General features: G+C 41.7%; 3 protein-coding genes across 5 annotated transcripts; 2 read left to right on the top strand and 1 right to left on the bottom strand.

Annotated features, from left to right (window-relative positions):
• Nucleotides 1-5767: 5767 nt before the first annotated feature.
• LOC133903550 (peroxidase N-like) lies at nt 5768-7541 on the top strand. Its single transcript, XM_062344970.1, has 4 exons — nt 5768-6067; nt 6291-6473; nt 6553-6718; nt 6903-7541. The coding sequence occupies exons 1-4, from the start codon at nt 5849-5851 to the stop codon at nt 7316-7318; spliced, it is 984 nt and encodes a 327-aa protein (XP_062200954.1). The 5' UTR covers nt 5768-5848; the 3' UTR covers nt 7319-7541.
• A 14509-nt stretch (nt 7542-22050) lies between these two features.
• LOC133903887 (ABC transporter G family member 51) lies at nt 22051-35347 on the bottom strand. Of its 3 annotated transcripts, XM_062345363.1 has the most exons (24): nt 34683-35347; nt 34455-34575; nt 33701-33789; nt 33041-33125; nt 32733-32895; nt 31858-31934; nt 31633-31777; nt 30719-31020; nt 30362-30640; nt 29191-29507; nt 28946-29106; nt 28658-28761; nt 28209-28365; nt 28030-28122; nt 27505-27632; nt 27101-27433; nt 26728-27018; nt 26562-26645; nt 25404-25537; nt 25072-25299; nt 23566-23737; nt 23395-23482; nt 23115-23281; nt 22051-22704 (listed from the first exon to the last, which is right to left on the bottom strand). In XM_062345363.1, the coding sequence occupies exons 1-24, from the start codon at nt 35012-35014 to the stop codon at nt 22438-22440; spliced, it is 4317 nt and encodes a 1438-aa protein (XP_062201347.1). In that variant the 5' UTR covers nt 35015-35347; the 3' UTR covers nt 22051-22437. The 3 variants fall into 3 exon arrangements, with proteins under 3 accessions (XP_062201347.1, XP_062201349.1, XP_062201348.1); XM_062345365.1 differs by lacking the exons at nt 34455-34575; nt 34683-35347 and adding an exon at nt 34106-34172; XM_062345364.1 differs by lacking the exons at nt 34455-34575; nt 34683-35347 and adding an exon at nt 34082-34171.
• A 26335-nt stretch (nt 35348-61682) lies between these two features.
• LOC133903956 (alpha-L-fucosidase 2-like) lies at nt 61683-68780 on the top strand. Its single transcript, XM_062345455.1, has 10 exons — nt 61683-62136; nt 62313-62458; nt 63679-64529; nt 65156-65288; nt 65801-65959; nt 66311-66538; nt 66689-66790; nt 66882-67017; nt 67807-68002; nt 68216-68780. The coding sequence occupies exons 1-10, from the start codon at nt 61953-61955 to the stop codon at nt 68523-68525; spliced, it is 2445 nt and encodes an 814-aa protein (XP_062201439.1). The 5' UTR covers nt 61683-61952; the 3' UTR covers nt 68526-68780.
• Nucleotides 68781-72089: the final 3309 nt, after the last annotated feature.

Genomic DNA, 72089 nt, shown 5'->3' with positions numbered 1-72089 from the left:
TTGCATAGACATTAGTCATGTTTAAAATTATAACCCAACTATGACGACGACTAGCATATCTACCATTTGTTCTCAGGACTCATACAACGGCGATAAGGAAAATGATACAAATACTAGTAAATCCTAATCATAGGATTCTAATTTACACAAGCATACATAAAGGATAAACAACTAAGATACAACCCGAAGTTAGGTGCAAAATGAGAAAGGACACTTTGCTTTAGCGAAGAGTTGCTCAAAATTTTCAAAAGCTTGGTCCTGAAGGTTCACAAACTACTCACCTCCTATGTAACGGTATACCGGAAAGACACACAAAGGGAACTACTAACAACAGTACATCAAATAGTAATAAAATTTATTAAAAACCCTATAAAAAGATTCTACACGTCTCTATGAGAATTTGAGCACAAAGATCACGTAAAATGGAGCTACGATCAAGAAGTTATGAGGGTTTGAAGTTCTAAGGGCTTTTCTGCAGAATTGTCAAATTTCAGAGAATAACAGATTTATTTTATACTGAAAAACCTATTTATTGTGCATGGTGATGTCATTATTCAAAATTGAAATATTTTTGTTAATAAAAAGGTGTGAACCGGGTCCATGCGCCTATGAATTGAAGGGAGGGCCTTGGTCCATGGGTCCACCACGGACCATAGGCGCTGTCGAGGTCTTTTGTGGTGGCGGGTGGCTGAAGACCGGCCGGAAAGGGGCTTTGCTTGATGGAGTGCTCTGACGAGTGGCGAAAAAGGGAGGGGAGACGTCGAACCCTGAGTGAGAATGGAGCCGGAGCGGTGTCGTGGAGGCCGGGCGATGGGGATGGTGGTAGCGGTGGTCGGTGCAGTGTCAGGGAGGGGGCTAAAATGGTTGGGTAACTGAAGGATGGAAAAACATTGTCAAGAAATTTAAAGAAAAGTTTCTATCAGCTGGATTTACAAAACAACTGATATAAGAAAAGGAGAAGGAACTCAAAGGAAAATACAAGGTAATTCGTGATGCGAGGGAGCAAAGTGGTACATGCTGAAATGGCTCTTTATGCATGATCAATTCTGAACCACAAATATGGGAAAAACTTATTCTTGTAAGACAATTTACCCTATCTCCGTTAATAGTATTCTTGTTGTTGGGTTTTGATGTTACTAATAGTTTTCTTTTGCCTTCTACATGACATTCCAAAGGTGGAGAAATTTTGCTCAAAGCCCTTTCCTCTGTTTGACTACTTGGCACAATTATATGAAGGCAATCTTTTCATCGGTTAATCATTGAAGATATCCTAGTTGATAGATACAAGATTTTTATTAACAAACAGAGAGCCTCTCTCAGTTTTTGCATTCATTAGTTGGCTACATGGATGAATAAGTTAAAGAAATAGGTGGACATTATTAGTTGATAGTAGGGCTACGATCCTTTACAGTAGTGCTGAGTAAGAAACTAAAAGATTGGTGTGTAACTCAATTTACCTTTACATGCATATACTATTGTTGTGTTTGTGTCCCTTGCATTTCTTATTCCTAAGGTAAATTTTGAATGTGTATAAGCTGGTGGAGCCTGAAGCTGTAGCTCTTTTCCTTTTTGATGTCTTGTGAAGGCAGACAACAATCTGTAGAAAGTCCTCCATTTTTTGGCATTTCAGAAAGAAATAATAGAACTGAAAACTGGTTTGTTTGTTCATAGGATTTTTGTTTCAATAGTTAGGAACCAAGCATTTGAAAACATGGAAGCCATGTTTAGGAGGTTCATGCTTTCACATTAGCCATGTATCTGGATTCAATTGAAGAACTTTCAGATGAGGAAAAGGTAATGGCAACAAGTATCTTCAAGTGTGAGCTAAATAGAGAAATTTTCATCAACTTCAAGCACCCAAGGGTTCGTCTACTGTGGGTTAAGGGCAAAATTGCTCCAAAGGTATGCATTTTGATCTTGTGACCTAACAATTGATGTGATTGTTCGTGGTTTTTATTGGATCAAAATTTATTTACGTCAACTAATGCTTATTGCACTAGCTTGTCTTGTTTACATGACTAGCATCATATGCAAATTATAGGATAGTAAAGGGCATGCTGCTAGGGTAGTACTAGAAACTTGATAGCTTTTGTTTAACCTTGTTACCAAGTAAAAATTGGCACACTCTTATGTAATCATCGCTTGGAGTGATAGTTATGGATACACAAGCACTACCACAGAAATACCATTCCTTACCCCCTATCAGTGCCAGTTCGGATATAACTGACAGTGATAGTGTATTACTGCCGGTTCTTACTAATAACCAGCACTAAAAGTCCATCTGAAAAAGAACCGATAGCGGCAGTAATTATCACTGTCGGTTCGTGTCCAACACTAAGTATCAATGCTGGTTTTTGTTATGAACCGGTAGTGATAATAGTAGATATCATATCTTTGGAAATTCATAACCTTTTCATATATAGAGTCGGATGGAGACAAACTTTATACAAAAATTATAGCCCTCGATAAGATCTACAATATTATAGTTGACAACATTTTCATTTGAAGTCATATAAATGTCCAAATAATTGTCAACAATTTGGACATGAAAAGTCAAAGAATAATTACCCCACCATTAACTATAACTGTGAGGTGAGATGGTAAGGAAGTTTCATCAGGGGGTGAGATCACGGGTTCCACTCCCACAAACGGTGTGTGCACATAATTTGCTATATTCGCGGGTTCAACTCCCACATAAGCTACGAGGGCTTCGTCACAGAAACAAAGCCGTGGGGGGGGGGGGGTTGTCAAGTGCCAAAAAAAGAAGATTTTTTTTGTCCCAAAAACATTGAATTTGGGGTCAACTATCACTGCCGGTTTCTAACACAAACCATGAGTAAAAATGTATTACTACCGAGTACCACCGCCGACTAATCACTACCGGTTTCAAAACCGACCGTGATGCCAATTTAGAACCGGCAATGATAACATTTTTTTAGTAGTGAAGAGTGCATGAGATATATATAGCTTGATCAAAATGTTGCATGCTTCTATTTTTTTTTTTACTCTCTTTTTCCTAAAACATGTGTTCTTAAGTTTCTACCTGATATTTGTATTAGATTCTTCACTGTCATCTTGTCTGTTTTGATGTCTTTACAGGTCTAATTTGGATCCGTTTAGAGCTTCTGGGTAACAATTTTGTAGAATATCTAGGGAGCATTTGGATGTGGTATGTGCTGCTTCTCATAGTTCAATCAATCGTTTCTAGTATTGAGTTGCCTGTATGAGTTAATCACCTGGGATGTACTTTGAGTTATGCCATCTAGCATAGTATCAGAAGGACATTGAAGCTTTGAATTAGTATATGACCATTACAATTGATTAACTTCATCGGATGCATGTACCAGTACTTGCCAAAGATTAGCCGTGGCACTTTTCTAGACTCCACCAGCTTTTCTTAATTCTTTGATTTGTTTTATTATTATTTTTTTGAATTTTTTCTCAATGGCCGGGATTTGTACCCCCAGGTCTCCCAAACGACAATTGGGGATTTTTCCCAGGCGGGGCATAACTCCATGTGGTTTTTTGTCCCTAGCATCCAAACAAGCCCAAAGGGGACAATATTCCCGTGGCCTTCCCGTGGTTTATTTCTTAATTTTTTTCTTCAATGTGGACAAGATTGTGACACGCCATGTTTTCAGATGATCAATCGCTAATGCTTGTCCATTCGGATGGCATTTAGAAACATCAGTAGTACTTCAAACCATACTGTTCATTGAATTGAAATCAACTAGTAATTCCCAGAAAAGTCGCAGCACCAAGCCACCACCTCAACTACAATAGGAAACCTCATCTGAATCTTTAGAAGACAAATTGACAAGTGCGTAACGCAAACATACAGCTATTGCCCATAAATATCTAAGGAATTTAAGCTTCACAGCCACATCCAGTCCCAAGTCTCAATACGAAATTGCATGCAGAACAAATTCGTCTTTAATACTATATGTGATGACCCTCAAGATATAATGATCGAGTTGTCACCAAATTGATTTATTTCTTGATATCTGAACAAGTAAACCCCAAGTTCAGAGTTAATGTGCCTCGCAGTTTGTTTTTCTTTCTGTAATATGTATATTTACTTAGTACAAGGAATTCGCCTTGCAGTTTTTTTTTTACTGATAACAGTAGGAAAGGATCCTACTGTGAGCAATATATTAAATAAGAAAACCAAAATAAGTATGTACATGAGAAAAGCAAAGATCAAGATTACACAAAATCCGTCTATTTATGATTGAATGAATATCTGAAGATAGAATCAGCTTCGCTCTTAGCGCAACTAAGGCAAGTTCTTTTCTGAATATTCGTTTCTCATTCTTCCATGGTTGGCTACATCCTTGCAGTTTGTACTGTGACTCGATTGGATCGATGGTTCACTGTAAATCCTATCCATCGGGATAGCATCCAGACTAAATTGTTATCACCTTGACCTGGTGCACTAAGTTCAAACTGGTTGAACTGCACGATCGCATTCATTGAACAGCAATCGACTAGTAATGCAGAGACAACTCGCAGCACCAATGCAACTACAATTGAAAACCTCATCTGAATCTTTAGAAGACAAATTGACAAGTGCGTAACGCAAACATACAGCTATTGCCCATAAATATCTAAGGAATTTAAGCTTCACAGCCACATCCAGTCCCAAGTCTCAATACGAAATTGCATGCAGAACAAATTCGTCTTTAATACTATATGTGATGACCCTCAAGATATAATGATCGAGTTGTCACCAAATTGATTTATTTCTTGATATCTGAACAAGTAAACCCCAAGTTCAGAGTTAATGTGCCTCGCAGTTTGTTTTTCTTTCTATAATATGTATATGTACTAGTACAAGGAATTCGCCTTGCAGGGTTTTTTTTTTAACTGATAACAGTAGGAAAGGATCCTAATGTGAGCATATATTAAATAAGAAAAACCAAAATAAGTATGTACATGAGAAAAGCAAAGATCAAGATTTCACAAAACCCGTCTATTTATGATTGAATGAATATCTGAAGATAGAATCAGCTTCGCTCTTAGAGCTACTAAGGCAAGTTCTTTTCTGAATATTCGTTTCCCATTCTTCCATGGTTGGCTGCATCCTTGCAGTTTGTACTGTGACTCGATTGGATCGATCGTTCACTGTAAATCCTATCCATCGGGATAGCATCCAGACTAAATTGTTATCACCTTGGCCTGGTGCACTAAGCTCAAACTGGTTGAACTGCACGATCGCATTCATTGAACAGCAATCGACTAGTAATGCAGAGACAACTCGCAGCACCAATGCAACTACAATTGAAAACCTCATCTGAAACTTTGCAGAGGCCAGGTTAATTTTACCACAATCCAATCATGCCACTACTGCCGATACTTGATTGAAAAATGCATCAGCCTATCATCTCATCCTTTGCAGACATCTCCAAAATCCAAGTCCCACACGAAAGTGCGTGCATTACATTACCGTTTCCTCTTTGGTTGGATCTCCACTACCACTTTGGACTTAGAGACAAAAAGCTCTTGCAAGCATGCTGAGTGCAGCACTGCAGATCCATTACACTAGTGACTTCACCATTGCATAGCACAAAGCAGAGCAAAGGTGGCCGTGCCAATACTCCAATTGCCATCTTCCGAATGTGCAGTGCGATCTTTGTTTAAAAAACTTTCTAACAGAAGGAGATCAGTGAATGTGCAGCCGCCCACTATAGAGCCGACTTGGCCTACCGGAGGCAGTATATTGGCCGATCGATGACTTTAATCGCCTATAAGAACACTGCAAGAGGCCATGGACTGTGCAAGCCCAAGATAGTGTGGAGATCAAGAGCTGGAAGCCTAAGATAGTGTGGAGAGAGTAACTGAGTAAGACATGGACCACTCTTACTGCCGGTTGGTGCTTGTATGTTCAGTTCTTGCGTTGTGCCTCGGTAACCAGGGTGCGAGGTCTCAGCTAACAGTCGATTTCTACTACAACACGTGCCCTCAGTTGTACGCCATTGTCCAGCAGCATGTGTTCTCTGCCATGATGGTTGAGACGAGGATGGGCGCCTCCCTCCTCAGGCTCCATTTCCATGACTGCTTTGTCAATGTAACTGTCACTTGACTGACTTCTCCATCTCTGAACACTGAATCTCCGATAATGTTGCGGACTGGCTTCTAGCCTCGGGGCAAACCTCCAAGGGTGGAGGGAGCCGATCGGGGTTCGAACCCCTGGTCTCGCACCCCATTAAAAGGCCTCTAATAAAGGTCTCCGGTGCTAAAAAAAATTCTCTGATAATGTTACTGAAATGGTGTAAATTTGATGCATGCAGGGGTGTGACGGTTCAATTCTCCTGGACGGTGACACTGGCGAGAAATTTGCGCTTCCGAACCTGAACTCAGTCAGAGGGTTCGAGGTCATCGACGCGATAAAGGCGGACCTCGAGACCTTCTGCCCTGAGGTGGTTTCCTGCGCTGACATTGTAGCCCTTGCAGCCAGCTACGGAGTGCTCTTTGTAAGCTCCTACTCAGAATCCAGTTTGTCGGACACAATATGTTTTGTCAGGAAGAGTAACCAATTTTATTTTTTTTCAGAGTGGAGGGCCTTACTATGATGTTCTTCTGGGGAGAAGGGACGGACTGGTGGCAAATCAGTCCGGAGCTAACAACAGCTTGCCTTCGCCGTTCGAGCCGATCGACTCGATCATTCAGAAGTTCAATGCCGTAGGCCTGAACACGACTGATGTGGTGGTCTTATCAGGTACAATATCTTAAAATTAGGTACTAGATAGTACATGTTTACAGAGGTAGTCTGTCAGTTCTGGAAATTCATAGCTCACTCTGAAACTCTCAGAAAGATCTGATCAATTAGAGTTGCTTGCTATTTGCTTCTACCGTGCCAAGATTCTGCACAACTCACATGATCTGAATCTGAAAATTAATAGGAGCCCACACGATCGGCCAAGCCCGGTGTGCGCTGTTCAGTAAGCGCCTGTCCAACTTCTCGGCCACAAGTTCAGTCGACCCAACGCTGGACGCCACCCTTGCTGCCAGCCTCCAGAGCCTCTGCGCTGGCGGCGACGGCAATCAGACAACCGCGCTGGACGCCAGGTCCGCCGACTATTTCGACAACCACTACTACCAGAACCTCCTGGTCGAGAGGGGCCTCCTGTCCTCCGACCAGGGCCTCTTCTCCAGCCCCGACGGCGTCGCCAGCACCAAGGCGCTGGTGCAGACCTACAGCGACGACGGCGAGCAGTTCTTCTACGATTTCGTCTGGTCCATGCTCAAGATGGGCAACATCAGCCCGCCCCCCGGATCGGCCGGGCAGATTCGCAAAAACTGCAGGGTTGTCAACTGAGGAGTGATGATCGACTGGATATCAAAATTTCAGTCCTTTATCTAAAAAAAAATTCAAAATTTCAGTCATGCATGTGTTTGTGGGGTCTATTTCTTGCACTTGTTTGTCTAAAGGCACGTATTTGTATGCTAGGTTTGTGCGTGTAATATGAAGCTCTTACATGGTTTTATGTTTTAAGAAGATTCGCAGTAATAATAATTCTCTAGTAATGGTTTCTAGTTTATGAACAGATCAGTGATCAATGATCACATTGTGCAGGATTATCTGAACTGTCGCTACAGTTTTAGTAGATTTGCTTTAATCCCAGCTACTTCTCTAAACAATAAAATAGCGGACCAACTATTTTATTAAAAAATCACAACCACATGAGAAAACCGTCATCCATATTTTGTCTAGGGGTGGAGTACCGAATCATTTAGTAAGGTACTAATATGATCTTTGAGCACCTGGGATCAAGCCTGGTGGGTGGTTTCTTAACTAGAGACTTTACCAACTGAGCTATTACTCAGTTCTCAAATTATTTCATTAAGATGGTGATTAGATTAAGCATGGGATCAACTTAACACTATGCAACACTTACCAATGGGTTCCATGTATCATACTCAGCTGAGCTTTCCAGGAAACATAAAAAGTTGAGCAAACTTAAATTTATTTCAGGCCCAACATATCGTTGTCAGTATCATTTGCAGTAGCATTTTCTCGGGATGTTCTTGTAACAGCTCAAATTTTTTACTTCCCAATTAAATACATGAACTTGGAAATATTGGAGTTTTGGAATGTATGAGAGTTTATTTGAACATTTTTGTGAAATTCAAAATGCATTTCATGTTTGCAGTTGCATTAAAAACATCTGAAGAACATGAAAACAAAATAAAGCCCTAAAATAATTTACACATGCTTTTGAACGTACAAAGTATATTTTTGGGTTTTTAAAAATCAATAATTTTAATTGGACAGTGAATAAATTTGTTTGAATATGTGGAATTAAATCAAACAGCCCAATCCATAAAAGTGCATTGGACCTGCTCATGGCCTAGTTGCCTTTGCCTCGCAACCAGTCCAATTCGCTCTCGTAAAAGCAGGCCTACATTGCGATAAACAAAGTCTAAACATGGCCATGCAGCATCAGCCCGACAAGGAGACAAAAACTCGAGACCTAAGGTGGTTGTGAAGTCCCACGGTGAAGTCAAAGCAATTCTTTAGGACCAGGCGGAGCCCTCCAAGTCCGTTTGGATCGGCCTGAACCTAGATCTCAAATAGAAACTCAAGCTCATCACTTCATCTAGGAAAACGCCAATGTGTTCGCATAGCAACCATCTGATATGTCTGGTATCCCCAGGGAGGTGATTGAGCATAAATTAGCTATCCAGCCTAATGTAAAGCTGGTCAAGGAGAAACTCTTTCAGTTCACGTCTGACCAGAAGGAAGCAATCAAAGAGGAAATCACAAGGCTCAACAATGCAGGATTCGTCAGAGAGGTGGATCATCCCGAATGTCTCTCCAACCCTGTCATGGTAAAAAAAATAAAATCAAATGTTAAGTGGCGAATGTGTGTTAACTTCACCGATCTCAACAAAACATGCCCTATGCACGCTTTCCCTCTACCACGAATAGATCAGATAGTTGACTCCACCTCTGGCTATGACTACCTAAGCCTTCTCGATGCCTACTCCGATTATCACCAGATTAGCATGCATCTAGAAGATAAGGAGAAAACCCCCTTCATCCATCCGTTTGGTGTCTATTGCTATGTAAAGATGCCCTTTGGACTAAAGAATGACGGTGCCACATACCAATGAGTAATGCAAATAATGCTCCATGACTAGATTGGTTGGAGTGTCAAGGCCTACACCGATGATCTGGTTGTCAAAACCAAAAAGATGGAAGATCTCATCTCTGACCTACAAAAGACATTCAACAACTTACGCAAGAATTGAGTCATGCTGAACCTAGAAAAGTGCGTGTTTGGAGTCGATGCAGGGAAGCTACTCAGTTACCTGGTGTCATATCGAGGGATCGAAGTCAATCCCAAGAAGATCAAAGCAATTGAAGAGATGTAACCCCTCAGGTTAGTGTGAGAAGTTCAGAGACTAATCAAGTGCACGACGGCCCTTAGCCATTTTATTTCCCAACTCAAAGATCGAGGACTTCCCTTCAAGCTGCTATGATAGCATGACAAGTTTGAATGGACAAAAGAGGCAGATGAGGCATTTAAGAATCTGAAGAGGTATCTTTCTCCCCCCCCCCCCCCGTGCTAACACTCCAAACCGAAATGAAGATCTTCTCCTATACATCACGACCGGACCACGTGCTATGAGTGGGGTATTGGAGTTGGAAAGAGAAGTGCAGACAAATGAGAGAAAAGCCAGTGACCGGTGTACTACATCAACGAAGTACTTCACGGTCCCAAAGAGCACTACCTATAAGTGCATAAGCTATTGTATGATGTGCTAATGGCCTCTCGCAAGCTACAATATTATTTCTAGGCTCACAAGATCATTGTACTATCAATATTCCCACTCAGCAAGATTTTGCACAATAAAGATGCAATCGGCCAAATCGCCAAGTGGTCCATTGACCTCGGGGAATTTAATGTTTGCTTCGTGCCTCGAACAGCAATCAAGTTGCAAGTACTTGTCAACTTCATGGTCGAATGGAAAGAACTCTATCAACCCCAGGATGATTCCCAGCCATGAATGACATAACCAAATATAAGGGTCCGCTCGTCGGACTCTGAGTAGCATCTGCTCTTGGTATCCGCCGCTTAGTCGTGAAAGGGGATTCACAGTTAGTGGTGAAGTAAGTTAGCAAGAAGTATCAAACCTCGAATAAGACCATGACGGACTACCTTGGGGAGGTGAGGAAGCTGGAAAAGAAATTCGTCAGACTTGAGGTCAAGTATATCCCAAGGAAGGATAAATGTCCCATCGATAATCTTGCCCGCCTAGCATCCTTATGATCTCCAAGACAAACTGGGATTTTCATAAAGAAACTCTCAAATCAGTCTGTGAAATCATCAGATGACACAGCCAAAAGAGTGGTGGTCTACGAGACCTATAACTAGCTTGGGGGCTCGTTAGGGATCGACGCCCCAAAAGGAGTCGTAGGGGAACTCGTGGCTCATCTCAGAAGTGAAATTTCATGGAGGGACCTAATCTGCAAGTACCTTCAAGATCGAGTTGTGCATGAAGACGATGCACTAACCGAGCAAATTTTCTATCGATCCAGGATGTATACCTTGGTGGACTGCACTCTCTATCAAAGAAGTGCTCATGGAGTACTCATGAAATACATCTCTCAAAAGAAGGGTAGAGAATTACTCAAAGAAATCCATAGATGGGTGTGTGGAGCTCACGCTTCTTTCTGAACCATGGTCGGGAAGGCATTGAGACAAGAATTTTATTGGCCTACGGCGCTCCGTGATGCAAGCGACTTGGTAAAAAGTGTATCAGCTATCAATTTCACATCATATGAGTACATCAACCTGCTCAAACCCTACAAATGATCCTCTTGTCATGGAAATTCATAACCTGGGGGCTGAATAATCTGGGACCCTTCCCAGTAGCGTATGGGGGCTTCAAGTTCCTATTCGTCGCAATTGACACCTTCACCAAGTGGATTGAAGCTGAGCTGGTTGGTAAAATCACTTCAGCAGCTACCAAGAAGTTTATCATGAACAACATCATGGCAAGGTTTGATGTCCTAAGTAGGATCATCACCAACAATGGCACTCAGTTCCCCAGCACGACATTCATCGATTACTGCAAAGGACTAGGCACTAAAGTCTGCTTTGAATCTGTGGCTCCTCCACAAAGTAATGGACAGGTCGAGTGGGCAAACGGTCTGGTACTTCAAGGAATAAAGACTCATGTCTTCAACCGCTTATCTACCTACACTAAAATCTGGGCTTCCGAATTGCCTAATGTGCTTTGGGCACTCTGAACGACATCCAACAGAGCAACATGTGAAACGCCTCTCTTCCTAGTATATGGGGCCAAAGCAATGCTATCCTGTGAACTAAAGATCAAATATCACCGAGTCGAACTGTAGACAGACAAGGATGAAATTTTGATAAGACATGATGACCTTAATGTTCTCGAAGAGAAAAGGACACAAGTGTTGATAATATCAGCGTTGTACCAACAAGCCCTCTGGTGCTACCACAACCAGAACATCAGCAAAAGATCCTTTGAACTCAGAGATCTGGTTCTATGACTCTTCCAAAGCCAAAAAAAATAGCAACAAGCTATCTCCGAAGTGGGAAGGTCCTTATAGGGCGGTCAAGTCTAACTGACCTAGGTCATATAGGTTAGTTATGGAGGATGGTCAAGTTCTAAAAAATTCTTAGAATATTGACCACTTCATAAGTTCTATGTGTAAGTACGTAGAATATTTTTTGTAATATTAGTTGTCATATTACCCAAATCAATATATGCCTTTTTACCTGTTTCGATCGAATACCTTCAAGATCTGAGATATGCCACAATTCAGGTACTTACGCCCATACACGCACTTAGGATTCTAGACTACCCATCAAGGAATCGTTCCCCGATAACCAGTCGAGGACTTCAGGTATACTCAGACTACAAAGATAAGATGCTTTTCGCTCAAAGCCTGACCTAAGGTATACGTGATGAACATCAAGACAAGGAATTCCACTCAGAAGGAACAAAGGCCAAACACTTGTTTGAACATATTCCTTGTATTCACGAGATGATTCATAGTCATACACAGGCATTACAGTAGAAATAGGATTATTTCATTTAACAAGATTTTGAGCTCTTTTACAGATAAGCTAAGGAAAAGAGGATTACAAGAAGTCTTAAAGATCTACTCAATGTTGGAGAGACTTCCTTGACTCTCTCCAATCACCGATGTTGTGCAACAAGAGGAATGAGAGACTTCCCTAACTCTCTCCATCCGCTGAAACTGACAGAGAGGATGAGGTCATCGACGATGCCCTCGCTCCCTGCTGAACTTGCCAGTGTCACTACCCGACCATTGACATATTCGATGACGACGTGTTTGGGAGAGTCATTGGCTCCTCCCCAAGCTTGTCAGTGCCACTCCCTTGGCTGCTCCCTCCTGCCGGCTTCACCAGCATCACCCAAGGAGGAAGGGGATGAAGCGGTCGATGCCTTACTATCTTTAACGAAGACACTGTCAGACGCTTCCTCTTCCTCCACCTCAGCCACTGCTTCTCCTAGTATTTCTGCCTCCAAGAGATCCTAGTTCACCTCATCTTGGGCTTGGGACACCCCTGAGGATGCTGGGGCCTTGTCGTCTTTAATAGGGACGTCGCGGGTCACCGCCTCCTCTTCAACCTCCTCGTCGGGGGATATGTCGAAAACCTCCACCACCAAACTAAATTCGATGGGAGACGACGGAGGAGTGAGGGGAGAGTACTCGGTGCAAGAAGGGTAATATTTTAGAGAAGAGGGTGTGTATTCTGGTGAAGGATGAGGTTCCATGATCGGACTCAGGTTTGGTGCAGCCAAGCTTTAGCAGCTAAGGGCTTTTTATAGGCAAACGGGTTAGGAGAAGATATCGCTTCGCCTCTCAAGCATTAATTCTAGGCACAACCACATAATGGATCACAAACGCCCAAGTGACGCTCGATCTTAGAGGCTGTGTCTTTTCGTCTGGTTCATGCGGACAAAAAAAGAGGCAATCAACCGGTGCAGTCGTTTACCTATCGTGTTTTCAAGAGCATGTGGGGTAGTTGAGAAGACGGAATGATAGTTTTGCCGTACACATGGCAGAGAATCTGTTCACCACCACACGAAACTTTCGTTGCGATGGTTCAACTTTCGAGCCTGAACAACGATAAGTCTTATCTCCCCTGTACTTTTGAAAGGACAGGATGATACTTTCAGGCTAATTAGAAAACCTACCCAGTTGAGACAACTTCTTGAGGACTTGCCTGAGAACTCAAAGTTGTTCAGAACCCCGAGTAGATGATCTAATAACTCAAAGAACCTGATTTGATGCACCATCCTAATCGGAAACCCAAGCCTTACTTGTTGATGCGGTTGGACAAAACATTTATCTTTGCTAACCAAGTACTTGACCCGTTGAAGCCTCATTTCACGTACTGGTAGGGGCTTGATGATGACTATTGGATAATAACCATATCCGGGCACAGGGTTCCTTGTAATTCTCGATGCATATCTTTATCTCTAGAAAAAAGATCCCTAGATGATAGGAAACTACCCGTAGGCACTCAAGGTATCCTGTAAATAGGGAAGTTTATCTCAAAAATTAGGAAGAAAGACTTCAGAGAATGTACGACGCCCCCTATATATACGGAGCCTGGGGCCCCTACAGAGGACAAGCCATTATGAGCCATCGAGAGCCAACGTGTTTGAAAAAGTCGCACAAGCCAGAAGATGCCATAAGTTGAGTAAGGAAGTCACCGACTAGGTTTAGATCCATCTAGACTAGCCACGCACCCCCTTGTAACAGGCTCATATCAATACAAGTCAAACAAGATGGTTATTATCCTTAGAGAGTCTTAAAGCTATCCAAAAGCTCCTGTCTGTTTTTTTATTTATCTACTCAAGGCATCCCCTTCTATTCTACAAATTTATAAGATTGGTGGTTCACTAATTATTGACAGTAGTGTTGCCCACCTTAATTGGATGGAGTCCAGGTTCATATTAGCGAGTTTTCTTGCCCACCACTACGAGGTCTACACCATATTAATATTGTGATTACCTTCATAGTATTTATCCAATATTTAACAGTACAGAGCGTATGTCTTAGGCAGTGACTGTAGGACACCTACTTCCTCAGAAGTGGAGTCCATGATATTAGGTGTGAATTTATAGAATGTCCTATATAGACGGTCTACATCCAATGTCACTCTTGACATATTTTTATTCACACTTTGCTTAAATAAATAGCAGAAGTCAGTGTAAAATATTTTTGATAAATATCTTCTATAATATTAATAAAACACAAGGCAGTGGATACTATAGCATTAAATATGAATGTAGTATCACCCATCCTTACAAGACGAAGTTCATGCTCATAGTAGTGAGCGCATGCTCATAGTAGTGAGCTTCTCGCTCACTACTATGTGGTCTACATCATGTTACATATCAACATGGTGACTACCTTCAACGTGTATAAGAAAAAATTTATAGCACATAGTCTATATTTTTTGTAATGATTATTAAATCACCTATTCCCTAAGGAATGGAGTCCTAAACATTAGCAACGACTTTATTGCATATTCTTCATATATGACTACATCTATATTCAAGAATCATCTTGAATTAAAATTTTGCACAATTATAACATTTTCATGCTATTTAATTTACTGTCATAGTAAATTAATTGAATGCATGGTTATTTCAAGTAGTACATGGATCATATTTGCAACAAAGAGTTTAATGAAATCGCATTATGTTGGAACAACTATCTAACTTGGACTATGGACGTAAATATCAGTTAATTTATCATCTAGAGGTTGAGATTTTATTGCAACAATAAATGAATCTTAACCTGAAGCCCCAGAGGTCTCTGAAAAACTCATATATGTTACTTTATATTTCATATGGCAACACATCCATCCAGATCTCAAAAATGAATATCTGATGGAAGAGGATCCACATATTTTTTGGACATCACTCAAAGAGCGTGTCGAGAGCAATTCAAGAAACTGACCAATCTCATTTATGTGCTGAGCTCAGGAATCAATCATAACATATAGTAACTTCATTGATGATAATCATTACAATTTCTAGCTTAATCGTACTTAAATCATCTTATAAAAGTGACTTTTGAGGGTCGAAGAAACTAATAAAACTGCACTGGATCTACGCAAACTTTGTACTTCATGATGACTCCACAAGCAAACCGACGTTGAACCTCCATCTTCCATATACTCCTCAACAACTTCTCCAATTGATTTATTTGGTTATAACAAGTGTAAGCACATGTTTTACTCTGCAAGTTGTGGAGAAAATATGCATATAAAGGCTTGAAAAGTAATATGACAATAATGGCTCTTTTGCATAAAACAACATTTACTTTACAAATAGTTAAAAGCAAGTAAATAATTAGGTGAATAATAGTAAATAAACAGTTAACCTCAAGATTTCCAACTATCTTGACTTAACCAACTTTCCAACACCTCAACTATGGTTCTCATCACCATGGTTGACTATTACCAACACCTGAATTACAGTTCCCACCACCGTGATGACCAAACCAACAATACCATCAAGTTCTAATCATGTGATGGTTCCTTGTCACTCGTGACCATGAGCACGACTAAATATTCAGTTTACACTCTGCAAAGGTTGTACACTTTACCACAAGTCATGATTACCTGTTTTGCCCATGTCAATTAAACACTTACACACTTCCGAGGTGTGCGGCTAGAAAATCACTACAAAGCCTTTACAAATCCCTTGTCAACATATGCATACATGCTAAGGTTTCACTGCCGCGTAAATATATCTCAACAATGGAAGCCCCCTCTTGCACCTTACATATCCTAGAAAGTACATCATTCCATTATGTACCACTTTGGTCTACACCATGCTGAGAGTAAAGCAAATTAATCAGCTAAGCATGTCCCATACCAGGCTTGTGGTTGTACTGTTAACTCGGAATGATCTCTCCGTGAACCAGCCCTTAGATTTTAGCGAGAGTATTACAAACCAAATCGTACAACATGTACCAGTCTCATCCAAACTATTTTCTCAAATCCTAATTCCATATTGATATCAAAATTATACCATCATCTTTTATCATAGTTGCATAAGGCTATTAGGTTGTGTAGTTAAATAATTATCATTATCACCATCCTAAAGCAAGGCTAAGCATGATCTACACTTCCAAAACCAAAACCAAAACCATAACTATGGCGATAAGGATGTTAAAGGAAACTAGGGTAAAGCCTAACTTTGGATTCCTGGCAATAGTATTAGCATGCATGTTTGTAAAAAAACATTTGAAAAATTAGGATCAATATGGTCAAAGACACAACTTGGCTTCACAATACTCAGTTGGATCTTTAGTGGAGTTCGCAACCCTTATTGCTCCTCCGAAACGTTGGTGTCTACTTGTGAACATAAGAGGAAAGATAACAAATAAACATCAAGAAAAAAGAATCAAATAGCACACAACAATCAACATCACTCAACAGATTAGGTTTTTCTGGAAATTATTGGCTAAAGAACCGATCAAATCGGAGCAACAGTTAACAAGTTATGGCTTTTGGAAGATTAAAACAGGACAAAAAGATTAAATACAAGTGAAATTAAGTGATTAGGAATTTTTATAGAATTTTATGAAGTACTCTATGATTTCCTAGGATTTTTAGGATTTTTCAGAATTTATTGGAACTATTTAACTATAAAAATCATTAACATATTTATTAAAAAATTATTAATTACGTAAAATAATTATCAAATTAATCCTAATTATTAGAATTATTTTTATACTAAAAAATATATTTATTGCATCATTATACTATTTATGATGTGAGCAATAGAAAACAAATTAAAAAGGAAAAGAAAAACTGAAGGGGCTGCTAATTGTACTAACACATGGCTACCAATTAGGATTCATTGCTGAGGTGGCGCTTGCATGGCTGTTGAAGTAGATGCTAGCGTAGACAGCTGACTAGGCGATCGGTTCATTAAATCAAAATCGTTGATCTCAAAATGAACAGCTAAGATTAGATCTAATTGAAATGTTATCCTACTTCTAATCTTGGCTACATAGGACAGATCCAACTAACTACTAGGGTTTAATGCATCGAAGGGGTATCCAATCTTCTAATCGTGATCGCTGACTTCAGATGGAATGACCACGGCGTGATCACGCTCATCTCCGACGCCTGACGGTAGTGGCTCTGGCTAGTGGCGTGTGGCCATAAAACTCGTCAGAAGTGGGTTCACATGAGTGGATCTCGACGACGAGTGGCGGAAAAGCATCATGATCTTACATAGCCTACATGTCATCGTCGGTGAGGCTCAGAGAAGGCTGGCAATGGTGAGCAGTGGTGGAACCCTTTGGAGCTCATCGAGGATGGGGTCTCACTAGCTAATCCACCTTGGCCCTTGGGAACTTGGGCGAAAGATGTGGGATATCAAGGGGAGGCTCTAGGGGTCACTATTTATAGTTGGGAAGGGCAGGGGATCGTAGCCAAGTCGGATTAGGGTTCGTGGTGGTGGATTCCATCTGAACTCAATCTTCCTATTTTAAACAATCTCAGCTATGGATAAGTTGGGCAAATCTTCGCACGAGGCATGTCAATCTGTCTAAGAACCTTCCTGAAGATCCCTTGCTCGAATTTGGCTCAATTTGAATTGGATTATCTTGATCGTGGGTTGACCTAGTTCTCTATTTTGAGTTTGAATCGAGCTATGCAGAAAATGGCACATGCTATAGCTTTACGATGCTTAGGTGGACGCATTTTGGTGATCTCTAGGCGACGTCCAATTTGGTTACGTGCTGGTCAACATGGTTCCTTCTGTTGTTGTGTTATTGCCAGACAAGAATAGAGGAGGGTGAGAGGAGGAAGATGATAGCGGCCAACTAGCTGGGCTACGCTCTGACACAAGATGACGGGCCGAGATGACCTCCCGCCCATGAGCGCATGGTGAGAGGGCGAGGGAGGGAGAGAGGAGAGAGCAGTCCAGGCCAGCTGGCCTGCTAGCCGATCAGACCAGGAGAGAGAAAGGAGAGGGAGGTGGAACGGGCCGAGAGAATGAAATGTCGGCCTAGGGTTTCAACATGTTTTTCTTCTTTGCTTTTTTCCTTTTATATCCCCTATTCCTTGTATTTCTTATAAATAAAGCAATATATTCAACAAAATTCAAACAAAGATAAATCAAACATTTGAAATTAGAAACATTTTATATATACTTGTATCTATAGATTCAATTTTTGGGCCGTTATAGAGCATTATGATTACCAAAAGGTTGTAATTCTGCCATAAGCAACACGCAAATGGTCACTCATTCATTTTTAGGATATTAGGTCTATGGGAGATTATAACTCAGTTGTTCATAAAATCTGCTCTAAATTTTGTTTATGTGATCTTCATATCTTAGACGCAGACTTGACCGAAAAGATTGTTTTCACTTTCTTTCTGGCTAACAGGGTATTGGAACAACAATACTGCACCTAGAAGTATGCAAAGTATTATGAATTGATCTACACTCTACTCCAGGCAGAAAAATATGATAGACTTCTAATGAAGAATCATCAAAGTCACCCAATGGGTGCAACACCACTGCCTAAAGTGCATTCCAACACTCCGAATACAAACAAATTTGGTGATCACAAAGGCACCAAAGAAATCCAAATAAAAGTGGAAACGCAATAATAAAAAAAATACTCAATGGATCTAACAAGGGTAAAAGCAGTTTCAAGAAAAATAACCAAACTGACAACTTGCAAGTTTATCATAAGTATGGATGTACGAATCATTGTACCAAGAAATGCCATACCCCTAAGCATTTTGTTGACCTATACCTCAAATCTGTTGAAAAGGAAAAAAAGATCAAGAGGATAAGTTTGAATCTCACATCAACATACAACCTAAAAATAATATGAAAGCAAGTTGTTCTAAAAATATTCCTCAAGAACATAACAACAATATGATCCAGTAGAAGCTGGATGACTTCCTCAATAAAGATAACAAGCTTATGGAATACAATTCCCAAGACATGTTTAGAGACCTCAATTAGTCTCCTAAATCCCCATGAATTGTTATTAGCTTATTATTGTACAACTAGATGTTGAATATTGTATGACATTATGTAAAATAATGTCTCTCAGACATGATACTTAATGTCTTTGTTATATATGTATTTTATATGAGTTAAATTCATACAAATTTTCTATTACTCCATATAGAATATTTTTTCGAGAAGCAATCAGATGGAGGAGGAAAATTCATTCCTTTTCATCTGGATTATATCATACATACATCAATCATGTATCACATGTTGAGTACAAAATAATTTTTCAGAATCTTGATAATTTCAATTTTTGGCATGATTGCCTTGGTCATCCTAATTTAAGGATAATGAGAAAAAATATTGATAATTCTGTTGGTCACAACATAAATGTTGCAAAGTTCCTAAAATCCCCAGATTTTTATGTGCACCGCATGTGCCACAGGGAAATTAATTTTGAAGACCTCTTATCTTAAAATTAAAATAAGCCACTACATCTCCTTGAACACATTCAAGAAGATGTATATGATACTATTTAGATACTTTATTGTGCTCACAGATACATCTACAAGATGGTTGTATGTGTGTCTCTTATCCATAAGGACCCATGCTTTTGTGAAATTTATTGCTCAAATTATCAAAATAAGAGCAAATTGTTTTGAACATAAGGATAAAATCCATTTGAATGGAGGTACCTAATAAAACTACTCAACTCCCAAATGCAAATAAGAGGGGAAGAAATTTGGTCACAAGGGATAAAGCTTCTCAAAAGCATTCGCGGAAACAAAGGAAATTATCTTCCAAAAGAACAAATGCAAATCAACCTAAAGTTAATAGACACCTTATGGATTGAGCATCCAAGACCCAGCACAAATATGTACACAAATATAAATGTTGGGACATCGGAACACACAAACTCTATTATTGTGGGAAATCACAAATTAGAAGGAGTAAATAAATTTTCCACAAATTATATTGATTTAGGAGAATTATATAATAGAAAGACTATAATTGTACATATATATTTCTCCTAAAAAATTACCAAAGACCTTCAATTGGCTATACCAAAGTCCACAGGCATGGCAGAGTACCTCAAGCGCTCGAACTAGACCAAATGAAAGGAAGCAATCGATGTAGAATTACGCTCGCACAATAAATAAAGAGGTATTTAGCTCAGTAATATCTACTCCTCAAAATATCTTCCCTATGGAATCAAAATGAGTTTTCATCTGCAGACGAAATGAAAATAATGAGATGGTGAGATATAAAGCATGGCTTGTAGTACAAGGGTTCACATAGAGACCCGGCATTGATTACGATGAAACATACTCTCCAATTATGAGTGGAATAACGTTCTAATATTTAATATCATTGGCAGTTCAAAACAATATCTCCATGCAGTTGATGGATGTAATGACTATATACTTATATAGGTCACTTGATTTGGATATCTATATGAAAGTCCCTAAAGGGCTTAAAATTCTAAACCTAGAGTAAATCACAACATGTATTATGTAAAAACTGAAAAAAAAAATCACTCCATTGCTTAAAATAGTCTGGTAGAATATGGTACAACCAACTAAGTAAGTTCCTTCTACAGAAGGGTTACTCGAATAATGATAATTGTCCATTTGTGTTTATAAAGAAATTATCAACTGGATTTTGTATTATCTTATTGTATGTAGATAATCCCAATATCATCGAAAATACATAAGATATAAATGAAGCACACAATCATCTTAAGACGGAATTTGAGATGAATAATTTGAGTAAAACAAAACTTTACTTAGGTCTACAACTTGAACATCTTCCTTCAGGAATACTAGTACGTCAGTCTACATATATCCAAAAAATATTAGAGAAATTAAATATAGATAAATCATATCTATCAAAAATACCTATGATTGTTTGATTCCTTGATATGGATATTGATCCATTCAGACCTTGAGATGATGATGAAGAGATATTAGGACCTAATATTGCATTTGCAGTTAACTTGCTAGCTAGACATAGCACATCTTCAACAAAACACCATTGGGCAAAAGTATAGAATATCTTCGGATATCTCCAAGGTATAAAGGATTTTGGTATATTCTATCAGAAAATCCAAGATATGACTATGGTTGGATATACTGACGCTAGTTATTTATATGGTCCCCATAATACCATATCACAAACAAGTTTTGTATAGTGGAACAGTTTTCTCATGGAAGTCATCAAAATAGACTATCGTGGCTACTTCCACTAACCATTCTGAAATAATTGCAAGCATCATGTTAATGTATATGGTTTCGCAAAATGATCAACCACATACAAGAATTATGTGGTATTTGTTCATTAGAATCGCCTACCATCTATGTAAATAATGCTATTTGTATTGCTCAAATGCATACATATTATATAAAGAGAAATATCATAAAGCATATTGCCCTAAAAATATTTTATCCTCATGAATTACAGAACAATAGAGATAGATATTTTGCGCAAAAAAAAATCATGTGATAATCTGGCAGATTTATTCACAAAGTCTTTATCGACATCTTTATTCTAAAAATATGTTTTGAAATAGGTCTGAATGGATCATTATCCATAATTTTACAAAGTTCAGAGGAAATAAACTCCTAAAATATAACATGTTCATGATCATCATATCATACATATTGTTATCTTTTCTTTTATGAGTTTTTCCTATCAAGGTTTTCAATAAGACTATAAATACAAGTATATATGCCATATTATTTTCTTTTAATTTTTCCCGCTAGATTTTTAAAGCAGTTTTCAACGGTATATCATAAATTATATTCTCCTCATTTTTTCCCATAGGATTTTAAAGAAATTTTCAATTTGATATATACATATAACAAAATTGATCAAGGGAAGTGTTACGAATCACCTTTGATCAATTCAGTAACTACCTATTGATCACAGGGGAGTGTTACGAATCACTTCTGATCAATTCCGTAGTTGCTTATGGCAGTTCGTTCGTGTCCGTTGGGAAGGAATGTCTACCCAACGGCACATGTTGAACATGTATATATTGTACACATAACAATGCACTGAAGAACAATTGATTCATTCACTTAATCTCGAGTTCATCTCTATCTACAATTTCTATACTCTATTTTGAAACACTGACAAAAGCCTTACAGCGTGAAATCATTTGAGAAGCTAACGACAAGAATAAACCAGAGACTACAATTTCAAGAGTTCTGTTCTTTAGAAGGAAACTAAGACCGTACTCTACTGCTTTATGATCCTCTCTACCCTTGCAAAACCTTGGTCTCACAATCAGCAAGTAGCAGTTACTGGGTTTATCATCCATACACCAGGTAGCAAGAAAACTATGATCTTGGCACCATGAAGTTTATACAAGGCGCCCAACTCAGTTGCACATCCACGTTATAAGATGACTATCTATCTTCTCTGGAAATTTATGATCTTGATGGAAATCGCGTAGATGGCGAAGAAGAAAAGTGAGAAGGCAACGAGTACTGCAACTGTGGTACCAGTCATCCCCTGTTCAAATCCCAGGCTTCCCTCGAGGAACTCCTGTACTGTCCCGTCGATACCAGGCCCAACTATCCTGGTCTGCACGTCGCCCAGCTGCGATGTAATGATGCCACGCAGGGTCCATGCCACTGGGCAGATGTAGTAGAACCAGATCCACCAACCTGGGATTTTCTGCATGAATAACAAGTGAACAGAATGGGAGGATCAGTTGAAGTTAACATCATATCGGAGGGTTCTTGCTTTCAACCCATGTCTTTACAGCATTGACTGAAAACCAGATGTCGAAGATGATGCATTGCACAAACTAACGTTAAAAACTCGGGTTACCTAGTCATGTTAAGCACGAACAGTGATTTCTTTTTGGGCCGCACAAACAATAAAAATACCAGTTAGATTTTATTCTAAAGGCAAATTCATAGTTTATACATATTTACTCAGACCAACCTCATCATGTTCTGGAGTGCAAGCTTTTGTTGTGTAAGATTTAAATAGTTTTGAATTTTATATTAAAATTGAAAGCGAAATGCCATAAAAAACCATTTTTTTACAGTGCTGTAAATTGTAATACTTCAGTAACTTACAGATTGGGGGATGAGGAACCCGGAAAGAAGATTCCACAAGGAGTAAAACGCTGACGACACTACTGCTGCCATTTGTTGTGTTGGGGTCAAGCCTACCACCATCATCCCGTAGAAAGTGAAGTAGGTAAAAGTAAGGAACATGAAAACAAGATACATGAACAATTTTCCTGCAATTACGGGTTGAGTTTTATCAGGTTACAAATAGGTAAAGATATAATATTGTAATACCGAATAAAAACAAGCAACATCATGTGTAGAAAAAGCATAACAAGAAACTTGCCTATGTTCTTCTCATAATTGATCATGAAATAAGTGATGAGGCCAAATATTAGTGTCTGAGCTGCAATGTAAGGAATCTCTACAAGACCCTGTTGGTTTAAAGCATTGTTAAGCTACCGGGGATCTTTAGGGGCAACAACCAAAGATGGACGCAAGCAAAAAGGTAGTGAACCTGTGCTGCCGCATATGGGAAAGACGAGTACATTCTAGCAGCTCGTTCCCTGTAGTAGACTGTCCTCTCTGTAGATACCACAGGCTGCACAGATGAGGCATTATTCACACCAAGAAACAGGCATGCCGCGTAAAGAGCACCCATGACAAGCAGCAAATCTTCAGTTGTTTCTCTGCACAGTTACACTGGTATTAGACCTGTTTAGTAGGGATCTGGATTCTTTCAGAACCGTTTCAGTTCCAAATTTTCTCCGGAAATGTTTCTTTGGTGAATTAAAACTACCTTAGAAATCGTTTGGCTAGCTAGCTGGATTTGGTTTCTTAAAAGAGAAGGTGGTGGTGCAATAGACCAACTTACCCTTGTCCTGATTTGCTTTTTTTTTCAGAGTGAGCAATTGACCAAATTCAATTTTTTTTGCTAGATATAAAAAGACAAATACTTAATAAATCACATACATATAAAAATCCTAGCCCATTTAATTTTCGCCCAACAGGCCCAAACCAAACCCTAGTTATTTCACCTTCATATCACAAATCACAAAAGCATTAAAAAACTAAGAAAAAAAGAGAGAACATAGTAGCCTTCTCTCTCGCTCTATTATCCCCCCTTCACACCCATGGTCTCCGCCCCTTCCCACCCATCAAAGAGGTGGCGGCCGCCGCCCCACCAAGACTAGCTCCTAGCAGCTCCTTCCACCCATCTGCCGCTGTGGCGCAACAGTCCTCTGTCTCGTTCCGCTCCCCCTCGTGCTGGTGACTAGAGCCGGCGGCCTATTTTGGGGCGGTAGTGAGTGGGATGAGCGTAGCAGGAGACGGGGCAGGGCAAAGTGGTAAGGAGGGGGCCATTCCACACGTGAAACACCTCTCAGGCTGTTTAATGTGGCCAGTTTAATATGGTGAAACGTTTCTCCTAACAGTGCGTTTGTCACGGATTCTCGGGAATCCAATGAGAAACACTCCGAATTCACCCATCCAAACGGCGTCTAAGTCAATATGAACTATATGCTATGGTCTCAGTCTTTATGTGTCAATTAACCAAAACCTACATTTTGAGCAGGAAATGAAGCTGGCCTTCTCATCCTTACAGTCTACAATACCATGCCTAGGCTCATTATATTTACCAGCTTCGGAATAAGTGTGGGTAATTAAATACAGAATTCTATAGTTAACACTTCCAATGTCAAATGGGAATCATTAACCAAACATATAGAAAATAATCCGCAGCAGGGTTTTTGTGTCGCTGAAAACAAAAGAATTAGTCCAGGAACAAATTACGCACAGCTGAAGTTGCGATGCAAGATTTGTATCTGATACTTTTCATTATGACAAATCAGTTATATACTTAGATCTTTTTTATTACACTAGTCTTTCGAGGGCCATCACATTATAAACATAAAGTCAGAAGTTCAGTGAAATAATACTAACTATACTCTTCGCTAGAAACCAATGAAATCTACATATATTTATTTTGAATACCTAAGAGAAAGAAACTTCTTTAAAGATTTACCTTTTCATTCCAACATTCCAAAATATTGATCCAAATATGACAGCAGCAATTGCTGTGAAAAATAACCGTACAACATTGTACTCTGGACTTCTCCAGTAAATAAGGTTTTGCTTACGCAAGCATGCTTTGAACTGAATCATAAAATTCTGTGAAAACTCTGAGGAAAATTTCAAAGGCTCCGTGCCAGCAGCTGGAATACTTAATTCTTCAATTATCTCTTCCACTTTCCTATATTATAATATAATGAACAAGTTTGTTAATCTGTATGTGAACAGTTGCATAAAATTTGGTCTGTCTCAAGAGAACCACAACAATAGCATTTATTTAATCACCTGAACTTATCTGAGTTCTCGTACACGGTTGCAAAATCTAAACCAAGGCACTCTTCACATGCTTGTGTGCTGACTTCAAGCATCCAGGTTGCTGGATTGTAGCCTTCAGGGATTCGAGGAACACCAGGAATGGACTTTGTTGACAATATTAACACATAGTGAGCTTATTAACATAGGGGTTTTAAGAAAAAGGATGTTGCGAGCTTTTATTTGCTTTCAACCAATTATTAATGTGAAGAAAAAAACATTTGTACAACAGCACTACTATTTCTTACATGAAGTTTGCAGCTTTGGTTTATGTATGGCTGAGTATTAACCCAGAAACATGAATTGGAATAATGAGGCAATGTAACAAGCTACACAAGTGTACATACACAAATCTTGAATCATGTATATGACATCTTTTTCACGCGAATATGGTATTTAAGTCCTTTGCCATGGCTTAACCTCATTAATAAGCCCCATAAACCCATAAATCAGAGTGTGGCTTAAGATTAGTTCCAAGCGGACGTGTCTCAGTGCTACGAGTCACATGATGCAGAGGACCTTAGTTCGTAGTGGAATAAAAGCTCTATGGATAGAGATTGATGGAGGATCGGGTGCACGTGGGGAGGAGAAATTCGTCTATAGAGAGAGGAACTTGAAATGCTTGAGAACTAATCCTCCTTGTTTGCTTGTGAGCAAAATAATTCAGACCCATCTCTTTAAATACTAAATAGAAAGTTTCAACTCCTAATAAAAATGTATATATATAGTGGAACGCAATGTAAACCATGTAATCTGAACTGGTTGATCTGATCACCAAAGATTTAGTTTTATCTCTAAGCTACTCCCCCTAATCCTATCTCTATGATGTGCTAACACCAACAATTGGCGTGGCTTCAGTGTGTGCTCAGTTACACGCAATATCTACTGTCTGAGCATGAAAGTGCCAGTGCAGCCTGCACATAACAAATAATTCCAAGATAATCTAGATTCTAGTATGTATTTAATCACTACATATGTATTTTTTAGCGTAGTTAAAGACAAAATAATCTGAGTGGCATAGTTTTAACAAGGTAGTTATGTTAATAACACAGTTGTTTAACATTCTCTGGTTAAATTCAATCTTAGTTGTTTAAAAATCCTTTGTGAAGTAAATAGAGAAAAAAGAGTTACCTCAAAGTAACCAATCATATCAACTGAGTTGACACCAAGAGAACCAGCATATATTACACTACCTCCACGTTTCAGAAGGAGGAGCTGTACACAAATGAATAGTTAGCACAAGGGGACAAAAACAGTGAGCAGCTACAACCAAATACGAAAAGGAAAGAATACCTACCTCATCAAATGCTTCGAAGATATCAATACTGGGCTGGTGTATAGTGCAAACAACAGTTCTTCCAGTATCAACAGTATTTCGAACAGTCCGCATCACAATGGCAGCTGCTCGTGCATCCAAACCAGATGTAGGTTCATCCATAAAAATAATTGAAGGATTTGCAACTAGCTCAACAGCTATTGTAAGGCGTTTCCGTTGCTCTGTTGACAATCCAGTACTACCCTGTTTTCCTACTAATGCATGTCTCAGTTGATCAAGCTCTACCAAAGCCATAACTTCCTCAACAAATTCCTGCAGGGAAATGGAAAGTTGCATCAACTCAAAGAACTATGCGCTCCAGAGTAAAAAAATTTGTCCGAGTATGGAAACAGACATGTCTTGTTTTTCTACATATATCTTTTGCAAGCCGTAAGGTTGAAGAAAACCACAAAGACTCTTCAACTGTTACTTGTGGCGAGTGGATGTCATTTTGCTCAACATATCCAGCTATCCTGGCAAAGGTTCTTTGTTCCTTCTTATGGCCAGAAATCCTGATATCACCTTCTATATATCCTCCTGTTTTTCTTCCAGCTAAAACATCAAGAAGCGTTGTCTTTCCAGCACCACTTGAGCCAACCAGTGCTGTAAGGACACGTGGCCTAAATACCCCACTTACTTCAGACAGCAACTGTAGTCTTTTCTCTTGCAGACCTCTCGATTTTATTTCCTGTGTATTTAAATACTGTCTTAGAGCGGAACAACTATAAATATATAAATAAAAAGTTTTAGAAGAATAACCTTTGGAATATCAACAAAATAGTTAACATTGTGAAACGTCATTGTAACTGGTAGAAATGGTAGTATCATTCCCTTATTAAGTCTTCCTTCAGTCTGTCCTTTGAACCCATAATTTCTGCCATTACTATCTGCAATTGAATTCAGGGCAGTGGCTGTTCATTGTTAGTGCCATACATCGCATGGCGAATATTTGAACTCATTAATCAAGTACAATACTTTATATTCTCGTTCCTAGTAAAAGTTTAGCTCGGCAAACTTAATTACTCACTAAAACTTATGAAGGCTAACAAATCAATGAATTGTACGATCATAAAGTAGTCATTCATTAACTTAATTAATATTTAACTTCATATATGTTTATAATTGGCAGTGAGAATAAATAAGTTTAACTCACACGTTGAAAGAAAGCATCTAAAAAGATGTCAGAACATACACAAGGAAAAACAATCATAATCTCTTTATGTGAAAAACGTGTTATAGGTAAAACTAGAAATCACTTTCCCTTAAATAAAAACTATAAATTACCTCCAGTTGCATGTCCACCGGATGCACTATCCAATATTGCATCCATTGTTTCCTCAGAATCGGATGGTATCATCGCTTGGGCCTTTCGTAGGGCTTCATAAAAAATGACAATTTGGTTAGAAAGTTGAAGCAGCTTACACAAAGAAGGATTTAGAAGAAAAAAATAATTCCACACTTACGGTTAAGGAATGTCAAAGCAAGAGTAAATAAACCATTGAACAAGACGGCGTAAGCCAATAAAACACAAACTCCAATCCAGTACCAGTAATTTTGTGTAGGGAGATTGTGTGAAAGAAGAAGATTGATTCCAACTGTATTGTTGACAGAAACTGATGCCTGTAATGAAACATGTCAAGAGTAAAATATAGCTACCAAAAAATGAACAAAGTAAACTAATACCTCTAGTAATAAAGAATGATGAAATAGAATGCGTGCAGTCGAACCATATCAATGTTGAAACATATGAAGTTCCAGTTTGCGAAAATTATATATTTTTTGTCGCTAACAACTATAATAACGTTGAATATTCTTATTTTACTTCCTCAAAAAATTTCTTATTGTAAATTTCTTGGATATACTTTTAAAAACCAAAAAAATAAGAAAAGGAGATTCATGCTAGTAAACAAACCTTTGACCATCTGGAAGCTGAGAATTCATTAACTGAAATAGCACACTGTCCATACATTAAGGGGGAAATCCAATAAGCCCAATCCCACCATGGTTTTATAGCCCCTGTTATGCATGACGTTAGTAACAAAATCACATCATGTTGTATTGAAAGTAAAAATTATTATTAGCTTCATTGTTCAGGAGCAAAACTTGCTAACTCTTGTATGTAGCAACTATTATGTCAGGGATAGGGAAGGTTTATAGCACAAGTCAACATCTTGCAGGGAATAAATATAAAAACGCAAACCTTTGGGAACAATGAACCCTCCTAAAAGAAAAATTGCCAATAAAGCAGCCGATCCGAAAGTATTAGCGATAGTCATGTCTCGTGCTATAGCTCCCATCATCCGGAAAAGGCCCAAAGCCATTTGATGTACAGAGAACAACACTAAAATAAAGCGAAAGAATCTGCACATAATTCTCATTATTATGACATGTCCAAATACAAAAATAATGAATTCAGCTTATGGATTAGTACGGTATTGTTGGTACCTATCAGCAGATGGTGCAAAACCTACTGTGTAATAAACAACACTTGACCACACTACAGCTTCAATAAAGGAATACGGAATTCTTAGTATCCAATTGGGAATTGAGAAAGCCCATGCAGGATAAAAGAAACTGCCTCTCTGCTTATAAAACACTGGAAGCCGTGAAATAGTAATGGGCAGCTCTGTAAAACCATTAAACATCATATGCACAAGCCCATAAAACAGACAAGAGAGATAAAGATTCCCACTTTCCTCATCAACAGGGTGTAATCTTGTCTGGAGAAAGATTGTGCATGTGATGACCGCGACTAAAGCAACCTGCACAAAACTATACCATCACTTCTCAAATGCATGAGGAAAGGGTAATGACTTAAACAAAGTGTGTAGATTAAACTGTATCAAACCAAGTATTATAAATAAATTAAAGAAAAAGGTAATCCTTTTTTCTTTTGTTTACAAAATTGTAAATGCACAGAATTGTGGCAAAAAATTTGATTGGAAGAAAGTTAGAAGATTTTCATACAATTTTTTTAAATGATGCAGAAGATAATATTCTTGTATATTTGCATTATCTGTTACATGATAGTGCACTTCCTCCTCAATAACCTATTAAACAGACAATCAATGCAAAATAGGGCACATTTTCTCTGACAACTTAAAATAAGCAGAAAAATGTTAAGCTTGGAATTAAAAAAGGGGATGTACTCATTTTTAAATGCTATAACATCTGGACTAGAAATCTGTGCATAACCCATCTTTTCAGACATGCAAGAAAAACTACAGTAGAATTAAGAATATCTTGCCTGAGCTTTCAAACAATTTTCATTTCAACTGCTATCAGTGGTCACAACAGTTGACCATTCATACATCCGACTCTCTACTATCAATTTCTCATAAGATAACTTTGATCCATCTACTACCGTAGTGGAAAGAGATGGATCAGGAACTATGTGATCTTCCTGAATATTGCAAGGCTTGGACACAATTAAAGAGACATGTTAAACAAAACATACTTTCATGACATGTTTGGCTCCGATCCTTAAGTTGCTGTTCCATTGACATTACAATATTAAATAAACTCCATATACCATAATACTGGATATGGCTCAGATCCGCAACGAGTTCATTTCTAAGAAATTATCACAAATGAAGTAAGAGGCACATGAGCGTACTTGGCACGTCCTAAAAGTGTAGAGGAAACAGTTGCGACTTATTAAAACAAGCTCCCTGTCAAAGCATGCCCTAACAAGGCTAAGCTTTGATACTGCAAACTTTGATCTGGCAAGCGCCTGCTGAGAATTTGTATCATCATAAGAGTTATTTACATTAGACTCCAGATATCTGCCATACTGGGACTGCTTGAATGCAGAAGCCATTGCTGATGCAGAAATAAAATAATACTGTTTTGACTGGTCAAACCAGTACTGAGCTTGGTCTTTCCTTGATGTAACCTGATAAAAAAGTTACTTAAAAGTAAATTTTAGCATGATCCAAACTTTCTGTAGAATTAACAGGCACTAAAACAATACCTCTTGAAGAAAGTCAGCAATTCCCTTACGAGTCGGCAGTGAAAATCCTAACGATTTGAAATAGTCCATAACATGCGCAGTGGGGCCTTGATAAATGATCTGCCCTTCTGACAGCAGAATTAGATCATCAAATAGTTCAAATGTCTCTGGCGCAGGCTGAAGAAGTGACATCAGTACAGTAGCTTCCATCTCATGAACAAAGTTCCTCACACATTTAACTATTTGAAAAGTTGTTGAGCTGTCAAGACCTGTTGATATTTCATCCATGAGAAGGACTTTTCTTGGTCCAACCACCATTTCTCCTGCAAAAGTATATCATTTGAATTTGTACATTTCCTGAACAATTTGTCATGGAAGCCGTTAATGTATCACAGGCTGACTTATCTCTAGTTATGGGTATCTGTAATACGAGACACAGTAGTAGTGGTCGCTCATGTGTCCCCTATGTAGAGTTGTAGTGGCAGGTTTGAAATAGGTTAAGGCCGGCATATGAGCCTAAGCATTTTAAATATAGCTCTTCCAGGTTAACTTTCATAAAAGCAAGGACAAAAAAGTATGTAGGGTGCTATGCAAGCATGGGTCCACCCTGTGTCTGCGCTAGGCAATAAGCAGATTTCAGATGCAGGTGATGTAGTATCTTATCTCTTAGTTAAGCATCTCTCTTAGTTCAAATCTTACACCCTTGATTATTTTGTCATGGCTGGATCTATTTCTAGGCTTCAGTGAGTCAATAGATAATTCTAAAAGAATAAAGAAGCCATCGTTATCTCTTTAAGATGAGAATGTTCCCTTGTAAGCCATCACTAATCTACTACCCATGAACTAAGGTTCATCGCATAACTAGAAATTGAGCTATTTGGAACAAAAAGCAATGGGAAACATCCGAGAAAACAATAAATTGTGATCCTTCAAACCTGTTGTGACTCGCTTCTTCTGACCACCAGAGACACCTCTTTCCATGTCAGTACCAACAGGAGTGTCAGCACACATATCCAGCCCAAGAACTCTCAGAACATAGTCTGTAACAAGATTGTGTTTTTCTCCACCAATTGATGCAGTCTGACCACACAAAATAAAATATTTTGCAGATCAAAAAATGATGTTTACAAATGATGTTTACTAAGGAATTAGATAAGAACCTTCATAAAAGCGTCTATCTCTGGAGTTGGTCTTATGCCTCTCTCCTTTTCAAGATGGACTAAATCCTTCAAGCACTCTACACATATCATTTGTAAACAACGTACATAAGAAAGAGACTTTTAAAACTGGCAACTAAGCTGCTACATATAACACAATCAAACAGATTGAAGAAATTCCTAAATTTGCCTCTATTAGAAGCATCGAGATATCTTTTAACAAAAGTCCAACAGTTACTTATTAACATAAAAGATTTCAACTACTACAGGTCGGAAGCTTCAAACTTGATAACACTTGAAATGACCTTAAAATTTTGTATCAATGAATATTCATGATAAACTTCTACAAGAACATAGTATATTAGTATTAGACTCTGACTTTGTAAGGTCATTTCACCATCTGTGAGACTTGGAATAAGGAAAAGGTTAAGACATCTGCAACTGGATTGTTGAACTAGTACTTGATAAAAGACGCATGTATCCTCAAAAAATCTGCAAATTTCGACACCACTTGAAAAACCAATCAGAAAACTCGATTATCTTGTTGATTACACTTAGTTTCTAAAAAGATTGATCCTATTACACTAACTACTTACACTGTGATGCACTCCTACTAGTTGGGGTGGACTAGAAGCACTTGAACTGTAGGAAGCTAACTAGAGTCAATCATTTTATCTTAAAGGCTAAGATTATGCATGTAAGGAGTGACAAAATTATTTGAATGTGAATCAGTAATTGAACAAAGCATCTTGGCACATTATCTAAAGGCATGTTTATTCATACCCTTGGCTATCATAGTATAATTTGTCCTACAGGCTATGTGGTCTGAATAGAATAACTAAACAAGGTAATGCAACGTACAAGAAAGGGAGCCTAACCTTTCCAGTTTTCACTTGCACCCTGGCATTTTGCAGCAAAATCCAAAGTTTCCCTCACTGTCAATTCTCCAATATGGTTGTCTGTCTGACTGATATAAGCAGAAGTTCTTTGTACACAAAATTCATCAAGAGAAGTTCCGTTATAGGTAACTTGTCCACATTTCTGTCGAAACATGGGAAGGAAAAAAGAAACAACAAAAATGGCATGAGAAATAATGAGATCGGTTAGGCAACCAGAATAACAACCCCTCGCCCACCCCTAAAAGAGCACAATCTTGCACAAAGAGATTGAGAGATGGAAAGGTCACCTTTAGCTGAGGATCCAATTTACCAGAAAGAGCCAACAAGAGTGTTGATTTCCCAGATGAAGGTGGTCCCAGCAACAATGTCATTCTTCCACCACACAAATCAAAACAAGATACAGCATCAACAACTTGTAATAACAAACTTCATAATATTCTTCAATGAGCACGTGCAATCCATGTCGCAAAACATATTGGGAAATACAATTATTTTGGCACACAAAATGAGTTACAAGTTTGTAACATAAGACGTTAAGGCTATTATTGCAATTGAAAACAGTGACATTAAGGGTGGAAGAGAGATAATGACATGATCAATTGCACACGAATGGCTAAGATGAGTAGTTCCAAGCACTAGTGTGAATGTAGCAGATTTGAACTCATGCTTTTTATATTAGTATAGAACTACAGATATTGAGAAGGAGCAGGGACACATAAATGATGAATGATTAATTATCGACTATCTTAAAATGAGTTATACATGTCTACATTCCAGTGGAAACAAGCAGCACAATAGCATGCAAATACACTTGTTTTCTTTTGTGTAAACATACATGCACCAAAATTTTAGTTCCAGTGTGAGATGTGTTCACATTCATATAGAACCGTGCGGTAAGACATTCATATAGAACCGTGCCGTAAGACTTAAGAGGCATTGTTCCTCACCTCCCAGGTTTGATAATGCCACTAACATCATCCAGAATAGTGAGCTTGCGCTTATTAGGACGTAAAAGATGGCAGGCGATTAGAAGTCTCTGCATGCAGCACAAGACAAAAGGAACATATTAGCAAGAGCGCGCCGGTCTGATAACATGAATAATGGTAAAAGGATGAATCGTCAAGTAAAATATTCAGGTATATAGTAATAATATGAAGTGATACAAGGTGCGTAGAACCTATTTTACCAGCCTAAACTAGGGCTGCCTGCAATTGCTATCATCAAGTGAAGTAATCAACTAATCACCAACTACTTATAAGAATGGCTATATCAACAAATCAATCAATTCAAATTGTTGAGATCCTGGCATCATCTATAAAAACTCTTACCCAAAGTAGCATAACCATTTTTACCTATCATCTCGCTGGTTCAAAAACAAAGAGAGATGGATTCCTATTACGAGTAACTGCACAGGTTATCTGGGCCAAACGATGAAAAGCTACACACAATGAGTTTATCCAATCTCAGTTGCATCCGGGAGTCGTAACTACACGTGACAAAATTTAAAAGTCCCGTAGCAGAGAATGCAACTAGGCAAGCAGGCGTGGAACTGATAGTATCCAACAACAGTGCCATCTAAAAGCCCTGACATGGACAGTTAATCACATGAAGCACTTTGGAGCAATGAGATCCATGTGCCCACCTCCTCCTCGTCAACCAGCCATGCACCACATCAACCACAAAAACATATACAGTGTATACCTCGGCAACATCATGGACGTAGTTGATGAGCGTCGGCAACACCCGGCTACCGACGTGGACCTCCGTGGACACGTTCAGGTTGCGGAACCTAACCTCCACCCGCGGCACCTCCAATCCCACACTGCATAAGCACGCAGCGCCGTTGATTGGACTCCATTAGTAAAGAAATCAGTCGAATTCGATCTAATCTACAAAAGGAAAACATGAAGCGGGGAATATATCTATTACGCGTCGAAGCGGGCCTTGATGCCGTGGAGGAGGTTGGCGTTGTCGAGATCGGCGGTGGCGAGCGCCCGGCGGAGCACGCGTTGGACCCCAGACCGATCGAGCGTCCGCACGTCCACCACCTCGCCTCTCCCTAACCCTCCTCCTCCACCGCCGCTGCCGCCGGGGTCAGGGAGGACGATGGCGTGGTTGCGCCGCTTGCCGGAGGGAAGCCGCTCGATGGCCGCCCAGAGCAGGTCGGCCTCCTCCTCGCCCCGTGCCCTTCTTCTCTCCTCCTCGCCCTCGCTCTCCACATCCACCGCGACGCGATGAACGCCGCTCGCCGCGAACGCCATTGCCGCGATCTAGAGGTGCAGGCGGAGAGCGATATGGGCTTGGGGTTTTCGGCGTAGAGGAATAGGGAACGCCGCGTGAGTGCATATATATATAGGGAGGCGGTAGGAAGGGGAGGAGATGAGAAGTCGCCAGTACAAAGAGGCAGCTTTGTTTACGAGTCGTGCCCCTCCCATCTAGAAGCCAGCCAGCTGGGGGGCTTCCCGGACTCGAGGATCGGAGGGGCAGTCCCAGGCCGCGCGGTCGCTGCCATGTCCTCGCGTTACGGGGCCACGGAGCGGGGCCGGCGCGGACACTGCGGAACTGAAGAATCAGAGGACCCCACTATGTATCTCGCCTGGGGCATGGCGAACAGACCAGCCCGTGGCAGCGGCATCCCCGGCCGTGCCTTCTTTGGGCGCATTCCCTCGAACACCACGCGGGCGCGCGCAGGGCGTGCTCCCTCCGTGAGGCGGTGGTCGGCGATGGCATCGGTAGTGGCAGCACCACACAAGCAGGCGCGGTGCTGGGGGCTCGGGGACTTTGCTTGCGGCGGCTGCGGCGTGGCGCTCGCGTGCGGAGAGGGGGCAATAGGGGACGAGCAGTAGAGCAGCGCTGGAAGGAGGGCGTGGGGAGCTAGAATGCCCCGGCAAGCCGGCATGGCGAGGAGCTAGGGCGCTCTGGGGTGGATGCGTCCAGTGCTCCTCCGCTCAGTTCTACCGTTCCACTTCCCTTTTAGCACTGCAGCTAAAAAACACTAAGCAATATCATAATCCCTTCTTTTACACAGTTTGCAAGTTGAAGCCTTGGCTGCTTCTTTGTTAGTAAATGTTTGGTGCATTTTTCTCTTGGTTTTCCATGTTCTTTGTGCACTGACTCAGCACCACTCATTGAGTTTCTTATCCAATATTTAACTATAACATATATACGCATAAATAGTATAGCGTATATAGACAGAATATCTTGTTTGCATCTTTAACGACTCTGGATATTGTGGATTTTGAATCTGTAGAACCCGGTATACTCAGGGATTTCAAGAACCCATATTAGGAAGGTTTTGATTGGAATAACCGACTCGAGTATGATTAGTATCCAAGCTAGATTCGACTGTCTTGCTCTGATCGAAAGATGGATGGCTCCTAATCAACTACGGCTGGATTCAGGGCAACGTCAGATCCCTATATAAGGCGGGGATCCAGATCCCAGGAAGGAGGACAGGAGACAACTTCTACAACTTAGGACACATCAACACCTAGACAACTCGGCGCAAGCATCCAAGACCTTCGGAGAGACTCGACGTAAACATCCAAGACCCTCGGAGAGACTCGGCAACTTCGACTCTAGTTTAGTTAATTTCTGATCTACTCCTTGTAATAGGTCTAGCTACCTTACTTATACTCGAGATAATACATATACATCAATCTCCACACATGATGTAGGGTATTACTCTAGCCAAGGGCCCGAACATGTCTAGATCATGTGTCTTATTTCGTGCTTGATTCCTGATCTCAAAGGTACCCTAGTTTAATTACGGACATATTATCGAGAACTAGTTTTCGATAGTTGGTGCACTAGGTAGTGGCCTTCTTCTATTTTTTTAGGATTGATCATGTCTCGAGTTCACATCCATGTTGGATTTTTCGACACCGGCTTCTACGATCACTTCGAGTCGGTGGCGGTCATCTTCGAATCACCTGCCACCAACTCTGAGATCACTTTCGAAACTATGGTTTACCACAGGAACAATCAGGGTGTACTGATCCACACTAGTATCATCGAGTCCAACCCATTGGACGCGTACCGCGAGGTGGGACACCTCGAGTGGGATCCCAATGAGCCTAATGTACTTCAGTTCATGGACACCGACAGCGATGAGAAGAGTCAGGAAAGTGGCAACAGCGGCTAGAGTAGCTGAACAGATTGATTCGTATTTATATCCAGAGCCGATGGCACCCCCAACGAGCAAAACACGGAAGATTCGGACACCATGATGAACAACGGTGTAGGAATCCGTGAAGACCTAGCAGCAGCAACCGCTGCCCATGGTACTGAGCTGCCAGAGGATTACCACCAAGGATGTCCGTAGCTGGAGCTTTGTAGGCTCCCGACACCGCTCATCATCGACGAATGACCGAAGGTCAAGTGAACCTCGAGATTCGACATCGACTCGGCTTAGGAGCACCTTCTATTCAAGTGATGCAGTGTTTGTAGTACTCCGAAGCATAGTGAGCAACATAGTGATTATGGAGCAGCATCGACTTGACCAAAGCCAAGTGATCACGGAACTATTAGGAACGTCGACTCGGCTAAGGAACGGCTCACTCAACATAGTGATTACGGAGCAGCATCGATTCGACCATAGTCAAGTCTGGGCAACAGTGTTTTCAGTACTCCAGAAGCTAATGTCGAGGGGGCTCATATGATTTTAAGGTCTTTCCCCGAGTTGGATCCAGTAAATCCTCTGGCCCCGATGGTCAATCAAATCAAGACCCTGCTCGATGTAGCTCAGATCCAAGTGGCTCAAGTGAATAACCCCAACAACTCTATGCACCCCAGCCGGTAAGGTGCCAGTTCGAGGAGCAACGGATGTGGACATCCCCAAGTCGAGTGATCACAGACGGGAAGCTCAGGTGGTCTAACTCGAGCACGGTCTTGTGGGTTGAATTGTAAATGCTCTATCCATAGGCGTAGAAATTAGGAATACTTAAGACACCGCATTCCTCACGATTAGCATGATCTACGAAGAGTAATAGACAATTGCCATGAGGAACGTTGTGAGGATGATGGTCGTTACAACAACCACAAATCTCCGAGACGAGATGGTCGCCACGGCTCCCCTGGTCAAAGGAATAGGCATGATAGTCCTCCGTCATCTCCTCCCAAGGAATTCGACGAAGGCTACGAAGCTTTCGTGCATGATCTTCGGTCGATATGGTGGCTCAAGAAGTTCAAAGCGGGTCTGATCCAGAAGTACAAGGGGAAGCTCAACCCGAACGAGTAGTTAAAGATCTATGTCACTATTATTCAAGCAGCCAGCGGTGACAATAGGGTGATGGTCAATTACCTATTAATTTCCCTTGATGGACCTGCGAGGTCCTGGTTGCTGAACTTGCCTCCCAACTCAATTCGATCATGGGTGGAGCTGAAGGCTCAGTTCATCGCTAACTTCCAATGTACATTCAAGCTCTCGGGAACGGAAGAGGATCTGCATCAACTAAACCAAGGAAAGGATGAATCCCTTCGAGATTTCATTCGTAAGTTTAGCGACAGGCATAATACAATCCCAAACATCTTTGATGAGTCTCTCATCATCGCCTTCAAGCGGGGCATCAAGGTCGAGGAACTGGTCGGGAAGCTGGCTACTGGTTACCCAAAAGATTCATACGGTCAAAGAGTTTTTCGAGTTGGCCGACAAGTGTGCAAAGCGTGCTGAAGCCCAGGCACACTCCAAGAATCCTCAATCTGGCAAGGAGAAGCCTGAGTCCTCAAAGAATGAGGGGAAGAAGAATAAACCTGGTGACAAGCGCAAGGGTTCAGACATGACTGTAGCCGCGATCGATAGAAGCAAGTAGTGCAACACCAAAGATAACAAAGGACTAAGTCGAGGTGGCGGGAAGTGGTGTCCCGTCCATCGAACCAACCAATACGACTTTGATGAATGTCACGTTATCAAAAAGAAGATCGATGATAAGCTTAAGGCTGTCGTTGCTGAGTATCAGAGCAAACAGGTCAGTCCAGATGCTAAAGATAATGAGCTCAAATTCAACAGGGTTGATCAGAGTTTGGCACACATCTTCAGAGGATCCACCTCATATGAATCCAAAAGACAGTACAAGACGGTTGAAAGGGAGGTCAACTTAGCCCTGACCGAGCCTCCCCGGTACCTCAAATGGTCGGAAGTCAAGATTAACTTTGACCAAGATGACCACCCAGCCACAATTCCACACCCGAGTCGGTATCAGGTTGTCGTTTAGTCAAGTATCCTCAACATCAAAGTCTCTCGGACCTTGGTCGATGAGGGTAGCTCGCTCAACCTTATCTTCGCCAAGATATTAGACAAGATAGGGATCGAAAGGTCAGAGCTCAAGAAAAGAGCTGAGCCCTTCCATGGTATAACTCTGAATTCCTCGACCATGCCTCTTGGCTAGATCGAGTTGCCAGTCATGTTTGGCGAGCCGGACAACTTCCGCACAGAGAAGTTAACATTCAATGTTGCAGACTTTGAGATGGTGTATAATGTGATCCTAGGCCACCCAATGCTGAGCAGGTTCATGGCTGCAGTACACTATGCATACCAGACGCTCAAGATCTCAGGCACTAAAGGAGTCATAACTATCAAGGGAGATCAACATGCAGCATTCAAGTGCGACAAGCAGAGCCTGGATATGGTCGAACACTTATGCCGAGCAGTGACCACTTCGAAAGGTGCGAAGTCCAAGCACTAAAGGAACCAAGACACCACCAAGATCAAAGAAACTAGTCTCGTGTGCCTCGCTGATGCCTGCAAATCCTACGATGCTGCCAAGGATGAGACCACCGACGGCGCTAAGGACAAGAAGGTAGGTTATGGTGTCAAGGCAGTGCCCCTCAACCCGTTTAAACCAGCCAAGACGGTCAAGATAGGGGTCGACCTTGATCCAAAATAGGAACTTAATCTCATCACTTTTCTCCGGGCAAACCAGATGTGTTTGCGTGGCAACTGTCTAATATGCCCGGAGTCCCTAAGGAGGTGATCGAGCATCAACTAGCTGTGAAACCCGATGCCAAACCTGTGGTGCAAAAGCAACAAAGATTCACAGAGGACAAAAAGCAAGCCACCAAGGAGGAGGTCACTAAAATCCTAAAGGAGAGCTTCATTCGAGAGGTTTGTCATCTCACGTGGCTCGCAAATCCTATCCTTGTGTAGCAAAAATGGCCCTATTAGGCCATGATTCTGATTTTGGTGATTAATGACAACATAGTCATCGGGACTAACATGTTTGTCAAGAATATATGTTAGTAGGTCTCATGGATGCAATACATCAAGAAGTCACCTTAGCCGAGATAAAGTTTGATTGAATTGGAAAAAGTCCCAGAGAAATTGTTCTCACCGGAAGGTCCGACGTTGGAAGAACACTGCACTCACCGGAGCGTTATGTCTAGAGGCAGTTTGCCTCACCAGATGATCCAGTGATAAAGATTATACACGCTGGAGCAATTCTGTCAGAAGGAGTCAGAGTGGATTGCACTCACTGGAAGGTCCGGTGATCAAAAGAAATGTACAACGGGCTATTTAATAGAAGCTTGGTATTTTCGGAGGAAATGGATTATAAGGCACCGGATGATTTGGTGATGAGATGGATATCACACCGGAGCATTTTGTGACTTGTGTCACGGTGCAGAAGACTATAACTCACCGGATAGTCTGGTGATGAAGTGATGCACACCAGAGGCTTGACCGGAGCATTTAACAGAGTGTGTGGAAAATCCAAAAAAGAAGAAATTCTACACACCGGAAGGTCCGGTTATGAAGACAGTCTACATCGGAGTATTTTGTGCAGAGAAGAAGTTTGGCGCGGTCTGGCTCAAGTGTACTCATCGGATAGTCCAGTGATGGATTGATGGTTACACCGGACAATCCGGTGTTCAGAAGAAATGTGAGTGAAGTTCCAACGGCTAGTTTTCTTGAATGTACACACCGGATGGTCCGGTGCTTGTACCTCTGTTAATGTCGAATCATTCGGTGTTCACTGAATATGTGAGCCGTTGAGATAACGGCTAGTCCGCGGGGTTGAGGATATAAATACCCCTCCACTCATTCATTTGAAGTTGCTGGAGTCTAGAGAAACCCTTGTACACCTAAGAAGACATCCAAGCTATCCAAGAGCATAAAGTGTTCATCCAAGGTGATTAAGCACACCATTAGTGAGTGATTAGTGCTTATAGGCCTAGAGAGAAGAGTTGCTAGGTGCTGCAACCTATAGTGTGGATCAAGGAGTGATCCAAAAGTGTACCGAGAGGTACGCCGGTGCCTTGGAGTTTTTGTGACTCGCCAGTAACTTGTTGACCCTCCGACTTGATGTGGAGCGACGACAAGAGGATTGTGCGGGGACGCGGAGGCCCTTGTCTTTGTGACTAATACTCCGAAGTGAAGATGGTGTACAAGTGACTGGAAGAGAGGTTAGTGGTGAGACCTTGCCTTGGTGGCTTGGTGGCTCATCGTGCTTGAGGCCTTATCTTGGTGACTTGATATCTCAAGAGCCGTGACCGGAAGAGACTTGGCGACCGGGAGCATATCCTTTGTGGAGCTCCAACGTGGACTAGGGGTGGCTTGTGCCACCAATACCACGGAATAAAAATCCCTCGTGCCGAGTTTATCTCTCTACCTCATTTAAGTTTCCGCATTTACTTACTTGCAATTTACCTTGCAATTCTCTTAAGCGGTAGAGTAGACATACTAGATAAGCCTAGAGCACATTTAGATAGAAATTGAGATAGACTTATCCTGTGAAAGTTTTGGAGCCAATAGTTTTAAGTGTCCTAATTATCCCCCTCTTAAGACGTCCTCGATTCCCTTCAATTGGTATTATAGCCTCGTACTCTTCAATTGGGCTTAACCGTCTAGAGTTGTGACGTCTGAGGTTAGGGATGTATTCTCATAGTGCTCCACTTTTCGATGGCACAAATTTCCTGCGTTGAAAAATTCTTATGTCTTGCTATTTGCAAGCTAGAGGCTTAGATATTTGGAGAGTCACCAAGGAAGGGATGACACCTCGCATCACCAACAAGGAGAGGCAATTAGATGTATTGACCAAGAGTATGATTTTATCATCTATATGTGTTGATGCATTTAATCGTGTTTATTCTCTCACCAGTGCACATGATATTTGGAATAGTCTCATTGAAATACATGAAGGCACAAAGGATGTGCACAAAGAGAGAAATATCATGTGCTTGTTACTAAGCTCAATGGCATCAAGCAACTACCCCATGAAAGTGCTAACGATATGTATTCTCGTTTGAATATTTTTATGAATGAGATCAATGGGTTAGGTTAGACGCCAATTGAAGATAATCAAGTGGTGAGAAGAATACTTCAAGCTCTTCTTCCAAAGTACAAGTTGATAGTCTCCATCATCTATGACAATAACGACATCAAGAGGATGACTCCAAGTAAAGTGCTCGGCAAGATCACCGCTCATGAGATAACAATGAACATGGGGGTGGAAGCTTATTTCTCATCCGACGTCAAGAACCTTGCTCTCACAAGCAAGCAAGCTCAATGTCAAAACATGATGGCAAGGATGAGGAGACAAGAGCAAGAGTCAAACTCAAGTGAAGATGATGAAGATAAAGATGAAGAGAGCTATGAAGAAGATGAGCAAAGCACCTCAAGCGATGAAGAGATGGATCCCGAAGTCACCAAGCTCATCTCACAAGTGGAGAAGAACATCAAGAAGATCAATACCAAGATTGATCATCCAATCTCCATGAAGGATTTGGTCAAAACAATTGATCATATTAAGAAGAAGAAGAAAAAGATCAAGAACAAGAGGGAGGCAAGGGGAAGAGCCAAAGCATTCACAAGCATAGAAAGATAGGTGAGTGATGATAAAGATTCAAGCTCAAGTGATGAGAGCATCACCATCCACTCCTCCAAGAGAAGCTCTTCCTCAAGATCATCATCACACAAGTCGTCTCGCAAGCCATCTCACAAGTACCTTATGGCCAAAGATATGAATAGCGATGTAAGTGATGATGAATCCTATGAGGATTCACCTTCTTATGATGAACTCCTTCATTTGATCAATGAGCAACAAAGAGCCCTTAAGAAATAATCAAAAGAGCTTAAGAAATTCAATGCACTTAATGACATTCATGCGACCTTTGTTTCTAATTATGAACAATTATAGTGCAAATTCAATTTGCTAAATAAGGAGCATGAAGAGCTTAAGGCTAAATTTGAGTGTATTGAAGCTCAAACTAAGGTCCCTTTGAAGCAATCTACCTCTCTATTTAATTTCAATCATAAGATAGATGCTTCCACTTCTTGTGATGATTTAATTACTTTATCTAGCTCACCCCTTTGCAATAAGATTTGTGTTGAGAATGTTGTTGTAGAACAATCTAATGAATTTATTGCACAAGACAATGATGAGCTCAAGAAAGAAGTGGAGAAGCTCAAAAAGGATTTGGCAAGACTAAAGGGTAAGAATCATGTCCAACCTCCTCAAGATAACCATTCCACCATGGTGAAGGAGCTTGCGGAGGGGTCCACTATGACATACTTCAAGTACCATCAAGAAGGCCACAAGTCCTTCTAATGCAAGCAAGTCAAGAAGAAGACCAAGAAGAAGAAAAAGATCATGAATCTCTCCAAAAAGACCTCCAACATCTACACCAAACCCAACTACAAGAACAAGATTAAGAGCAACCACTACAAGCTCAAGAAGAAGAACAATGGCGAAGTGGTTGCATATATGGATGGAAGAAAAGACCGGGGGTGGATCCAACCTGTTTAGGTGCCCAAGCAAGTCATCACCAACATGAAATGACCCCAATCAATTTGAGTTCCAAAGAAGACTTAAAGTCCACAGGTCTTCGGGGATTTGGAGACTTGGCACACAAGATTAAGTGAAAATTCAAGCAAAAAGCCAAGTGTACAAGATTGGACGTATTGATGAAGATCATGATCATCATATACCCAAATCCCCATACAAAGGTGAAAGGTACTAGATATAAAATATTTTCAATTGGTATTTTTGCCTTGTCAAGGATTACATGTGCTTATTTCAATTTATTGCAATGCCTAATATAAGTCTCATATGGTAGGTTGCTTGTATTTCGTTCTTATCTATGAGCAACCTACATGGTTTATTAGTTATAGATTTCTTTCATGGCAATAGTCCTTCATTTGGTAATTACTAGCTCTTTAATTAGTATTCCTTATGTGCCATGATCAATCTATAGGATAAACAAGTGCATATCTCTTACAAGTATTCAACACTTGTATGCGTACTTTTAGGGGGAGTATATCTTATGGGTTATGATTTTAAGACTAACATGTGTTTTAAGTGATATCTTTTGTAGTCTCATAAAGTGATCAACAAGTCCCCGAAGGTATGCAATGCTTAAAAGATTCAATTGGTATCATTGTTAATTCATTTTCTACATTTAAGCTACCTCCATGCATGATATGTCTTAAACTTCCTATCTTGTTACATTGTCTAGTTATGCATATGTTTTACTCTCATCATATGAATGCACACATATAGGGGGAGTTTATATTATATCATGTGAGCTTCATGATTTGTGATCCTTGTTTCTCTTTTGTAATGGGTATCAATGCCTTCTATTCTTTCAATTGGTATATCTTTTCATATGGTATCAATACCTCATGTATCATAGCTTATGAAGCTCTCTCCCAAAATGCTCTAATGTTTTTCCCTTGATCTCAACATGAGTTTGTAGCCTTTTTGAGATTGTTGACAAAGGGGGAGAATTTTGAGACCAAAGCAAGATACAAGAGAAAAGCAAGATGCAAGAACTATCTCAAGTACATTGTTGACAAAGGGGAATGCATCTTCAGTTGATAGAGGAGATGAAGAAGCTCTTGCATGGATCGATCAAGGGAGATATAAAAAGAGGGGAGATTGTAGTAAAAACAGGAGATATGAATTGGTAAAAACATGATTGCCTTACAATTAGTATCATAATTTGTTCTTATCATGCATCCAAGCAAAGAGGTATGGTCTTATGAACTTTTCAAATCATGTATTCTCTTAATTGGTCTAAATTGGTATCATTTGCCTCTTGCTTTAGTTGTATTGTCATCAATCACCAAAAAGGGGAGATTGTAGCGAAATAGCCCTATTAGGCAATGATTGTGATTTTTGTGATTAATGACAACATAGTTATTGGGACTAACATGTTTGTCAATAATATATGTTAGTAGGTCTCATCGATGCAATACATCAAGAAGCCACCGCAACCGGGATAAAGTTTGATTGAATTGGAAAAAATCTAAGAGAAATTGTTCTCACCGGAAGGTCCAGCGCTAGAAGAATTGCACTCACCGGAGCATTATGTCCAGAGGCAGTTTGCCTCACCAGATGATCCGGTGATAAGTAATATACACGTCAGAGCAATTCTGTCAGAAGGGGTCAGAGTGGATTGCACTCACCGGAAGGTCCGGCGATCAGAAGAGATGCACACAGGACTATTTAATAGAAGTTTGGTTTTTTCGGAGGAAATGAATTATAAGGCATCGAATGATCCGGTGATGAGATGGATATCACACCGAAGCATTTTGTGACTTGTGTCACGGTGCAGAAGACTATAACTCACTAGATAGTACGGTGATGAAGTGATTCACACACGGAGGCTTCACTAGAGCATTTAATAGAGTGTGTGAAAAACCCAGAAAAGAAGAAGTTCTACACACCGGAATATGCGGTGATGAAGACAGTGCACACTGGAGTATTTTGTGCAGAGAAGAAGTTTGGCGCGGTCTGGCTCAAGTGTACTCATTGGATAGTCTGGTGATGGATTGATGGTTACACCGGGCAATCCGGTGTTTAGAAAAAATATGAGTGGAGTTCAAATGGCTAGTTTCCTCGAATGTACACACCAGATGGTCCGGTGCTTGTACCTCTGTTAACGCCAGATCATCTGGTGTTCATAGAATATGTGAGCCGTTGGGATAATGGCTAGTCCGCAGGGTTGAGGCTATAAATACCCCCCCCCAACTCATTCATTTGAATAGAGTTCAGAAAAACCCTTATACACCTAAGAAGATATCCAAGCCATCCAAGAGCATAAAGTGTTCATCCAAGGTGATTAAGAACACCATTAGTGAGTGATTAGTGCTTATAGGCCTAGAGAGAAGTGTTGCTAGGTGCTACAACCTAGAGTGTGGATCAAGGAGTGATCCAAAAGTGTACCGAGAGGTACACCGATGCCTTGGAGTCTTTGTGACTCGCTGGTAAATTGTTGACCCTCTGACTTGGTGTGGAGAGGCGACAAGAGGATTGTGCGGGGACATGGAGGCCCTTGTCTTTGTGACTAAAGCTCCGAAGTGAAGATGGTGTACAAGTGACCGGAAGAGAGGTTAGTGGTGAGACCTCGCCTTGGTGGTTTGGTGGCTTATCATGCTTAAGGCCTTGTCTTAGTGACTTGGTATCTCAGGAGCCATGATTGAAATAGACTTGGCGATCGGGAGCATATCCTTTGTGGAGCTCCAACGTGGACTGGGGGTGGCTTGTGTGCCACCGATACCACGGGATAAAAATCCCTCGTGCCGAGTTTGTGTATCTACCTCATTTACATTTCCGCATTTACTTACTTGCAATTTACCTTGCAGTTCTCTTAAGCAGTAGAGTAGACACACTAGATAAGCCTAGAGCACATTTAAATAGAAATTGAGATAGGTTTATCTTGTGAAAGCTTTGGAGCCAATAGTTTTAAGTGTCCTAATTCACCCCTCCCCCCCCCCCTCTGAGAACGTCCTTGATTCCCTTCACCTTTTAAAGAAAGCCAATGGCAAGTGGACAATGTGCATCGACTTCACCGACCTCAACAAAGCTTTTCCTAAGGATCATGTTCCTCTTCCTCGCATCGACCATATTGTCGACTCTACGACAAGTTGTTAATTATTGTGTTTTCTAGATGCATATTCGGTGTATCACTAAATTATCATAAGGATAGAGGATGAAGAGAAAACTGCTTTTATTACTGTTTTTGGTGTATTTTGCTATGTAAAGATGTCTTTTGGTTTAAAGAGTGTTGGTGCTACTTATCATCAGTGTATCCAGAATTGTTTACAGCCCCAAATCGGGCGCAACATTAAAGCTTATGTCGATGATATCATAGTCAAGTCAAGAACCCAAGAGGCAATGATTGTCAACCTTCAGGAAACAATCGACAACCTCATGAAGTATCGTATGATGCTTAACCCCAGAAGTGCACCTTCGGTGTCCCATCCAGTAAGCTTCTCTATTTCCTAGTGTAAAATCATAGCATTGAGGCCAATCCGAGCAAAATTGAGGCTCTCGATCAGATGCGGTCACCTCGAACACTAAAGGAGGTTCAAAAGCTGACGGGGTGTATAACGGCCCTTAGTCGATTCATCTCCAAGATGGGCGAGCGAGGGACACCTTTCTTCAAGTTGCTGAACAAGAACGACCGGTTTAAGTGGACGGAAGAGGTGGAGAAGGCTTTTCAAGACTTAAAAAGGTATTTATCATTTCCGTTAATTCTAACCCCGCATAACAAAAAAATGGGAATGCCCCGAGAAGAAGGCCATGATCCAGAAGCTAGTTTACTACGTAAGCGAAGTCATACATGATGCTAAGCTACGATGCCCGCAAGTGTAGAAGTTGTTGTATGCAGTCTTAATGACTTCCCGGAAGCTACGATATTATTTCCAAGCACACAAGGTCACTATTGTGATGACATATCCATTGAAGGATGTTATACGCAATACGGAGGCTACTAGATGAATCGTGCAATGGGCGGTCGAGCTCAACGAGTTCGATGTGTGCTACACACCGCGTACGAGCATCAACTCAGGAATATTAGCATAATTCATCGTCGAGTGGACAAATGTTGAGGAAATCAAGCCAAGCATGGTCGAGGACCACTAGACGTTCTTCTTTGATGGATCACTTATGCTTCAAGTCTCGGGGCTGGCATCGTACTCAAATCTCCAACGGGCGATGAAATTAGGTACACCATTCAATTAGAATTTAAAGCTCCCAACAATATTACAGAATATGAAAGACTGGTAAAAGGGCTCCGTATAGCTATATCGCTTGGAGTCAGGCGACTAATTATAAAAGGGGACTCACAGCTAGTCATAAACCAAGTGCAAAAGGAGTACAATGCTTAGACGACAACATGACAGCTTATCTGAATGAGGTACGAAAGCTCGAGCAGTGGTTCAAAGGTTTGGAGGTCATGCACATCTGAAAAGGTGACAACTCCATCGCTGATGAACTCGCTAGGCTCGCTTCATCCCGTTCTCTAGCACATGTGGGAGTCTTTGTTGAAAAACTGTTTAAACCATCTGTCTCGATAGTCTCGAGTGCAGATGTTGTCCAACTCAGCTAGCAGTCTGGTCACGTTAGCGAGGCAAGATCTGAAGACAGGGTAGCTACACTACTCAAATGTGAACTAACTTGGATGACTCCATCCGAGTCTATCTTAAATGTCAAGAGATCCCTGGCGATGATGCATCTATAGAGAAAATTACTTGTAAGTCCAAGTTATATGCTTTGGTAGATGATAAGATCTACCGAAAGGGGAGTAACGGAATCTTGATGAAATGCATTACTCAAGAAGAGGACAATAAGATATTGCACGATATCCATGGAGGCACGTGTGGTAATCATGGGTCTTATCGCACCTTGATCAAAAAGGTTTTCCGCCAAGAATTCTTTCTTTTGGCCGAATGCCCTCTAGAATGCTTCTGAGCTGGTAAAAAAGTGTGAAAAATAGCCAATTTTTCGGAAGGCAAAACACTCGACTAGCCCAATCTCTACAAATAATTTCTTTCTTGATCTTTCTCTGTTTGAGGCTTGGATATCTTGGAACCGTTTCCAAAGACCCAAAGTGGTTTCAAATTCCTATTCTGGCTATGTTGGAATCAAGATTCTAAGGAGACATAGGCCCTTATTATGCATGGGACAGCCACCTAATAAATTGGAATAATGAAGTTGATGATATATTTGAAACAGTGCATATATGAAGCTGATCATTTGGAAATTTGGGTGCCGTGTGGTCGAACGTACTAATCCAACGGTTATTTTCTATTTCATGTTGTAGGAGTGGAAAAGTATTATTATACAAGGTCCGATGAGAAATAAAACTACAACAACTAAAATGCCCTTGCCTTATTTGCATGGTGTGTCTGCCACATATCTTGGTTCCTTGGTCACTGAGATTGAAGATAGGTAGTCTAGCAGACGAAAAAATAAAGTCAATGAGGTAGGATGAGAAACAGTAGAGCATGCGGTCAACTGGTCATGTTGCATTTGAGTTCAACAGATAAAAGAGAACAACGAATCCACGGTGCAACATGTTATCCGAAACTATTATTTTTGTTTTTGTTAAGAAAACATTTTCCATCCAAATATTTCATGTGGTTAATGAAAACTTAATCACAGATTTTAAATGATTCATATGGGTTTAGAATGTTCTAAAACACATCTGCGGATATTTTTGGTTTACTTTTAGTTTATTTGTTATACGTATGATTCGGTGATAAATAAATTGTGAAAAAGGAATTCAAGATCTTGAGCCATTGTGGGTCAGATATGCGAATTCCATTCATGGCCTTTCTATCGCTCTTCATTGGGCCTTAGCCGGACCAAATCAGTTCGTGCTCAATTCTCGTTTGACCGCACTCCACCTCGGCCCAACCAAGCCCGGATGCCGCCTCCAGCCATTTGTTATATGTATGATTCGGTGATAAATAAATTGTGAAAAAGGAATTCAAGATCTTGAGCCATTGTGGGTCAGATATGCGAATTCCATTCATGGCCTTTCTATCGCTCTTCATTGGGCCTTAGCCGGACCAAATCAGTTCGTGCTCAATTCTCGTTTGACCGCACTCCACCTCGGCCCAACCAAGCCCGGATGCCGCCTCCAGCCAAACTGACACATAGTTATGTCTGCTTTGAACGATCCCGATTGCCCTGCCAGTTATCGCCTTATGCCACCAAACACGAGCATGTGCTAGGGTTCAAACCGCAACCGGCACGATTCATCTCCCCATGCTTATAAAGTTGTCCAAATTCAAATCTCCGTTTCGTTTACTCATACACACTCTGTATCGTAGTCCCCACCAGTCGCTACCACGCTTCGTCCTCGGCTCTAAACCTGATCTCCATCCCAAGATTTGTACACCCCTATAATCTAGTGCAATAACGACAGAAATATGATAGCGGCGCATTTCCAGACTCATATATAGGTCGTTGCAGATTCAACTCCTATAGCAGCCCCTCGTCCACACATGCGCAAGCTTTCTTTTAGCATTGCACATGCCATTGTGTCAGGGGCCTACTACGTAAAACTCATCCCTGATCCATCCTGATCCGTACATCGACACGTTCACTGTCCTTCAACTATACCTCTAACGTCTCAGGGTTTAAATTAGCTTAGGCTTATATAAACACCAAGTAAATAAACCACACACTCGTACTGACCCAATTATGTTTTCATCCTCACTCCACATAAAAGGGTACTAAAGCTGTGCACTGGAACGTCACAACACACAATTTATGGATATCGATTTAAGGTAGACGCAAAGGCGAGAAATTTGGGTAGTTTGCGTCCAAATGCGCAATGAGAAATGGAAAACCTTTTTGTGTGAGGGATTTTCTGCAATTTTACCCCATCGTCCCGTGCACGCAGCTCACAGGGTCACAGGGACAGTTGGCAACACTCCATCCAGCTCCTTGTCCCATTGCTTATCACTTGCCATACTGCTCGTCGGCGCGGAGTGGGTATGGGTGCGCCCGCCACTGGAGGCCAAGATCGTGGCTTCAGCGGCTGGGTGGTCGGCGACGGTGGAGCAGGAGGCGCTGCCATTGAAGGTGGTGTTCGCATTGCCAGCAAGGTACTGTTGGAAACTTGAGTAACCGAACAAAGTGATGGGCCTTCGGAACCCCAAGGTGATCCATATGTTAGGTGAAAAACGCACAAAGTGGGGAACTATGCACGGATATTAATACCGCTTGTCTTTTTTGTTACAGTATCACTCTATTTGCAGGTCATACCCTACCATTCTCTATTATAGTTCACGACATTACTCCTCTAACTACCATATTCTTGGCATATCCATGGGTAATCTGGTAATATCCTAAGTACAACCTGCTTATTTACAACCATGCCCTTCATTGTCCCTGGCTATTAGCCACGGTCCTCCCTTCGCTTGGACTCCCGAAGGTCCACGCCCTATAGCACCTTCGGCATCCCTTCGGTCGGCCCCTCGTGATGCCAAGCAAAGGTCTTTGGCTGGCCTCCGAAGGTCCGACGAAAGCTTCGTCTGCACTAACACCTTTGGTAGCCCTCTAGCTGATTCCCAAGCGATGCCGAGTGAAGGCCTTCGGTTCACCTTTGAAGGCTGGACACAAGATTCGCCAACTCTGGCTGCTGGAAACGCTCCTACGGCACCAAGTATCCGAAGGGTATCCTTCGGGGTGTCGAAGGATTCCGGCATCATTACAGATCCACGATAACTATAAGCATTAGTAAATAGTGGCCGCAGATGTCTTTGACCCAACATCTAAAGGCGGTCCGTGGGACCATTCCCCAACAACAGTCCCCAATGGGCAAGGCTCCTCTTCGATGGGTCAAACCCATGATCTAGATGGTATCACCAAACGTCATCCCCTTTAGCCCGTTGAAGGACTCACACCATGATTTACCTTCGGCAAAAGAGCCCCCCTCGCTCACTAGGAGGGTCTAAATTTCTATTAATAACAATTTCTCTGGGGAGATGGATCCTTGAGGCATCGATTTCGATTATTTTGTCTTAACTGCCATTACAGAGATGGTTCAGTTCTCAATGCATGTCTTTTCAACTACCCTCTGTTTCTAGCGCTATATATATTTCACCCCGCGGTTATTTTTTCCATACTCATTGCCTTCAAACCTGCACGCATAGCTTCGTACGCTCTGCACAAAGCTACGCGCAATTCTTCACAACCCTTCGCGTGGAACCCAAAGCAACTTTAATCGATGGCTTCGAAAGGCAAACATGCCAAGCTGAAGGTTTATTGGATCAGGAGATCGAAAGTAAACGAAGGTGTCCTGTACGGTCTAAAGAAATAGGGCCTCGTAAGGGACTTATCGAAGCTTAGGCTTCTGAAGGACCAGGAGATTTCGATGCCAAAAGATTACGAAGCAATTGTCTTCATGGACTACTTCAGAGCTGGCATTCACCTACCCTATGATGAGATTATGGCGAAGGTCCTTAAAATGTTTGAGGTTTTTCTCCATCAACTGACGCTGAACGCCATTGTTCAGCTCAGCCTTTTCGCCTGGGCGGCAAGGTTTGAAGAAGCTAAGGCCTCAGCCAGAGCTTTACTTGATGTCCACCGGCTCTATCACCAGCTGAAGCCGGTCTTCGTTGACAACATGCAGTGCGAAGCCCACTACGGCTGCGTGAACTTCACTTACTGAGGGGATTTGGCCACACCTGTCGTGGCTTACAAGAATAAATGGCCAAAGGACTGGACACATTGGTGGTTCTACCATAAAGTATATAAGAAGGGCTTCCTTGTGTCAAAGTGTCTAGAGTCAAGGGTACCCGTGCCCCAAACGTGGTGACAAGGTATCCCTAATGGGCGGCCTTCGATGATTTTATGAGGTGTTCGAAGCACTTGAGCACTCATGACCTCTCCGAGGAGTTCTTAACCATAGGCGTCTGGCCACTTAGCGAAGGGTGGATCATTCCGTCCTTTGGGCTGAATGGGCCAGATGACTCTACAGCCCACAATTTGAATTTATGGAAAAACCAGGTATAAACCTTGGTTTAAATTCCATCATCCTTTGATTTTTTACTTTTTCTTATGTTTTTTTTATGTTTTGTCTTAAAACAGCTGTGAGAACCCATCTCCTTCTTGGTAAATTCATTGTAGCCGAAGGCCAAATGAATAGGCCCTCGGTCGTCGGGTCAATCAAATTTTCAAGCTCCAAAGCCTCACTTACGAAGACAGACCAAAGGTCACCGGTCCATCGACTAGAGTTGCTGAAGAAGCGGATGATGCTAGAGGAAAGGGAAGGATGGGGACCCTTCGTCCCGTGGGGACCCTCCGGTCTGTGGGAGAAAAGGCAAAAAATTGGAGTTCAGAGAAGGTTGCATGCCATGGTGAGGACCTCATCAGTGATGCAAAGGATGATGAGGATCTCAGGGGTCCCCAAGCCATACTAGCAACGCCACTTCGATAGGTGTCACGGAAGTTCATGATGGAGGTGTCCGTCTCTTCAAAATGCATCGCACCAGCCGTGCCGATTACTGTTACTCCTCTCTTCAGTGAGAGCGGCGAAGATGACAAAACACTGCCAGAACTACGTTTCAACATTGAAGCAACTACAGACGAGACAATGCTTCAGCACGACAACAGGGGTGAAGAGGTCGGCTCTGATGACGCCAGATTTGAGGCATCTAGCTCATCTAACTCACACTCCAACTCCAAAAGTCAATAGACTGTGAAAACCGAATATTGGGGGATGCTTCACCATATCCATGCCTTGGTGGTGGCAAAAAAACTAATGTCAATGGGCACCTCACGCGATGCCATAATCATCAATGCCGAACCACTACGAGTGACTTCGTTTGAGCCAAGCGCCAGAGAGGTGAAGGACATGAAGAACATATTTACAGCTTCATCCTCCCAGAGCTCAAGATACCACTGGTGAGGAAGCCTGTTGTCGACCAGATTAATGCCTTCGACGTCTTGACTGCAAAGGTTGTCTTGATTATTATCAAGCTCCCCTTTGCATTATCGTTCTTATAATGTTTTATGCTTGTTACAAAGTATGCTTCTCTCATGTGCTCTACATAAACACGCGGAAAATCTGAAGCTTACGCCAAAGGGGTAGAGGCAATTAGGGTCCTACTGCTCCAAAGATATGAAAAGGCTGAGGCCAAGTAGAAAGAATTTCTCCGGTGGGCAAAGGATGTCGTTATGAGGTCTTAACAACTTGAAAAATAGGTGGACACCCTTTGTTCGAGTACGCAAGAACTAGAGCAAGAAGTGATCACCCTTCGCCAATGCACAGAGGTGTCTGAAGCGAACATATCAGAACTTTAGGCCCTCTATGACACCGAGAAAGCTGAAAACCAATGCCTAAATGAAGCATTGTGCGGGTGAAGCAATTTGCTTGCGATGCCATTCTGGAGAGGGTACATGTTCTGGAGCCGAATGTGGTTAAGGCCAGCAAAGCTATTTGCCAAACTCTTGAAGACCTAGGTGCTTTGGCCGTGCCTCCCACCCTCGACCAAGTTGATTTGGACAACCTTCTTGGGTGGATCACTATATTGACTGGAAGTCTTCAGCAAGAAGCTCACCTGTATGGTGATTTCCGCACCATGATTTCAGGTTGAAGCCTTATCCAATCCTTGGAGTTGACAGGCCGTGACCATCACAAGGCACTTGAGCCCTTCGTTATGCTATCTGTCGAACATGTCCATCAGGGTGGTATCGAAGGCATCAAAGGCCTCCACCAAAGCCTTCACCAACAACTACTGGTGCGGACATGGGCATACCCTCGCCCTTCGGGAGGCAGAGAACAACCGCCAAAAAGTAAGCAACTCTTCGCTATACCTTAGCATCATTTTATCATCCTCATTTAACATTACTCGCCTTTTATTGTAGGTTGCCGTGAAGGCCATGAACTCTTTGGCCATCGCAGGAACCTTTGCACAGCCCACTTCGGCGCCCGCCTCTTCGCAAGTGACTAATGAAGCGCAAAATGTAGGTCCAGAGTACTAGCGAGGGGTTACTGTACATTTTTGGATTTGAAACATTCGACATTATCCGAAATCCTTGTAATATATCTCTAGTTGATTTTATGTTAAACATTTTGACATTCTTCGCTTGTTGTGCAGGTCCTTCCTTCGGACTCTGTGCAGGTAGCCGAAGATGTTGTCCCCTTAACCATGATGCAGGATAATTTTTTTATGCCATGGGCTTGCTGGGATTCATTCCGTCGCCTCCATCCTAACACAAAATTTAACAATTACTAGCGTGCGAAGGTCAGGACCTACGACACGAGGAATGCTGATTCAAAAGCATTTTGGGAGTTATTTCACCCTTCGGACTTGGAGATCTGAAGGGTCGAGAGGGAAATTCATAGGATAGAATGCAAGGATTTTGCCCCTCCAATGGAGCTTCTCGAGCCGAAGCCTAAGCCAATTGACGAAGCTTATAACACTACTTTGCTCTGGCACTTTTGTTACTGACGATGACCTCAGCCATCATAAGGGTTACATCTACCGAAGGTGACAGTGAACAGCTTACATCCTCGGCCAACACTTCTTTGGATAGTTATGTCGGGTCACCGCTGGATCTGACAAAGCCTTTTTTCACAAGGCGGGGTATTGCTTTTCAGCTTGGTCGCAGACAAATGTATAAAGGCACTGTAAATCCTAACATCGATGAATTCACAGAATAATTTTTGCTATCCCTTGTTGCATTATTCTGCTGAGGCTCCGGTCCCTAACATTTAGTTGTAGGGACCTTCGGAAACAACATGCGCAAAGCGTTGATCGAAAAACACCATCCCCTGGCTTTTGAGCTGTAGGGACCTTCGGTAGCAACATGCGTGAAGCGTTGATCAAAAAATAGCCCCTCCCCTGCCTTTGAGCCATGGGACCTTTAGCAATAACATGCGTGAAGTGTCAATCAAAAAATGTCACGACCAGAGGCACCGGACCAAAGCCTGCCCACCCGACCGCGTCCAATATTTGCAAAGTCACGTGATATTGGCTCGCATGTGGCAACAAAGACTCGAACTCAAGACCTCACAGCCTGTGCATACACATGACCCCTCTAACCATCTCAGCTATCGTCCGTTCGTGAATATAGTAACAAAATAAATCCTTTTGACATCTTCTGATCAAACGTTTGAATAGCTATTTGTATATCTAAATGATCTCAAATAAAAAAAATCGAACAACTACAAAATTGTAGATCTCGTCTTGAGCTACAATTTTCATATAAAGTTTTTCCTCATCCGACTTCGTGTGAAAAAATTATGAATTTTTTAATGTGAGCTGTCATCGACCATTGCTGCAACTTTATTATAATTATTTGGGCATTTAAATGACTTCAAATTAAAAAGTTTTCAACTATAAAGTTGTAGATCTCATCGAGAGCTATAATTTTCATATAAGGTTTTTCCCCATCCAACTTCGTGTGAAAAAGTTATGAATTTTTTAAGATGAGTTGTGACAGTAGCAATTATCAGTGGCGGTTCGTAACTAGAACTGGCACTGATACTGATTATCAGTGCCGGTTATCAGTGCCAGTTCGTGGCTAGAACCGGTACTAATGTATCAGTGCTAGTTCTTATCTACTCAGCTGTTGTTCGCGCGCGAGAGTTTAAGAACCGGCACTAATACGTCTTCAGTGCCGATTACTATCGAACCAGCACTAATAGGGCGCTACATATGTGGTGTTCTATAGTAGTGAACATTAGGAACTTTACTAGTAGTGAACTTGCACTGATAAGAGTTGTTAGTTTAGATTGTTAGGACTGGCTCTTATATAAATGAGGGCACATCACCTATTGTAATCAAGTAATGAATTAATAAGTTTAGTTCACATAAATTAGCTACTCAGAGCCTCCTTAAGAGGATAAGTACGCTTCCAATTATTTCTATGGATCCAATCAACCCAACCGTATTATCTTTGGTATCAAAGATCTATCTTCCTACGTTCCTTCTGTCCGCCCTCCATCAAGTCCCGCCGCCACACATCAATTCGTCATCCATCAATTTGCTCCCTGCTTTGTTTGCTACTTCCCAGTGTCGCCCGCCTCATCCGCTCAGATCGTCTGCTGGTGCGAGACTCCTCTGCAGCACCGGCCACCCTTGCTTGATCTACCTCCAGTACTACTCTTGCCCCCGTCAGATCTCCCGGCCTCGGCCTCCGTAGCGCCAGCCCCCGTTCTGCCACAGGCCATCGCTACTCTGTCCGGTCACCTGCACTGAGCCTCATGGGGATCCGCCTCCAGCACGGATGTTGGCCGCATCCATGCTTCCACGCCGCGGACCACTAGGTCGCCCCCAACTCGCGCTGCCTACCCCAACCGACGTCGCACACCCCTGACGGCGAGCAGATTCGACTCCAAGCCCGGCCGCAACTTGCCCTCACCGTCAGCCTCCTCCGTCGGTCGCCTTAGGCCGCCGTGTTCCGTCCCGACCGGTCGATATGCTCCATGGCGGGTTCCGCCTGGGTGATCCAACTCCCTACTGGCGAGGTAGCCATCGCTTGCATCACGCATGGCCGGTTTCGTTCACGCGTGCGGCTATGCATATGTGTATCTATCGGAGGGTGAACCCCTGTCGCAAGGATCCTGGGGGACCCCTTTTTAGAGATTCAGCCGGGGGATGATCCTGAATATGTTCGCCTGAGAAATAAATGGATATGAATGCGATGGCCGGCGGTGCGGAATCATCTAATGCGAAAAGGAGTAAATGCACTGGTGTTTAGATAGGTTCGGGCCGTACGGGGGCGTAACACCCTACTCCTGTTTGGATACTATAAATACCCTGAGGAAGTCCCTCAAGGATGTTGCTGGTTACAAGAATGTTGGTCTATCTTAGAGCTTGGGGCTCTTTGTTCTTCGGCCTGTCTCGTGTTGTTCACTTCTCAACCGTTGTTTCTCTTGTGCTGTGTTTTCCCACACTACTGAGCTCTCCTTTTTTTTTGTGCCGCCGGCGGCTTTAAATACCCGCCGGCAGCAGCGTGCCCCGAACGGGAGGGGGAGCACGAGTTCCGAGACACCATAAATGGAAAGGGCATCATCATTTCCTCTGAGCGAAGTGACCGGGGGTGAAAAATACGTCGCACGCCCGGTCATCCGTCACCATAAAATGCACTGGCAACGGGCGCCGTGGAGAGGGCCCACCGCGCAGCCGCAGAGCGGCCCGGCATGCCCGTCCTGTCTTGTTCCCCTGCCACAGCAGCGCGACAGACGGAACGCCTCGGCCCTTACGACGTTATCCCGAGACGGGTCGGATGGCACGGGATGGGACCCGTGCAATTAATAACCCCACGCCCCTCTGCCAGAACGTGACAGGAACTGGCGCTGAGCGCGGCGGGAGCAGTTGGAGATGACAGGCCACGCACGCTCTTTAAATGCGGCCTTGGACCTTTGACTGGCTGACACCTCATCGGTGGGCGCCTCGGGGGCCACTGCCAGGGGGCTCCCTGGGTCGTCGGGGTACCGAGTGCTCGGGGGTACTGTTCACCTCCCCGAGCACTCCCTCCGGGGCACACTTGTACGGATCATCGGGGAACCGAGTGCTCGGGGGCTACTGCACGCAGCCCCGAGCACTCTCTCCCGAAACTTCCTTCGGTGGGTCCTCGGGATACTTGGGTGCCCAGGGGGTCACCGCTAGCGACCCCGGGCACGTTTCTTCCGGTACTTAGCTTTCATGGATCATCGGGGAACTAGGGTACTTCGGGGGCCACCGACTGTGGCCCCGAGCGCCCTCTCCCGGGACTAGTTCTTTTTCACCTTGCGGGAGAGACTTCGCGGGATGGTGCCACGTGGCGAATTGCTAGCCTGGCCTCGGGATTTGGGGACCCCCGGTTCCTGATACACCGGCAGTATATGTGCTTCGATCTGTTGTGCTGGCCTCCATCCTATGATGCATGCTACCTGCATCGGGCATGGGTGATCCTCCGACTACGGCCAACTTCTCGTCCAAGCTAGATCGGATCTTGCGCATCGACGAACGCAACATCAAGAACATCAAGCACATAACAACACATCTTTGCTCCCTCAACGTGGTTGTCATTCAGCTGCTGAGCAAGCAGATCGCGCACGAGCCTAGTAGCTCTGGCGTGGGCAATGCCAGGGGTTCTGCACCACCACCGTCGAACGCTGATCGAGTGTTGCGGCTGTTTGCCAGGGCAGAGGCATCGGTGGCCGCAGGAAGCGAGATGGAGATGGCTGAAGTCCATGACAAGGAGGAGATAAGTGTCTATGACAACAACTGGGAGATCACATCCAGCATTGACATTCCAGTTGTGCTTTCCCATGTTGGCACCGACATCCATATCGATAGCTCACTGTCGAGGACCTTAGCACATTTGTCGGGACGACTTCGATGTTCGCCTTGCCGCCAGCCGACAACATGCCTTCAACGGTCACTTAATCTCCTGATGACAACTGCAACCAACACCATCATCATCCGGGTCGTGACACTCCAATGCTTGCTTGCCAGCCTCGCATCTATTCAGATTTAATACGGTCTTCAGCCTTGGCCTCCGCCTAGCATCTTGAGGACAAGCTGCAAGTCAAGGGGATGCAGTGTTATATAGAGTATCTTGCAGAAAGAGAATCAAATTAGATAAAGATAGAGTTTGTTAGTTTAAATTAGTTGGCTTATTATGTGTTGAAATTACTGTTCATCAGTGGCTATTGTAGCAGCGTGTTACTGTAGCTCCAAGTTGGAGATTAGATTAGTTAGAGATAAGATATATCACTTAGTATTAGAGATAAGAGTTGTTAGTTTAGATTGTTAGGACCGGTTCCTATATAAAGGAGGGTGCATCATCTATTATAATCAAACAATGAATTAATAAGTTTAATTCACGTAAATTAGCTGTTCAGAGTCTCGTTGAGAGGGCGAGTATGCTCCCCGGTTATCCCTACCGATCAGATCAACCCAACCATACCATCCAATAGAATCTCCTTGTGAAATCATCTGCTGGCAGATTAGTGGTTTATTTTCCATATGCACTTTCCTGGTATCACGATTCGCAACAGTAGAAGACGACATGTTCTTGTGTTCAGTTACATATAAAACCAATCTGTAGGTATTTTTTTTTTAACAGTTTTATGGCACTACTAGACATTTTTATTATAATGACATTCTATGACAGCCGTTTTAAGAATTCATCACAATCCGTGTTTGGTACCATGCATTCTGACTTATCCATTGCGTAGGTGATGAAGGCCCTGGATGGTCTACTTCGTGGAAGATGGCATTGTGGGCCCATCTTCACAACAGTGAGCATGCATACAAAATGATTCAGCAGCTAATCACAATGGTAGATCCAAAACATGAGGTTGAGAAGGAGGAGGTCTATACAGCAATCTGTTCACGGCACATCCACCTTTCCAAATTGATGCAAATTTTGGGTAAATACGATCATTCAATTCGAATCTAGATATGCACCCTACAGAATATCCTGAGTAAATTTTATGGACTAAACTTGCTAACAAACTGTCACAAAACAATACTTTTAAGGAAAAATATCAGAAAACTACACATCGAGTGAACAGGCTTTGATCAAAACTACACATTCTTTGGCATACCTGTCTCAACAATAATTTTTTTATAGAATTCTGGTTCCAGTCAACAGACTCATCAATTGGACCTAACTGTGATACATGCTAATTTCTGTTTGTCACTGTGTCTAAGAAGAAGAAAAGGGGTGCCAAAACCTTGGGCTTCTCCACCCACACCTTGCGATTGTCAACCAGCATGTGGTAGCTGAATAGCTGATGCATCTGGTTCACGTCGCGGTTGCTCTGAGACTGTTGACTGCAACAAAATTTGTTAAAAAAAAGTGTATCTTTGTGACAGATATGTTAAGGAATGTGTAGGTTTGTGAAAGTATCCCATTAAGATTGCAGTTTCATGATAGTTTATTCAAATTATGTGTAGTTTTGTGAAAGTTACTATAACACTCTTGTGATGTGAGCCCTTGCAATAGTCTCATTTCTATTTGTTTACTATGATCTTAATGCATGTCCTAATGGTCTTCTCTTGCAGATTCCCAGCTGCATTATCGGAAATGCTGGTACAAGTGGCCTCATGGCTGTGTTAAAGGCCTGAAGGCCCGAGGTGGCGTGACTGTAAACGTCTGCTGGAAGGAAGGGAGCCTCCATGAAGGTCTGCTATGGTGTAGCAGTGGCCAGAATTCGCTTTCCAGGCTGCACTACGGAGACCAGACTGCCACATTCTCGCCGGGACAAGTTTACAGGTCCAGCAGGGATTTGAAGTGCTTGAAGACTTGGTCAGTCTGAGAACGCGCATCTGCTGCAATCGGACGGTAGAATCTGTTGCGGGGAAATTTAGGAAATGTTCTCAGAGGCTAGCAAACAGCCAATTTCAATAAATCGTTGCACATAAAGTCCAACTTCTGCTTTTCTGTGCATGTTTAATCGCGCTTGATCTATACGATGTGTTTATTCGCGTTTCAATGTGCACATTTAGACGTTGCCCGTCTTATTCCGCGCATTGCATTCTGTCAACAGTTCATCCAGATGATAACAGTCGCAGCACAGGTAAAAAAGATGAAAATGGCTCTTAAGTTTGACTCCTTGCTTCCTTCATTGATTAAGTTTGACTCCTTGCTTCCTTCATTGTTGTCAGTTTTTCATTACGAGAACTAACATTGCATTGAAAAGTATCTTCATTAAACATACTTCTTGCCGATTTGACAATGCCACGGTGATCAACACAGACCTGTTGTTTCAAATTGTTGCTGGCCACGAATGCCGCTCGCCTAAATTGCAAACATTGTTGCTGGCTACGAATACCGCTCACCTATGTTGCAAATTGAAGTGGGAATTCGGTGATGTCCGATGAAATTGAAGTGGGAATTCAGGTGAAATTTTGCATGCCCAAATGCCATGTAAACGAGAGCTCTTCGATTGCAGTAACCTCCCTGCCCTGCCGCATTCAGATAGATGAGTGTGCTGCCTTGCCTTAAAAGTTGGGAAACTTGTGCACTGAGCATCCTAACTTACAAAGCTAGCATGCTTATCGTTTTGGGTTTGCCAGGTTTGTCATTTGATGTGTAGCTGCGACACACTTACCTGGAATGCACGGCAGCAGAATGCGGACAGCGATGTGCTGTGCCGTGCACTCTACCCTCGATGACGCGATTGTCATTTTGGAGTTTTTGAATAGTTATCCAGTCTCAAAATTTCACAAAGCAGGGACTGGGGAGCAGCAACGCAGCATACTAAAAACTGAAAACCCACCAGGAAACAGAAACCAACAGAAAATGGAAAGCTTGCCAAGCTTTAAGCGCTCTCTCCCTCCCACCATCACTATGCGCCTGTTTGTTTCTCTTAAATTATGAAAATCTAGATTCTGAATTGTAGAAGTTTTTCCAAGTGGATTGCAGATTGTACTATAATTCAGTTCTGAATCTGAATTGTAGAACACAATCCATAATCCATAATCCCAAACAAACAGGCCCTTCTATCTCTCTCTTTCCAATGGACCGGGGTTCGACAGGGGCTGGGCGGCCATGGGCGGCGGCGCCCGCGGCAGAGGAGCGGCCGCTGAAGGTGGTGTTTGGTTCCCCGGCAGAGAACTTCACGGACGCGGCGCCGATCGGGAACGGCAGCCTCGGCGCGATGGTCTGGGGCGGCGTCGGCTCGGAGAAGCTCCAGCTCAACCGTAAGCGACCTCTGGTCCTCTGCCTGCACACGGTTTCGCTCCAAGAACGGCGCCCAGCAGGCGTTCGACGCAATGCCCCAACCAGAGCATGCATATGCGCCAACCCTTTTCACTTTGTTGGCACAAGACAATTGAAGATAGTAGCTGTAACGTGCTGGCTTAAAATGTTCTTGCAGATGACACTCTATGGACCGGTGCGCCTGGAGACTACACTGATATCAATGCACCCACTGCCCTTGCAGTGGTCAGGAAGCTCGTTGATGAAGGACGGTTTGTTGAAGCCACTGCTGCAGCCTCGGGCCTTACCGATGGCCTGAACGAGGTATGCATGATGTGAGCTTGTAACTGTGTTCTGTTCCGTGTAGCAGGCGGGCTATTTATTATTTTGTTTCTGTGATGCAAAATTTTGTAATATAGCATCTATGCTTGACCACCTGCCAACTTAGAGTGGTGTATTCAATTGTCAGTACAGCTACTTATCTATTTTCTTTCCTAGTGATAGGGTTGTCTCTAAATTCTTTTCTTCTGTGCAATGAACCTTCAGTAATATATTCGACCACTCTTATGCAGCTTGTACATGATAGACTTTAATTGATGGCAGATGTTTCTTTTTAGCCTCCAGTTGGCCATGGCTTAAATATAAATGTGTGGTACACCACCAAATTAAAACTAGTTTGATTATCTTTGGCGATAGTTCAATAGGACTTGCTTATTTCTAAGAATTGATGTATGATATTTGAAGAACTTGTACCACGATTCAATGGCGGACCCAGGATTTGCAGGATGGGCATTCGAACTCGAAATAATAAAAATTTGGCAAAACTGATGACATAGCACTATTTTTGTACCGCTTTGCAAACATACCATTGGAATTCATGCTCTTGATAAAATGCAATATTTATTCTCACATCTTGCCTCGTCTACCACGGGTTAGTTGCTTCTTCTCAGGCAAGTTCCCTTTTACACTGTCTTCCTCCCCTTCAGCTGAAACCGCCATCGTCCCCATTGCAACCCTGTAGTCGTCCCCCAACGCTCTCCTCGACGTGCCCCTGGCAGGCTGCCACTGGTCACCCCCCTTTGCTCCCCTTCTGCACTCCAATCCATGCTTGTTTTCATTGCTTCCGTTGGTCTAGGTGAGAAAGAGATCAGGAAATTGGGCATCGGTGGTTTGTTTCTTGGACTGATGGAGTAATTGGGTCACGATGAGGATGGACGGTTGGATTATTGAGAGATTAGAATGTTAAATTTTGCTACTGAGCTCTTTTAGGCTACAAGTGTGTACCATTTGATACGAATTACATGATATATGCATAGTATGCAGGGCATTCGAATCCAATGAGGTCTGCCCCTGGCACGATTGTTATTTACTTACTCATACCATGATCGTTATTGACTTTTGAATTGAGAACATTATGTGTATTCCATAATTGTAAAATGATGGGATGAGTCACTGTACATGCAGCATTGCTGTTGTGATAATCTGCATTAGATGTTCATATACATTAGAAGGAAAGATATCTCATCTTTATTCCTTCTATGAAGGTCTACCAACCACTTGGAGACATAAACATAGAGTTCGAAACATCCAATCAGGAGTGCAGTTGCTACAAAAGAGAGCTTGATTTACATACTGCAACTGTGTACATCACGTACAATGTTGGAGCAGTTCAGTACACCAGAGAGCACTTCTGCTCAAATCCACACCAAGTCTTTGTCACCAAGATCTCTGCAAACAAATCAGGGCATGTATCCTTCACATTATCCTTGAACAGTCAATTAAACCACAATGTACATTTAGTTAACGCAAACGAGATGATCATGGAAGGTACCTGCCCTGAACGAAGACCCACACTGCAGAAAAATGGAACCGATGATGCTACTGGCATCAAGTTTGCAGCTGTCCTCAGCTTGCAGATGGGTGGTGCTGGGGCAAAAGCAGCAGTTCTGAATGGTCAAAAGTTGAGAATCGATAATGCAGACTGGGTTGTTTTGCTTATTACAGCTTCTTCCTCTTTCGATGGACCTTTTGTGAGTCCTTCAGACTCAAAAGTTGATCCAGTATCAGCAGCTCTGGAAACGTTGAAGATAAGCACGAATGTCACATTTTCAGAGCTGGAAGCTGCTCATTTAAAAGATTATCAGGGTCTCTTTCACCGTGTCACATTACAATTATCACATTCATCAACCTTTGAAAAGAGAAGCCTGAAAGAAGTTGGTGAAGCCATGAAAACAACAGCAGAAAGAGTGAATAGTTTTCGAAGCGATGAGGATCCTTCTTTGGTTGAACTTTTATTTCAATATGGTCGCTATCTTCTCATTTCCTGCTCTCGGCCTGGAACACAGGTATCTAACCTGCAAGGAATATGGAACCAAGATATCACACCTGCATGGGAGTAAGTTCTTTTTATTATTCCTTTAAATTTTTCAATCAATTATGTGTTATTTCCTAGTCTTTTCTGCTTGTTTTATGCATAGGTGCTCTATGCAGACACCATAATTTATTGCATTCGCAAATTGTTCACTTAAATTGTGTGCTATTAATTTGGTGACATCAAAAAATAGTTTGTACTATTTATGCAGTTTCAATTGTTACATGGACATGCACTTGTGCTTGAGTTATAACCTCTGACAACATAATTTATGCAACATATGTTTCTTTTAGTTCTACCACACCTTGTAAATTTTAGCAACAGAATCCTTGTTTGTCATGTACAAACATACACTTTATAACTGAAATCTTCATATCTCATGTTATACGATTTTAGTTATTCTGCTTATTCCATCTATACTTTACCTTGTAGCAATCATATGCATTTGGTTCATTTGAAATACATCATTACAACAAAATATATAGTAATTTTATAGTGTTATTACTAAAATATTCCAAATCTAATTTGTGTCATGCTATATACATTGTAATTTAGGAGCCTCCTGATTCCATTTTCTAAAGATGCCATATTGCTTATTTGTTTGCAATCCAGTTTTAATAATAAAAAATTAATTCTGCTTTGCTTTCCAGGGCTGCTCCTACCCTGAACATAAATCTTCAGATGAATTACTGGCCAACACTTCCCTGCAACCTTAGTGAATGCCAAGAACCACTATTTGACTTCATGGCATCCCTTGCAGTTAATGGAGCTAAAACAGCGAAAGTATGTTCTAGTTATTCCTTTGTTTCATTTTAATGGAACAGTGAGGTCACTAAAAAATGAATAGAATGAGAATAAGTAAAAAATTGTCTGTTTTAGGTTCTGTCTTTAGGTTCTGATAACTTTTAGAGGATTATATTAAACCTATCTTGGAAACTATGTTCACCATCTGGAAGGCCACTGTTGGAGCGTCCAGACAGTTTAATTCTTGTAGGTCTGATGACAATTATTAGAATATGTGGTTGACAGTAAGATGATCTAATATGGGTGCATGATATAAAGGCAGTCATCAAAGTTGATAATTTTTATTGTTAATAGAAGAATGGTAAATGACTGCAAACATAGTAGCATTATTTTTTTTTATTTTTAGACCGTGATACCAGAAAACTCTGAAGCAATTTACCTAGAAGAAAACAGTATCTTCTATGCTATTGTAGGTCATCCTTCAAGTACATATGTGCATATCCACCTGATTTCATTCTCCCATTATTGGTGGTATGCTGTGTTTATGACAGATCAATTACCAAGCAAGTGGCTGGGTAACTCACCACAAATCAGACATATGGGCAAAATCATCAGCATCTACTGGAAATCCACAGTGGGCTGTGTGGCCAATGGGGGGCGCTTGGCTTTGTACGCACCTTTGGGAACACTACCAGTATTCATTGGACAAAGTACGATCACTATCTGTGCTATCACATTATAAGCTTACAAATATCGTGATCTTATTTTACAAGAGATCACTCTGAACATAACTTCATTCTTGTATAAGTTTATATAATTTTATACTGAGAATGTGCAAGTTTCCTTTAATTTATTACTATGTGGATAATCCCACAAAATATCTATGGCCCAGAATTGTAAATTAGGTTCATGAACATCCAAGTAGCTCAATTTAATTGTGAATAAATTCTTTGAAACAACTAAGACAAATGGAATGCATCAAGGATGTCCCAAAGTTCATGCAAGAATTGTATTAGCCACTTTACAGTTACGAAACACTACTTATGGTTTTGAACATTTAGGAGTTTTTGGAGAATGCATATCCATTGCTGGAAGGATGCGCTCTGTTTCTGGTTGATTGGTTGATTGAGGGGCCTCGAGGGTATTTGGAAACAAACCCCTCTACTTCTCCAGAGCATTCTTTCATCGCTCCTGGTACTGGTGGTCAGCTTGCTAGTGTGAGCTATTCTTCTACGATGGACATATCAATCATCCGTGAGATTTTCCTGGCAGTTATTTCCTCAGCAGAGGTACCAGTTACATGCAGTGACTAGTTAGAGTATAGTACTGAAATTAGAGATATCACTGAGGGTGGTATATATTAAAAGTTGTTGATTTGTGAATTTAGTGCTGACTCAATCATAAGTTATACGTAAATCTTTGATTCTGCTACATGACAGGTTTTAGGAAAATCTGATACCATTCTTGTTGAGAGGATCAAGCAAGCACTCCCAAGGCTCCCTCCAATTATTATTGCTAAAGATCACACAATCATGGAGTGGGTAATGTTAACGACTACATGCTGCCTTATCTAGTTTCAATTTCTGTCTTTTAGCATTATTTGCTTCACATGTTTATTGTTGCTGCAAGAAGGCACAAGATTTTGAGGACCCAGATGTCCATCATAGGCATCAGTCGCATCTCTTCGGTCTTTACCCTGGTCATACAATAACCATGGAGAAAAATCCTGAGGTTTGCCAAGCTGCTGCCAATAGCCTTAAAAAACGAGGTAATGAGTAACTGCATTTTATTGTAATGTTATATTTCCATAATTTGATTATATTATACCTAAACATCATGTGAATTCTCCATTGACCACAGCTTGCGATGGTGTCAAAGAGTCTTATGACCCAAAAATACAAGGCAATAACAGAAAGATGCATGTAGAATATACACCTATAAACCTCTATGAACTATCTACATTGGGCATAACATGTTAGGATCCCCATGTTTTACTTGTTTCGAAGCAAAACAAATGCCAATTTGAAGTATATTGCATCTGTTATTATGTATTGATATGTTGTGACTAGCAACTGTCCATTTATTTTAATTAAATGCATGGAGCAGTCTTGTGTGATTAGTACGCAATGGTGGATGGTCCCATAATAGCAAAAGTGTAAAAGTTCAAGTACAAAAGCTTCTAGCGCGGTGGTAGTGCGTCCAGTTGAGATGCCGCCGGCCAGGGCTCGAACTCCGGCTCTCGCAAAAAAAGGTGCCTCGCTGTGGTGTGGCCTCCAGTGTGGTCCTGGGCCGCCTTTAAGCGGCTTTCAGCGATGCCCCTTGGCCACCGGCCTTCGGCGCCTTTTCTCGACCTATAGCTGACAATGCCTGCGAAACGTCTCTCTCCCCTAGGGTTGACTTTTTTTGTATGGTATCTTATTTATTCATGAGGCAGGAAAAAGAAACCGAGTCATACAGTTGTGGCACTGAGCTTTTTATGACAGTGTGCAATATATATTTACCGAAAGAATTGTATTTTCCTGACTTATTAAGCTAACATACCGTGGGTTCTTATCAGGGGAAGATGGCCCTGGATGGTCACTTACGTGGAAGATGGCTTTGTGGGCACGTCTCATGAACTGCGAAAATGCATATAGAATGATACTAAAGTTGATCAATCTGATTCCTCCTAGTGAAACATTTGGCGTTAATGGTGGACTGTATACCAACTTGTGGACAGCGCACCCGCCTTTCCAGATCGATGCAAACTTCGGGTACGAAGTATTCTCACTCTTTAAGTACACAGCAACCGTTTATGCTATGCATGATTCTAGCTGATTAGTTTTGCTTCCTTACCAATTAACCAATCCTGGTTTGTACCTACTATTAAAAAAGTTGATATGAAGCAGAGCAGAAAAATCTTCCTGATATCCAGTACCTGTACCTGAACTGTTATTATTAGAGTCTCTAATTCTGTGCTCTTTCAGATTCACGGCTGCAATAGCTGAAATGCTGCTTCAGAGCACCCTCACAGACCTCTACCTGCTGCCCGCGCTCCCACGCAATAAGTGGCCCAGGGGCTGTATAAAAGGGTTAAGAGCTCGGGGCGATGTGACCGTGAACATCTGCTGGGAGGAAGGGGAGCTCCAGGAAGCATTGCTGTGGTCCGGCAGAGGGGATTCGGTTGTAAAGCTGCATTATGGCGTTCAAGTTACAATGTTCAGCGTTTCAGGTGGAAACGCGTACAAGTTCAATGGGCGTCTACAGTGCATTGAGACATGGCCCCTGGAAAAATAAATATCTCGGAGTTATTTGCGGACATCTCTATGAATCGGTATGTGGTTTGCAAAATTTCCTTCGGTTGAAATAAAGGTTACTTGTATGACAATGTGAAGTGTTGCAGTTATGAGCTGTGTTTCCATTGCTGCTAATGATTGGTGTATGGTTTAATAGTTTCATCCATATTGAAATGAAGGTTGCTTGTATGAGAATGTTTATTGTTGCATTTTGTATTTGTATTTGTATTTGCATTGCTACTACCACCAGAAACGATTACATTGTTGCTCTGCTCCATTTTGAATTAACGAATCCAATTCATCAGTAAGAATCAAATTAGAAGATACAACACCACATCCACCCCAAACATAGAATTTTTTGCCGTCCTCTTCCGAAGCAGTTGTGCCTATGACCTTTGTGCTAGAGGAGGGGGGATTGAGATCCTCTGATGTGAAGTCAGGTGGATTTGACTTCACGTTGCTGAAGTTAAAGAATCTTGATCCGGGGAGGGGGTGCTATCATAGACCAAGGTCGGATAAATGGCCATAGAGAGGGGGTGGTGAGTCCAAGTGGTTCCGGAGCCAGCCCCCAGGCAGACGATCCGAGTTCGAACCCCAGCGTTGGCACCCGGAGGCCCCTCTGTAGCCTCCCTAATGAAAAGATAAATAGCCCTACACCCATGTGGCATGATGACGGTGTGACTGGCAACCACACCGCAAGGGTAGGGCCAGAGAAGGGAACTTTTCATATTAATATTATCTGTGGTACCATTCAAATTAACTGCACCCTATTACCATTATCCGTGGTACTTTTCGCATTAGCTGTACCCCTAACTTATACACATGACAGATATGAGCCCACATAGGCCTTCGTGGATGCTAATGGCACATCCTGATTTTTTCATTGCCCCCGCTTCAATCCTAGCTTATTTTACTCGCCCCCTCGTCTATCTACTTATATAGTGCTATAAATGCAGATTATCAAATAACATGGCAGGGTTGTGAAAAGACGATGATGATGACTAGAGAAGGGTGAATAGACATTTTTGCAAAAGTTTATCCCCTTTTGAAAATTGGTCTAAACTTACAGCGGAAATAAACTAACGGATTTTTTACAAGCGAAAAACCTAAATATACTAGGTTCAACAAGTGTACAATCGCCCTAAACAAATGTGAATATTACAATCCTAAGGTGTGATAAAAATTATTCAAATCTAGCAAGATATGCAACAAAACTCTAATTAGAAATTACAAAATTACTGTTTATCAGATGTTCCGATTTATTGTTTATTAGGTGTTCTGATACTGTTCATCGGAACTTTCGATCAGTGCAAAACAATAGATTTGAATATCACAAAATTAACTCAATGCACATATAAATAAGCATATAAGCATGGATATCAAGATAATGCACAGGAGTACGGAAATACGAAGACAAATGATTTATTACCAAAGTTCGGATATTCACCGATATTCTACGTCTCTGTTGAGGAAGCTTGGTTGCATTTAAGCTGGGTCTTTTTCAACACATTTCCTCACGAGGTTGCACAAATGCACTCCTCGTCTCCACTATGACTAACTCTTCATTCACTCCAGAGATGGTGAGTTCTGTAACCACTTTCGGGCCTCCTCACAATCTTCACCTGAAAAGATCACCGGTAATCTGCCACCGAGCCGTCTAGGAGACGGTGGTCTCTAAGAGTAATAAACTCCCAAACTCGCGCATGATCAACGTCAAGTGTTCAAACACACACAACTAATGCGACACGTGCAAGTAACCCAAGCTCCACACACCTCACACACCCCACTCTATCCTCACTAAGCCACAAAAGCTTGATTTTTACAAATTCTTGATAGAGAGGGGAGGGGAGCACTCAAAGGTGGAACACCAAGTTTTAACACCTCTTCTCAGCACCATAAAGCCAGCCAAAAAGGCCTCAACACGCTAGGAGGACAAGGGGTATAAACACGTCATTCTGAAAAACTAGCCATTGAAAAGATTCTGCACAGATCAGAATTTCCAATCCCCCAATCGGAACTTCCGATCCCAAGAATCCCAGCAGTCAAATCCGGATGAAACTTACTCCCAGGTCTACTAAAAATCACACATCAGAACTTGTGATCCCCAGATCGGAACTTCCGATTAAAAACATCCGAACCCGAGAGCACCAGATTTCTAAAAAATCGGAACTTCCAATTAGCACAACACTTAAAAAAACGGCAATAACTTTTGACTCTGATGTCCAATTTAGGTGATTTCAAACTCTATGAAAAACTTATTCAGAGGGCTACACATCCTTACTGAATTCATGATCTCAACTACATTAGATCAAAACAAGAAACACTCTAAAAGATAATTCGGACACTTCCACCCATTGTACAAAGCTTAATCTCCAAAGATTAAACTAGGTACCACTTGGGACATACGAACCACCACTAAGGCTTGGCCACAACCACTTTTCACCACTAAAACCGACAATAATAAAGGTCTAGTTCTAAAACACTTTTTAGATACCCCAAACTTGTAAAACGCACTCTCAACACAAACACATCCCACACAAAGCACGTGGTTTAAGCACTCTACACAACAATCGAGCGACGCTTTCGACAGTCCCTCTTAGTAGTATGGCTATCAATCCTATAACCCGATCTTCCACCAAACTCCTTGAGACCTGCAAAACTAGAAAACCTATTCTAGTTATACAATTGCCTTGAGCAATCCCATCGGACTTAAAAAATATATCATCAAAGCCCTGATGCTTCTCATATCTCTTTAAGGCTTGTCATCAACTCCTCTTCTCTTGATGATGATGATCATCCTCACTTCCATATTGATCCTCTTTTGATCTTTCGAAAGCTTGATGAAGTTTACTTGATTACTTTTCACGCACCAAACATAGAAGACTTCTCTTTTCACATCATCTTCATCCGATTCACCACCAAGACATGAACAACAAGCATCAAGCATATAAGTGTCCACTAAGCTTGTCTGGATCTTGCTCTTCCAACTTGTCATATTCAATATCTCAATTCAACTAATGTCTTCTTGCGGAACCTAACCTCAATTTACTTTCAAGTACAAAGTGCATGGGTACTAGTGAAACTAATAGCATATGCAATCCTTTTGATCTCTTTTGTTTGAAACTTCAAAAGATTATTTGGATATTTAAATGACTTCAAATGAAAAGGTTTTCAACTACAAAGTTGTAGATCTTGTCGAAGGCTACAATTTCATATTAAATTTGTCCTCATCCGACTTCGTATAAAAAATTATAAATTTTTTAAGATAAGATATTATCCATTACCAAATACGGTTCCATATGTGAATCACCTGTGGTAATTATTCCATTTACAGAGACGGTTCACATAAAGAACCGTCTCTAGAAATACCTTTTAACAAACGGTTTACATAAGAAATCATATGTGGTAATCATCCTATTTTCAGACACGGTTCACATAAGAAACTGCATAAGGAAATGACATTTTACACAGACGCTTCATATAAAGAATCATATGTGGTAACCATCATATTTTCGTAGGTGGCTATCTATAGAAATTTATTTCTATAGATGGCCCAAAACTATAG

This window comes from Phragmites australis, chromosome 21 (assembly GCF_958298935.1).
Source record: "Phragmites australis chromosome 21, lpPhrAust1.1, whole genome shotgun sequence".
NCBI classification, from domain to species: domain Eukaryota; kingdom Viridiplantae; phylum Streptophyta; class Magnoliopsida; order Poales; family Poaceae; genus Phragmites; species Phragmites australis.
Note: the sequence above shows the minus strand (reverse complement) of the source record. Positions and strands in the feature narration are given on the sequence as shown.

Coding starts and splice junctions, on each gene's coding strand:
- LOC133903550 (XM_062344970.1), top strand. CDS start 5,849: ATGGACCACTCTTACTGCCGGTTGGTGCTTGTATGTTCAGTTCTTGCG. Junction 6,068..6,290: donor TCCATGACTGCTTTGTCAAT/GTAACTGTCACT, acceptor TGATGCATGCAG/GGGTGTGACGGTTCAATTCT. Junction 6,474..6,552: donor CCAGCTACGGAGTGCTCTTT/GTAAGCTCCTAC, acceptor ATTTTTTTTCAG/AGTGGAGGGCCTTACTATGA.
- LOC133903887 (XM_062345363.1), bottom strand. CDS start 35,014: ATGGCGTTCGCGGCGAGCGGCGTTCATCGCGTCGCGGTGGATGTGGAG. Junction 27,019..27,100: donor TATGTAGAAAAACAAGACAT/GTCTGTTTCCAT, acceptor ATTTCCCTGCAG/GAATTTGTTGAGGAAGTTAT. Junction 22,705..23,114: donor GGTTCCTCATCCCCCAATCT/GTAAGTTACTGA, acceptor TTATTCATGCAG/AAAATCCCAGGTTGGTGGAT.
- LOC133903956 (XM_062345455.1), top strand. CDS start 61,953: ATGGACCGGGGTTCGACAGGGGCTGGGCGGCCATGGGCGGCGGCGCCC. Junction 64,530..65,155: donor GATATCACACCTGCATGGGA/GTAAGTTCTTTT, acceptor TTTGCTTTCCAG/GGCTGCTCCTACCCTGAACA. Junction 66,539..66,688: donor CAGTTATTTCCTCAGCAGAG/GTACCAGTTACA, acceptor GCTACATGACAG/GTTTTAGGAAAATCTGATAC.